This window comes from Nyctereutes procyonoides, unplaced genomic scaffold, assembly GCF_905146905.1.
Source record: "Nyctereutes procyonoides isolate TBG_1078 unplaced genomic scaffold, NYPRO_anot_genome, whole genome shotgun sequence".
NCBI lineage: Eukaryota > Metazoa > Chordata > Mammalia > Carnivora > Canidae > Nyctereutes > Nyctereutes procyonoides.
The window spans coordinates 11,710,985-11,783,073 of NW_026575159.1; the positions used below are offsets into that span (position 1 = coordinate 11,710,985).

The 72,089-nt window shown below is 38.3% G+C and overlaps 1 protein-coding gene across 1 annotated transcript; it reads left to right on the top strand.

Moving 5' to 3' along the window:
- Window positions 1-19,929: 19,929 nt before the first annotated feature.
- On the top strand, window positions 19,930-54,103 carry SLC30A8 (solute carrier family 30 member 8). The gene is made up of 8 exons (XM_055313858.1): window positions 19,930-20,000; window positions 29,360-29,559; window positions 39,447-39,593; window positions 41,999-42,152; window positions 45,734-45,884; window positions 47,481-47,586; window positions 52,459-52,593; window positions 53,958-54,103. Exons 1-8 carry the CDS (start codon window positions 19,930-19,932, stop codon window positions 54,101-54,103), a joined length of 1,110 nt encoding a protein of 369 aa, XP_055169833.1.
- Window positions 54,104-72,089: the final 17,986 nt, after the last annotated feature.

Below are 72,089 nucleotides of genomic sequence, written 5' to 3' on the forward strand. Positions count from 1 at the left end.
GGCCACTCCCACTCTAGTCAAAGAGGAAGCTAAGGGGAGTGTGAGACGAATACATTCTCTTAAGAATTCTCCTACTATGTGACCAGGCATGGCATTCAGTCATCCTTCCTTCTTCTGTAATGCACCCCTCTCTGCTCCATACTCCTGTGCCACATCACCTAGTCACAAGTGTGCTCATTAAGCCCACGTTCCATTCTGCATGGCTAATATCATGTACAGGCCCTGTCTAAAATGCTCTCGGGAAGCCTAGCAATCTTGAGAGGTGATGCAAGCTACAGTACTGGGAAGGTGAGATACTATATTAATATAAAATGTAAAGTGTTCCTACAGCATTGTCTCTGGCATGGGGACTTTTACAGAAATAGAAACCAGGGTATTAGAGTGGTCATTTACATCTAAAGCCGCTTTATTGGGCATTTATACTCAAGCTGATTACTTATTAGTAACTAAGTTTAGAAGCAGTGGTAACACTGGCTTTTGTATGGCCTGTAGACTCATTCTCATTGGTTTATAGTTGGATCCTCTGTGGGACAATGAGATTAAAGGACCTATTTACATTTGCAGAGTTAAGCCCTTGCATCCTTTAGTAGTGGGTAACATGTCTTGAATTTGAGGAGAGATAGGCAGTCTTCCAAGTACTGTTCATACTTTATCTCTTTTATTTTTCAATTCACTATTTATTTAAAAAGTTATTATTTATTTATTATTTTTAAAAAGCTTTTATTTATTTATTCATGAGAGAGAGAGAATGGCAGAGACATAGGCAGAGGGACAAGCAGGCTCCATACAGGGAGCCCGACGTCGATCCCGCGACTCGAGGATCAGGCCCTGAGCCGAAGGCAGACGCCCAACCGCTAAGCCACCCAGATGTCCCCATACTTTATCTCTTTTAATCATCATAGCAATCCAATAACTTAGATACCATTCTCATCATTGACCTTTTATAGATAAGAAAACTACTTAAACTACAAGCCCAATTGCCTAGCTCCTAGATGGCAGAACTGGAATTAAAACACAGGTTTCTTGTGCCCAGGGTCACCTCAACCACTGACACACAGCCTCTCCTCAGCTGAACTCATTGTGGTTTCTAATAGCTGGGCTCACTGTCTCTAAGAACTCTTTACTTGAGGACCAAGGTCCACTTTGGGCCCCAGGTAAACCCATAGTGGAGACAGGCAATTTTAAACATTGTCTTACTCTCATTTAATAAGACTTAGTATTAGCTTCCATGCCACACTGGAGCTCTGGGTGTCCACCGAAGACTGCTGAGGTGCCTGACCCCTCACTGAAACCTGAGTCTCCTTTTCCACCACGAGGACCAGAGAGCCCTGCAGTGTCCTGGGCATCCTTGTTGATGACCATACTCTGCCTTTATTCCACAGAGGACCCCAGTCTCTATTCTCCTTCATTGCCTCTGACATTGAATTGGTCATTCCTCTCAACCATTAGAATATACACTCCTTAGGAAAGAGACCTGTTAGACTCAGTTACCACTGCAGCATCAGTACTGAGCACATTGATTGGCACAGAATTGGCAACATCACACCTTTGTTGAATGAATTAATATGAAGTTTCTCCATCTCAGTTTAAAGGGTGTATGTACCTCAGGCCAGGATCCATCTCCTCTACCTTCACTATTTGCTCCTTTACCACTGGGGAATTAACCATCCTCTCCTGGACCTGAGTTTTAATACATGACAAGAGATAGAATGTGCCAACATTTAAACCTTCCCATTTACTCAGATGACACAGAGACTAAAGGTCTACTCCCCTGACTATATGCCTTCATGTTTTAAATATGTGATCTATCTGATTTTATGCAATGCATAAACAGACATCAGACTGACACTAACGATGGCATTTACATAAACAGGCCATCAATATTAAACTAACACGATGGAAACTTTCAATGTAACATTAATTGGAAACCTGAACTAATTTTGTTATTAGCCATTAATACCCTGAGGACATCATCATACTTCCTGAATGCTGAAATGAAAGTTTGTGGTATTTTTTTGTGTGCAGATTAATATGAAAACTTCATAACATAAGGTAATAGTTGAGTTTTGAATTTATGCTTTATTTAAAGCAATCACCCTATTTCACTTGGTCATTTTTAATGGCATTTTAAGGTATCATTTACCTAACATAAAATTCACTTGTATTACATGTACACTTCAAGGATTTTTAGTAAATTTACAATTGTGGAATTTCATCACATTCTAATTTCAGAACACATGTCATTCTTTTTTTTTTAATTTTTTTAAATTTATTTATGATAGTCACAGAGAGAGAGAGAGAGAGAGAGGCAGAGACACAGGCAGAGGGAGAAGCAGGCTCCATGCACCGGGAGTCTGATGTGGGATTCGATCCCGGGTCTCCAGGATCGCGCCCTGGGCCAAAGGCAGGCGCCAAACCGCTGCGCCACCCAGGGATTCCCAGAACACATGTCATTCTTAATGTACTTCACACACAAGGAAGTTGCTTATTTTAATTTCTTAATTCATTTTCAGATGTGGCAGTACAAACCACAAAAAAGGACACTGAAGATACTATAAACTATTGATGAAAAAATTTAACAAAGAACCAGCACTAGTTATTAGCTAGAACAACCAATATACTGACCTGCTGTGGGGGCAAATTCCCTTCTATCATCTTTTTGTTTGCAATTGGGAAGCAAGTGCCTGCTTAGTTTCATTTGCTAGGACTTCGATAGATAATACTGAAGCAGAGGCAAAGCTGAGGAGGGTAATGGATGGGCAAATTCTCCAAAAATGGTGCCTTTTTCAAGCTCTGAGACTCACAGAGAATTTTGTCAAATGGTAGAACCTGTTTCATGTGCTCATTCCCAATAGTAAAACCTACTCTAAGGGAATGCAATCTTTTGCCATAGGGACCAAAAGGTTGTGCCAAACCTTTGTGATAAGAATACTATTAGAAGAAGCTACAGCTCTCAGATGTTTATAGCAACAAAGCAACATGTTTCTCCTCAGATTACAAATCTAATTACCAGAAGGTAATTTTATGTGACTTTCACCCTAACTAAACCCACTGGTAATTAGCAACATGATTACATGCAATTTCAAGAGGGCAGAAAAGTCTTCCTCTATGTCCAGGAAGAGGGGACAATTGAATATTAATGAATGGCAGGGAAGATTGTCATGTATATAGTACAATTTCATGAAATGAGGGAAAAGAAGGTCAAGAGACCAAAACCGTAGCATCAGAATTCCTATTAGCAAACGCAACTCTACTCATTTGGGAAAATATCTTGATAAATGTTTTAATGTGAGGATAGAGAACTATATAATCTGGCAACAGAAGATTATCCTCAAATCACTCTGGAGGTGGTAGAATTCCAGGAGGAAGAGAAAAGAACAGAAAAAGAATAAAGTGAAGAACTCAGCAGGATGGAGAGTCTGAGACAAGGTGAAGGAAAGACTCAGGGGAAAATCTTTAAGCCCATTAGTACAAGACTGAAGTGTCTTTTTGGAATGCAGATGCCTACAGTCCTGTTACATAATTTCACATGGCTACAATTTAATTTCCTCCTTCATCTCTGGCCTCCATTTTCAGTAAATCTTCTATGTTCACTAATGCATTGCGAGCACAGATTTTTTTTCTGTGAAAAAAATGGAGGAGAGTTTCTTTTCTGCTTTAATATGTTGCTAACTGAAGACAGTTTACATGGAAGCAGAACCTGCAATCAGACATCTTCCTATTCTTGCAGCCTTTCTGTTCTCCAAGAAAACTGACAAAATAAAGCGAAGACTTTGGATTTCCGTAGGCCATGGGATGTAGGGTTAAAGTCAGGTATCTCAGGAGACCCCCAGTTGGTTATATCAGCATACACCGAGGATTTTTAGCAGGATAAGAAATCTGGGTATTTAAGAAAGTTCTTCATCTCATTTATTGAGATTATTTGAATCTAGTCCTCAAACTGAAAATGTGATTTTGTCTTACGGGTTTTAGTTCTTTTTAATTTTTCCATTCTCGTATATTGTTTTCATTGTTCCTTCTTCATTTCACACATTTCCTGGTGTCTTCATTTCAGACACCAGCTCAGATTTATGCGAGTCCAGTGTGGTCAGGGGAAGAACCAGGAGTTTATGCCATCAATTTTCATTCCTATTTCTGGAGCCTTAAGAAACATGAATCTTTAGGAATTTCTTTTCAACTCAAGGAAAAAATTCACCAAATGTTGTTAGGAATGGAGATGTGCATGAGAAACCGGTGCCACCAATGGGTGACATTGTGAAGAGGCGGGGAACCTCTCTCAGCAATGGCTCTTGAGGCTTGGGAAACCAACATGGCTAGGATGCTTGGAAAGGCAAAGACTTGCCAGGTGTTGTGCCCTCTTCTGATGTCAGCTGCAATTATTAGGCTGATAAAATGGAAAAATAAATATTTGTGCAATGACTGGGAAAAGCCAATTAGTTTTGCACCAATGAGAAATAATGCAGAACTCCTCATGTCCATGTAAATTGGCTCTCTGCACACATATTTTTAAATGCATACATACTGTCCAAATGTACTTAGAAGCTTATATACACCAAAATAAAGTATATTCTGAAAGTTTGGTAAAAGAAAGAAGCAATACATTTTCTGCATTTTAAGAAGATAAAACAATTAAAATAGCATCTAGTTGTGTGATATTTTAATTAGTGAAAGTCAGAGTTGTCTTTTTTGCTTCCATGATGTGTCAGCTTGCATGATCTTCTCCTCTCTCTTGCTGTCTTTCTTTACCCCTTCAAGGAGGCATAGATAAAGCTAAGACATGCCAGTTAGCAATGCAATTTCAAGCTTAATACCCCTGCCAACTCTAAATCTTTTTGAAAGGCAAAAAGTCCAGTCTATGATAATTTTTCTTCTTATAAGTTGACCTGACAACTAGATCTAAAAGTTCTGTGTGACTTTTTTCATATTTGATCAAGTAGACTTGCCTATCTGATTACAGTCTGACTTTACATGTGAAGTATTGACATGGATATCCTTTATTTATTGAGTGGCTACTATTAGGTTTATATGTGAAGTGAACCTTACATAAATTACTGCAGTTAATCTTTATAACTATGAGAAAAATCTAATTATTCTTATTTTACAGACAAGAAAACAGAAGGTTCAGAATGGTTATGATAGCCCAGCAGGCAAGTAGAGTGGTACCCAAGGCTCCCTGACTTCAAATGGTTTACCTTGAATCACTATGTAATATTTCTCACTGGTATTTTCCATCCATCATCCATTCAGCCATTCATCCCTTCATTCATTGATTTAAAAAGTTAATATTATTAACCCGTGATATACCACATGCTCTATACCCGGAATTGAGGATAGAACACTGTAAAACAGCAGAACTCATTCCCATCAAGAGCTTATATTCTCTAGGAGTGGATAAGGTCAAAACAAAAACGTAGTGAGGGTAACACAGATAGTGATAAGGTCTCTGAAGGCAGTGAAGAGTGCGATGTGGATGGAAACTGGATGTGGCTGAGATCACACTGCTTTTCACAGGAAGATGTGAGAGGGGCTCTCTGAGATGGTGATATCTGAGCTGAGACCTTAAGATGAGAATGTAGCATTTATGTGTCCAGCCAGAGAGAGAGAGAGAGAGAGAGAGAGAGAGAGAGAGAGAGAGGGAGTGTTCCAGGGAGAGGAGGTAGTACTGGGGAGGTGTCTAAGGGAGCCATTTTCCAGGTGGGGGAAGCTCACTTTTTTGAGTGCCAATTTTAAAAACAAGGTAACTAGTTCAGTGGAAACTATCCACAATCAATTATACACATGCTGCTCTCTAGAAGAGAGGCCGCTGGACATGTCCTCTGGTTTTCGTTGATTACATTAAGGCCACTATTACATCCTCAGGTGTTCATTTTAGATAAACAACTCTAAAGTCTGTTTATCATAAGTACTATATTTATTTTTGAAACCTAGGAGGAAGAAATCTCATGTGGAAGTTCTTAGGGAAAATGATGGGCAGTCACACTTCTAATTAGTCTTTTCACATTACTTAATGTCTTAAATTACTTTTTTTTTGGTAGCCTTCCCATTTCTTCTCATCTATGGAATAATAAGTTGCTGAGTGTTTGTAAACACTATGCCAAAGCACAATAACTGAAATTCTCTGTAAAAGAGATATGCAATGTAGAGTGACAGGATAATTTTGCCCTTAGGGTATGGGAAGAGATATTATTTCTTGTGCACTGTCATTACTTTCCTAATTATACTATGCCAGAAAAGATTCACCTTCTTGTGACATTTCCCTAAAAGACAGGAAAATATTTGGAATCATATGACAAAGTAAATGTTTCATTTTAAGTTGTCTAACTGCTCAGAACAATGTTAAAACTTCAGTGCCTATAATTTCAGGCCCTGGAGAGTGAGATTTTCTTTTTAAAGCCATGAGAAACTATAAGATAATGTGTGATGTGTAATATTGTTTTTGATTGACAGAGCCAGATCTAATAACCCAAGGGTGCAAGATAGAAGTTTCTAATTTCTAGTCTTGGCATTTGAAGGTAACTGGGATGGTGATAGTCACTTTGATCCCCACTCTTTGCTCAAGTTTTGTGAATGAATGTTATATACTTTAAATATAAATATGTTGGCAGTACTTTGACATGTTTGCTAGTTTGTGATTACTATGATATGTCACCCAGCACCAAATGGATTGCTTTTCAAAGGCAGTCCTCCTTTAGATTATAAATTCTCAGACAGTAGGAATTATGTCTGTCTAAATCACTAGAGCTTGGCATAAGCTTACAGTTTAGCTATTAGAAGTGGGAATTTTATCAAGGCTTGGGAGGAAGAGGAGGATGGGTTGATATGCCAACTGTTGGGTTGAGCAATGGAGCTGAGTACTCTCGCAGGGCTTCTTGCTTTCTTCTTCACTTCTTCCTCAGTGAAAGCAACTTCTGTGATTTTTAGCCTGTTCAATTTGCTAGTAAACAAGTCGTGAGGTGGATGTGGAAGTGTAGTGCTGCTGACTCATGGGGGAGTTACAGAACGGCAGTTGGCAGCCACAACCATCAAATCTTCTTGGTCCAGTAGGTAGAGGACAGGTCTGGGAGTCTCCCAGCAAAAGGAAAAGGAAGGAAAATAGCTTCATTATTGATGCTATCTTAACATTCACCAAAAAGAAGCCTCATAAAAACTGGACAAATTTGCTTTAAAAAAGTGTGTGAGTGAATTTTAGGGGAGTGAAACTACTGTGCACGACACTACAATGGTAGATAGATGTCATTGTACACTTATCCAAACCATGGAATGTACAGCACCAAGTGTGAACTCTAATGTAAACCATGGACTTTGGATGATAATGATGTGCCCATGTGGGTTCATCAGTTGTAACAAATGTGCCACTTTGGTGCAGGATATTGGTAACAGAGTAGCTTATGCATCTGTGAGAACATGGGGCATGTGAGAAATCTCTGTACCTTCCCCTTCATTTTTCTGTAAACCTAAAACTGTTGTAGAAAATAGTCTATTAATAATTAAAATGACATGTAAATAATTAACTGTTGACAGGCTTATAAGTTATTCCTAAAATATATATTGAATAGGACTGAAAAAGAAAAAAGTGTGTGTGTGTGTGTATGTATGTGTGTGTATCTGTAATTGCACAAAGAATTTCACGAAGATATTCAGGATGTTCCTAAAACTGAGTTATTCCCTGGATCTTAGCCTGGGATCTTAGGTGGAGGACATATTAACCATTGTCTATCTTTCTGAATTTTTAATGTATTTTGCTGTGTATGTATTTTACTTTTTAAACTAAAAACAAATTTAACAAATAAATTTTTTATTTATATGGTATTTACCCTATGGTACATTTTATTTATTTTATCCATAAATGACTTCTCAAATTTTAAATTTTTTTTAATTTTTATTTCTTTATGATAGTCACAGAGAGAGAGAGAGAGAGAGAGAGAGAGAGAGAGAGGCAGAGACACAGGCAGAGGGAGAAGCAGGCTCCATGCACCGGGAGCCGGACGTGGAATTCGATCCCGGGTCCCCAGGATCGCGCCCTGGGCCAAAGGCAGGCGCTAAACCGCTGCACCACCCAGGGATCCCGACTTCTCAAATTTTAATGTATTTAACAATATTAAATACTTGGAAATTATTTTGTTACTTTTAAAGGATGAAGTGGATTGCTTTTACTCACAAGAGTCTTCTGAGTTGGCTCAGTACTGTTTCAAAATTTTCTGGTTAGGAAATTGGGGTAGAAAGAAGCAAACTTATTTATTGATTGACATTGAAAATCTGCAAAAGGAACAGACTTAGTTAGCTCTTACAGCCTCCAAATTACTAACTGGGTGCACTCAGCATGATAGCATAGTCAATTCAGCAGTAGTATCAGTTAAAATGGGTGATTGGCCTGGATTCAGGTGTCAAATATGATAGTTCTGAGGAGAAATACACTCAGAGAAGAATTTAATATGTAGAAGTATGCCATATTGTCTAAGCCATTGGGTAGAAATTAAATAACCACATCTACCTGGCAAAGACTTTGAATTAGTATCTAATGATCACAGGGGCTAGAGTGGAATGCTCAAAGGCCTATCATCTGGCCAGTCAACAGTGGAAAGGATATTTATGAACAGACAATGAATCCAATGTGTTCAAATCTTAGGATTAATCAGTAGACCTTGCTTCAGTTCGGGGGCTGGTTTATTAATAGGTTAAGGTAGAAATGGCTAGGTAGTATAAAGCAACAATTCTTCATTTGCTGACAGCAACATCCATAATAATGAAGATTCTAAGAAGTAATGAAGAATTAGTATTCATTGGGACATTGCATTAATCATAGAATCGATTTCTCTTGTTTCCTTCAGGAGAAAATGGCCAAGGGCATCTGACATTACTTATTTACCAGCTTTCTTGGAAACTAACTGGTGATTAGGAAACGCAGGTTATACCAAATCCCACTCTACCCAACTTCTATCAAAAGCCATTCATACTGTTTTGTCATATTGATTTCTGTTGCATAAATAATACTTAAAATATGAGGACATTGTCATTGTGCCTTGGATGTTATTTTTTCCGGCAGTTTAATCTGGGCATTTATAATGTTTAAAATGAAATTTTTATTCTGTGAATGATGAATTATCACAATTCTGGTGAAGACTGAGAGAAAAATCTTAGTTTTCAGTTTTGAAGGGTAAAGGGTACTATTACCCTGGGTATTTGAAGCCTAAAATAATCCATTACAAAATGTAATACTCTCAATAATGCATTACATATTTGTCCATGACAATTAAATACACATTTTTGTTCTCTTTTGGAGTTAGCTGTCTTGGAGGGAAATGCAAGCTCCCATCACCTGTTCCTTGACCAATATCTGGGTGATTGAGTAGGGAATTTAGGGTTGCAAAAGGTAATAGGATACCTCACTCTTGTGCATTGGATGTAAATTCAAGGAACGCATCCCCTGGTGGTGGTGGAGAGACTTGCTATAATTGGGTTGGTGGCATTTTAAAAGGTAGACTCACTGAATGCAAATTTGTTAATACCCAAAGAAGAGATGAATTAGTGAGCAGCGCCTTGTGGTTGTGCTTTCAAGCAGAAAACCCACCTGCCGCCCCTTGATGCATTTTGGGTTTGATATGAAAAGCAGTGGCTTAGTCTTTCAGGGAAAGCTTCCAGGCAGCTTCCGTCTTGTCTTCTGGACTATCTCCTCAGAGGCAATCTTGTCAGCCTCCAGTCAAATAAATCCAGACTTCAAGATTCAGAGGAGGAGATGAGCTATGTCTTTGCTCTCTTGGCATTCATCTGGGGACTTGCTGTGAAAATCCTTCTCCTAAGACCAAAGGCCCCTCCAGGCCTTTCACTAAAGGAAAGTAAACTGTATTCATACAAATTAAATGGTAGCATTCTGGGCAATGACAAGGGGCTTGCTCTCTCTCTCTCTCTCTCTCTCTCTCTCTCTTTTTAATTCAGGAATTCAGTGCTTTAGTTTTCAATGATGCTTCGTGCATATATAGACCAAGGAGCTGGAATATTAGAAAGTATGTTTCTGTCCACCGTTTTTTGAAAAAGACTCAAATAGGGAAGTAATTTTCCAGATAGACCAATACAAGCATTTGCCAGTCGCAATAAAAATGCTCAGATAATAGTACCAAACATCCAAGAAATGTCCAAAAGCAGTAACAACAGAAATAAAATTCTGGTGATTAGACAAAACAGACCAATGGAATTGTTGTCTTGAAGCCCACAGCAGAATAAAACCTAGCTTGACTGAAATTTTTGATGTAACCTGAAAGATAGACTGACTTTCTACAGTGGTGTCATGGACAAAATACTCATTAGCCACTCTGAGGAGCCATCATCCGTCAGCTCTTTCCTTGACAATTAGACACTGTAGGTCCAAACTCTGTGCCTTCGCTTCTCACAGAGTAGAGATATGACCAGGGAAAACAAAATGCAGACAGATAAAAGAGATAATTGCCAAGTCAAGAGACTTTTGAAAAGCCCTTTGTAAAACTTAAACTGCCAGACATGAGAGCAGTGGGCTGGATGGGCAGAAACAATCTCTAGGTGACCCTTGGTATATCTCCACTAGATGCAAGAGGCAATCAGCAAGGGAAAGAAAAACTAATTGGATGAAAGGGACCTGCAGAAATGACAGAGACCCGTGACCCTTCTGGACATGAAGGTCCCTGGCCAACCATGCACCAGGATCCTCCTTTCAATGTGGAGCTCTTGTGGACCGGAGTCTTCAAGATCCTGCAAGCTCACCAAACTCAGGGCAGCCCCCCTGGCAGCCTTGAGTGTCCTCCTCCAGGTACCCTCTACAGGCATGAAGGCTGTCTGTCCTGAACTCCCTAAGAGCAGAGCAGTTTGTTGCAGTGAGTTGTTGATCTGTAATCACTCTAGGCAATAGACTCTTTAGTTCATTAATTCCATCAGTGCTTGGCACAGAGCCTAGCCAAATGAATTAACAAATACACACACACACGTAAACTTTTTGAGACTTGTGTCTTTTATCTTCTGTTCTCTAGAGTTAAGTGGGAGGCCTGGTACCACGTGACATAGGAGTCACGTGATACCTTCTAAATAAAATCCAACTGTGAATCATGCTAAAGCTCTAATTTTATTTGTTTGTTTGGTTAAAATTTATTTATATCTCTTGAAAAAGGCAGTCAAATGATGTATTTTTCCCCTCTGCTAGCCCCAAAAGAACATAATAATCTGTCTCAAGGAATTTTGAAATTATAACATTTTTTTTCTTCAAGTATTTCAAATACATTTTTTTCTTTCTGGGTGTTTTTTTTCTGGTTCACTTTTTGTCATCCAATGATGGTAATCTCAAGCTTACTCAATGAAATTATTTACCATTTTTACCATTAACATCCTAAATTATCTTTAATTCATCTACAATATAACTAGACAGCTAATTCCCTGACCTTCTTAAATGGTATCCCTACATGGTACACATAGGCCGAAATGATTCTATCTTTGCTTTTTCTTTGCCATTTTTCAAAAGAAATTGCATTTTTTTTGTAGTTTCCAAAAAGCCAGGTGATAACAATTTGGAGGAATATTTAAGGGTGCTTTCTTTTTAAAAATTTTTAGAATTTATTTTAACTAAAATTTTTAAAAATTTATTTAAACTAAAAAATAGTTAATCCATTTTTCCCACCTCCACCAACCACCAGTCTGTCCTCTGTATCTATGTATCAATGAACTTAGATTTTTGTATACATCTAAATTTATATATATAAATACATATTTTAGATTCCACAGATGAGATAGATCATATTGTACTTATCTTTCTCTGTCTGACTTATTTCACTCAGCATAATGCCCTTGAGCACTGTCCATGTTGTTATTAAATGGCAATATTTCCTTCTTTTTTATGGCTAAATAATATTTCATTGTACATATATGTCACAATTTCTTATCCATTGATAGACACTTCTGTTGTTTTCATATCTTGGTAATTGTAAGCAATGCTGCAAAAAACACGAGGTGCATATATCTTTTGAATTAATATTCCTGTTTTCTTTGGATAAATACCCCAAGGTGGAATTGCTGGATCATATGATAGTTCTATTTTAAGTTTATTAAGGAACCTCCGTACTTTTTTCCATGGTGGCTGCACCAGTTTACATTTCCACCAACAGTACACAAGAGTTCCTTTTACTATACATTCTTGCCAACACTTAATATTTCTTATCTTTTTGATAATATCCATCTTAATAGGTGTGAGGTGATACCTCATTGTGGCTTTGATTTGCATTTTCCTGATGATTAATGATATAGAACATTTTATGCACCTGTTGGCCATCTCTGTCTTCTATGGAAAAATGTCTATTCAGATCTTCTGCCCATTTTTTTTTGCTATCAAGTTGCATGATTTCTTTATTCCCTTATCAGATACATAATTTTTAAATATCTTCTCCCAATCAGAAGGTTGCCTTTTCATTTTGTTGACAGTTTCCTTCGCTCTGCAATAGCTTTTAAGGTTGATGTAGACTTATTTGTTTATTTTTACTTTTGGTGTCAGATTAAAAAAATCATCACCAAGACCTGTATCAAGAAGCTTGCTGGCTATGTTCTAGGAGTTTTATGGTTTCAGGTCTTTTGTGCAAGCCTGTGATCTATTTGAATTAATTTTGTATATTATGTTAGATAGTGGTCCAGTTTAATTCTTTTGCATGTGGCTGTCCAGTTTTCTCTGCATCATTTATTGAAAAGACTATATTTTTCCACTATATATATTTGGCTCCTCTGTTATAAATTAATTGATCAGGTATGTGTGGGTTTAATTTTGGGTTGTCTATTCTGATCTACCCGTCTATGTGTCTATTTTTATGCCAATACTACACTTTTAATTACTATATATTTATAATTCAGTTTGAAATCTATATTAAATAGTATAATCTCTATTAGATGAGTGTGATGCCTCCAGCTTTGTTCCTCCTCCTCAAGACCGTTTTGGCTACCTGCAGTCTTTTATGGTTCCATACAAATTTTAGGATTTTTTGTTCCATTTCTGTGAAAAATGCCATTGAAATTTTGATAGAGATTGTGTTGAATATATTGCAGTGGGTAGTATGACATTTTAGCAATATTGATTCTTCCAATCCATGAGCATAAAATATTTTTTTCACTTATTTGTGTCCTTTTCAATTTCTTCCATTAAAGTCTTATAGTTTTCAATATACTGGTCTTCCACCTCCTTGATTAAATTTACTCCTAGGTGTTTTATTCTTATCGACCCAATTGTAAGTGGAATTATTATTTTTTATTTAAAAATATTTCATTTATTTATTTGAGACAGAGAGTGAGTGAGAGAGAGACACAAGCCAGGGGAGGGATAGGGAAAAGCAGACTCCACACTGAGCAGGGGGCCGAGGCAGGACTTGATCCCAGGACCCTGGGATCGTGACTGGAGCCGAAGGGAGACACTTAACTGACTGAGCTACCCAGGTGCTCCCGTGATTGTTTTTTTTTTTTTAATTTGTTTTTCTGATAATTCATTATTGGTATTATAGGAATACAACAGATTTTTGTGTAGTCATTCTTGTTCCATAACTTTATTGAATTTGTTCATTAGTTCTAACAGTTTTTTTTCTATACATAATAGCATGTCCTCTATAAATAGTGACAGTCTTACTTCTTCCTTTACAATTTAAATGCCTTTTCATTTCTTTTTCTTGCCCAGTCACTCTGGTAAGGACTTCCAATGCTATGTTGAATAAAAGCGGCAAAGTGAGCATTCTTGTCTTCTTCCTAATCTTAGAGGAATAGCTTTCAGCTTTTCACCACTAATTGGCTTATTATATATGGCCTTTATTATGTTGAGATACAGTCCCTCTATGACCACTTTCTTGAGAGTTTTTAATCATAAATAGATGTTGTATTTTGCCAAATGCTCTTTCTGAATCTATTGAAATAATCATGATTTTCCTTTCTTTTTCTTTTGCATACCTTTCTTATTATAATGTCTTTTTTTTTTTTAAAAAAGGATTTTATTTATTTATTCATGAAAGACACAGAGAGAGAGGCAGAGGCATAGGCAGCGGGAGAAGCAGGCTCCCTGGGGAGAGCCTGATCCAGGACTTGATCTCATGACTCCAGGACCATGACCTGAGCCAAAGGCAGGCGCCCCTCCTATTCTAATGCCTTAAATCATGGCTTGGGTCCTTAGAACCCTCTCTTGGTTGTCAAAGTAAATAAAATGATAAAGAGAGACATATATAGTTATAAGAATGTGAAGCTGGCAGATAACAACTTTGGAGTTTGCAAGACAAAATCAGCCATTTCTATCTTGGAGAGTGCATTTAAAGGTTAATGAGTTTAAGTTCGTAGAGTGCTTGTAAAAAGAATTGTGGGACATGGAGGCTAATCAATAAAATATGCACTTCATAAACATTTAAACCACCTAGTCCCAATATTCCCCCCTACCCAAACAGTGCTGGTTTATTTTTGCATTATTTATTTGCATCTATCGGACTTAATAAAGTATTTCTTTTATTGTTTTAGTATCAATATTTTATCAAGTTTTTCTTTTTCAACAAATACAAATTGCATTTGCACTGACACATTTCTATGGCTCAATCTTTTTAAAAATAAAAATGGCAAAAGAAAGAATTACATAGTCCCAATTTATCAAGAAGAAAATAAAACTCTGATGGCTCAGTCCATTCTCACATAAAGTATGAAATATCAGGAAATGGATTGCGTTTTATACATGTTTACTTTAGATTAAAATGAAATTTTCACAAAGTTCTCTAAAATACAATCCAATTAAATTTTCAATGTCTTTGTTTTCACATTTCTGGATGGAACTTTTAAAAAACTCACACTGTAGTAATAACCATAAAACCACCTTGCTAAGGAAATGCCACCAAGCTTAGAAATAATATGTTTATAGCCTTGGTGGGAATACAGAAGTCCAGAATCTTCAGCAGGTGATTATCCTGACTGAGTTCTCAGTTCCTTCCTGTTTTGTCCTCTTTATGGAGGACACATTCTGAATTGCATTTGACTGCTAAGTGGGTAGAATGAGGCAGGCACAAAGCTTTTGAGAAATCACAAATCACAGATTATGTGAGAACACTGGGCCTAGGGAGTTTGACGGATTTACCCAGTCATATAGCTGATGGCAGGCTTAAGTCCCCAGGTCTTCTTTGCAATAACTTCTACTTCCTTGACAGATTCTTCCATTCTTGGGTAATTCTTAGCCTTCTGTTAAGGCTGAGGTCAATTTCTCAGGGACAGCCAAGACATTTTACTTAGATGTGGCCAAATCCATAGCAACTCACTTATGTACAACACTGGTTATATGCCAGACGCTATGCTAAGAACTTTTATACACATTATCTCTTTTACCCTTCACAAGCACTCTGTAGAAAGAGACTCCATTAATGCACCACTCTACAAATGAGAAAATGAGAAGCACAGAGGCCAGGTAACTTGTTCAAGGTCACATATGTAAGGAAGTGGTTAAGCCAGAAACTAAGTCTATCAGATTCGAAAGCCCATGCATGCAGCAAGCCACTTTACTATACTGCCTCTCCACACAAACAAGAAAAACCCAAAGAGAATGAAAATCCACGTTATTATTTTAAATGTTTTTTTTTAATTTTTATTTATTTATGATAGTCAGAGAGAGAGAGAGAGAGAGAGAGAGAGAGAGAGGCAGAGACACAGGCAGAGGGAGAAGCAGGCTCCATGCAGGGAGCCCGACGTGGGATTCGATCCCGGGTCTCCAGGATCGCGCCCTGGGCCAAAGGCAGGCGCCAAACCGCTGCGCCACCCAGGGATCCCCACGTTATTATGTTAAAACGAGCACACTGTCATGTCTTTTTTTAAAAGATAGTTACATACAAACGATGGCAATGTGAAGTGTTTCTTTTTTTTTTTTAATTTTTATTTATTTATGATAGGCACACAGTGAGAGAGAGAGAGTCAGAGACATAGGCAGAGGGGGAAACAGGTTCCATGCACCAGGAGCCCGACGTGGGATTCGATCCCGGGTCCCCAGGATCGCGCCCTGGGCCAAAGGCAGGCGCTAAACCGCTGCGCCACCCAGGGATCCCAATGTGAAGTGTTTCTGAAATAAGAATTTAAATTTGGGGAATGCAAATCTTGGGAACTCAGTACTTTAGGATGAGTCTAAGGATGGTCATGGTGGTTTTCCATAAACAAACCCTTTCTGGGTACCTGGGTGATTCAGTGGTTGAGCGTCTGCCTTCTGCTTAGGTCATGATTCTGGGGTTCTGGGGTCGAGTCCCAGATCGGGCTCCTGGTGAGGAGCCTGCTTCTCCCTCTGCCTCCCTCTGTTTCTGCCTCTTTCTCTGTGTGTCTCATAAATAAATAAATAAATAAATTTTTTTTAAAAAAAAGAACCTTTTCTGCAAGTAAAATATCAAATGATGTGTAAGACACCTGTGTAAATTATTTTTTAAAGATTTTATTTATTTATTCATGAGAGACAGAGAGAGAGAGAGAGGCAGAGACATAGGCAGAGAGAGAAGCAGGCTCCATGCAGGGAGCCCTATGTGGGATTCGATCCCAGGTCTCCAGGATCATACCCTGGGTCAAAGGCAGGCGCTCAACTGCTGAGCCACCCACGGGTCCTGTAAATTATTTTGCACAAGTATTAGTTACTACTGTTTGTAAAATCCTATTAAGAAATTGTTGCCAACAACAGCTAGCACTGAGGAGCTGAACCAGTTCTTTGGTCATGTCAGTGATGTTCTTGTGGCTGACAGGATATTTATTCCCAGAGGTAACTGTTATAAATTGCATTTTACCTCTTCAGTTGCTACAAGCTTATGATGGTGAGTGGGCGGAGAGGACAACCTGTAATTCAGGATGGTTTGGAAGCTGGTTGCCTTGGAAACTGGAAAAAAGCAGCATAATGCCCACCAAAACCAACTGTCAATAAGAGAAAAGATTTTATTTTATTTTTTTATCTGTGTTGCTTTCCAAGTCACATATTTTGTGGCTTTTGCCAGTCTGATTAGGACCATTGGTCCTTGGTGGGCGGTGCATGCCAAAATAGGCCAAATGTTAGTCAGGGAGGACGGGAAATTCTTCATAAACACTGTGCTGACCGAATACTAGGGGGAAGGGAATGGTCGTGTAGTTAAAATGAGTTTATATAATGACAAAGTTATCAACATGTGAATATTTCATACAATGTGACATGCAGGCAATTCTTAATCGTAGTTTATCTAAACCTACATTTATAGCAGCAAAACTCACTTTTTTTTAAACTCACTTTTTTTTAACATAAAAATTTTATTCACTGTGATCCACTCTTCGCTGTTCTTATGCTACTGACACCAGAAGTTTTGACTTATAGTAGAGTAGTTATTTTCAAGGGTAGCACTTGGAAGTTCACAGAAATCAGATTTTTGTGTATTTCTTAATTGTGTAATTTCGTAATCCTTTTAAAATATACATATTTAATTTTTTATTACTAAACGTATCACACATGTACACATATATATTTTATAGGTTTGTATATGTGTGTGCCATGTTTTTTAGTGAATCATATGAATTTGCTAATTTTAGACTGTTAAAATTACAAAAATGACAATTTTATATATTTTAACATACAAGTAAATAGCAGAGATTCCAGAATACATTTTTTCCTTCTCCTTCTTTGCTGGGGTCCCCATTACCTCTTTTCTCATCTCCACTTCACCCTATTCTGTACCAGTCCTACCCTACACTTCCCATGTATCCTTACCTTATTCTTGCTTCACAGACAACTCACATTAACAACCTGGTATGTAGCTCTCTGCTCACAGAATCATGAACAGATGTAAATATGTCTGTGCATCTATATATGTGTTAGTGACAAACTCATGGTGCAAAATCACAAACTTGCAGATTATTTTTTCCTGTTGAGATCTATAACTAAATGTTCTCTTCCCTGCATTTGAATATCACTTATCTTCTCTTCTTTGCATTTATTATTCTTAATGGATTTCAGCCTAATTTTAAGTAGTTTCTTCACCCTTTTACATTCATTCACTTGAATTCTATTTCTCTGATATGTGCTAGGAACAATACACAAATTATTCAAGCTGCAAAGTGTGGCAGCGTGTTACACAGAAGGATTAGTAATTCTTTTCCGGTTTCCTATTTTGTATCCCTAGAATAACCTATTATTTTCAAAAGTTAAGAGTAAGGATATATGAGAAGGAAATATTTTGGATTATTCTAGTAATTCTAGACTCAGAATTTCTCCTGCAAGGGAAAACAGCCTCCCAGAGCCATTTCTTTGGTTTTCATCTCTCAGAACCAAGTTAATGATTGCTTAGGCAATGGAGTCATATGGAAAGACCTTAGAATTTATGTTATGGGTGAAACTGTTTGAAATCTTGAAGATGAGTCACAGCTTCACTGCAGATGTGATAGGACACATAAGGCTCTCAGTGTCCGCCAAAAGTGACTTCTCCTCTCACTGCTACTGAAATTGCCATTGAATCCCATTTTCTTCTTCAGAGAAAATTTATCTTATTAGGCCATGATGGCAGACTTCTGCTTAGTGTTGAGGGCAACTGGGTTATTCCAAGACTATACTACTGTGTCTGAGTTTCCTCACTAGGAAGTGAGTGTTGACAGAAGGAGAAGGAAATGAGGACTCAGTGGTTTGAGATTTATGGCCTCTTCCCCAGTCTGCAAGCACTCCTACTCCTCACATGCATCTGTACAGGTCTCGGATGCTCTTCAGTCTCCCCACAAGTGCCTATCAGAAAGGGCTGCTGCCTTCAGGCTATAGTCCCTTCTCTCTCTCTTTTTTTAAAAGATTGATGATGATTGATTGATTGATTGATTCATGGGAGACACACACACACAGAGAGAGAGGGAGAGAGAGGCAGAGACACAGGCAGAGGGAGAAGCAGGCCCCATGCAAGGAGCCCGGTGCGGGACCCCATCCCGGGTCTCCAGGATCACGCCCTGGGCCGAAGGCAGGCACCAAACCTCTGAGCCACCCAGGGATCCCCTCCTTCTCTTATTTGGAAAGGAACATGCTTTAAAATGCAGTAAGATGTGAATTCCTAGGAGTTTGGGGGTTGAAGGTCCCTTGGGATCAACTCAGAAGATGCCATTCCTGAGTTGTGACTTGTTTGCCTGACAGGGTTTCCTTGGATGAGACTTTTATCCTCAGCAGTGGATACCCTAGCCAGGGGGAGTACTGATCCTTCCAGGCCTTGTGGGTGTGATTGAGGGCTGTAATTTATTTAGCAGCTGAGTCTGCCCTTTCCCTGCCTGTCAAAAGGGCTTCAAAGCGGCCACACCAGGAACTGTTTCAGATTACAGACTTCAGCAACTAATGACCCATGTCCTCCCTTCAGTAGTGAAATCCCAAAATGGTCCTAGGAGAGGAGAAATAAATCCTGACAGCTGCTTAGAGGTCATCTTATAACTAAGTCTCCAGAGAAATGTTTTTAGGTTGAGAAAGAGTTCCACGCCACCCAAAAGGAAAAGAAAAGAAAGGAAAAACATGAGGCCAGTGCCCAGAAGGGTGTCTGCAGCTCATCCAGGTGTGCTCTGAAGACCAAACCTCTACATCAGCATTTAACAGGAAACTCTTGAGCTTCTCTACCTCTCAGGAAGCACAGTGGAATCAGATAACATGGGAAGCACACACACACACACACACACACGCACACACACACACACACGCTTCACCTGGTCCTTCCTGCAGGTCTCTGTAGGAAAGGAGTTTCTGTGGGTGAGAAAATGAGACCAGGTGATAGTCCAAGGAGGCTGTAATTTTAGAAGACCTACCAAGAACATTATGTAGGAGGCTTGGTATTCTAAATCCCGGAAGCCTTTTTACTTTTTTCTTTGGAAAGTATGTGAATGATTGTAATGCTGCTTTGCTTCCCAAACTGGGCAGTGAGGTAAGGAGCAGCAGCCTCTGCCACAACAAACAACAGCAAAGCTGTCATCCTGACCACCATGGAGTTTCTTGAAAGAACTTACCTTGTGAATGACAGAGCCACCAAGATGTATGCCTTCAACCTAGACAGGTAACAGACATCAGTTTCTGCCTCACAATTTTCTATCTTGACTATTTAATAAATCCTCAGACCCTATTGCTTCAAAACTGGAAACTTTCACTCTCCAGCTCAGGGGCAGTTTGTAAAATTTGATAAACTGTTGACTGATCTGTATGATTTGCATCCTGAAAAATGCAGATTTGGTTCCTTAAATGCACAAAATATACATTTTATTAATATATTTTTCACCTGTAGTTTATCTTCCAGGAAATAGGTACATGTGATCGAATGTGTTTACCTTTCTTTTCCTCAATTATTCTCATTCTTAAAGTTCTAAGCAAATTTTAGTAAATTATAGTTAGAAAAAAAATTAAGGCTTTTCAACTATGTGACAGAATTGTGGCTACATTGTTCTTTAAACTAACTGCTGTTTTCTTAATCATAAAATGCCATAATCAAATGTACACAAGTATAATGAATATAGCTGAGTTTAATGCACTACAGAATTCTAGTTCCATTTAATATCTCCACGGTACCACATACAGTATATTCATTTATCCTCCCTTATCGAACTACTATTAGATTGAATACACCTGGATATATAACAGGAAGAAAACATTTCTGCTCTCAGATCTCTGTCCTCTTGCAACCTTTAGTCTAATGTGGAACGCTCATAGGAAATAGGCAATTATAAAATAGCATAGAAGTGTCATCCTGGGGGTGTTTAATGAGAAAATCTCAAAGGAACCTAGGTCTTAGCTGGACTTTAAGGGTCACAGAAAGCACTTAAGAAATGGTAGAATAAGAATTGAAAAATGAAAAGGAGTTAGAGAAAGGTTAGGGAAACTCCGTATAGAAAATAGGATTAGGGGATATTTTTCAGACTGAGATAATTGCCTGGTAAAAACAGAGACATGTAAGAATAAGAGTGGGTGTATTTGGAGAGTTCGAGCTGAATGAAGAGCAAAGAGAAACATGCAGAGTACATACAGATGAATGAATAGAAATCTGAAATGAATTCATGATAGGAGGAGAGCTCAAGAGAATACATATAATTAATGATATGTGTAATGTCTGTGTTTGTTTCATGGAACCAAATTCATATTCTAAAGAGTAGCAAATTTGTGCTTGATAGCATTAAATGTCTAAACAGCTGTAAAGGGACTTCTTTATAGTTTTGCCTTAAAAATATTTGGTAGAATCTAGCACATCTATTATCTCATATTATAAGAGTTATTTTTCTTAGAAAATAATATTAGGTGTGATTTATTAAGACCATAAATAATAAATCCTCATGTTAGGTCAGGCAGAAATTTTAGACAATGAATTGTTAATACTCTGGACACTATTAAAAGAGCATCTCTACATTATTAAAATAACACTATCTCCCTTCTCATTAAAATAGAACACTGGCACTCTGTTACACAAAGTGTGACAGTTATAGTTACATTATACATTTATAAATTTATAGTTACAGGTTCTCTTTCACTTCCTAAACGGGTATGGATTTCAGGATATGGTGATGATAGAAGCTGTCAAACTCATTTTTATTTTCTTTTCATATAATAACAGTTGAACTTGGGAGAAATGATTTATGCTGATCCATCATTTTGCCAGTTAGGAACCTGAATGCCAAAGAGAACAAGTTCAGATGTCTAATTATGACAGAGTTGGGGTCTGAACACACACCTCCTGTTTGTCAATTTAGTGTCTGCTTCCTCCTCCTTCACCTCTCCTGCACCTACACTTTAACCTTGTGGCCTCCTGAATCTTTAATCTATTTCTTCCTGAGGTCACATGAACCTTGACTTCTTCACTTATTCACTTCCTTTTGTCAAGTTCCCCAACCTCGTTTCTCATATATTTTCTTCCATCTCTATTTCCCAGACAACTTATTCCTCAGATAGTCCTTCTCTTTTCTCCTTTCTTCTCTCTTTTCTACTTATAATCAGCTTTCCATTTAAATTGTTGCCAGCATTGAGAAACTTAATCTGAAAGAATATTTTCTCTCTAATTCCACAAAAGGAGTGATTCATTTATCTATGGCTGGGCTACAAACCAGTCCCAGAATGTAGTAGCTTAAATAATAATCATTGTGTTATTCACAATTCTGTGGGTTAGCGGGGTTTGCTCATGGAGCTGCGTTCTGCTGGTGTCTGTGCTCTGCCAAAAGTTCCCAGATGGCTTTATTCACCTGTCTGGGGGTTTTGTACCAGCTTTTGGTTAGTCTTCATTCTCTTTCCTATGGCCTCAAATATTTCCCCCCTATAAAGGAGTCTGCTGTGGATTGAATATTTGTGTCCCCCCCCCCACTCAAATTCACATCTTGAAGCCCAAACTCCCATGTGACTGTGCTGATAGGACCTTTCAAAAGGTGATTAAGGTTAAATGAAGTCTCCAGGATGGAGCCCTGATATGGTAGAAGTGATATCCTCATAAAAGAGGGAGAGACACCAGAGATCCCTCTCCACAATGTGAGGTTATAGCAAGGCAGCCATCTGTATGTAGGCCAGGAAGAGAGCATTTGCCAGAAACCGAATTTTTCAGCACCTTAATCATGGATTTTCAGCCTCCAGAACCACGAGAAAATAAATCGATAACAGAAGTTGCACATGTAGTGGACATCAGAGGAAATAGATTCCACTTAATTAGATAAGCCATTCCTAAACACATAAAAGAGCATACAAGTAAATGTCAGCAACATTGGGCCCATAGGGGATCAGTATCCAGAATTGCTAGAGTTTACTATTACAAAATCTGCAAAGAAACAACAAAAAACAACCCATGCATAGTAAAAAGAGCAGGGAATAGAAACTGCCTTTAAAAGAGCCCAGATGTTGGACTTTGTTCAAAGTAGTCATTATAAATGTGATTAAAGAACTAAATGATATCATGCTTAAAAAATTAAAAAGAGGTATAATGGCAGTGTGTCATCAAACAGATAATATCAATAAAAAGATAGAAATCATATAGAAAAGAACCAAATGGAAATTCTGAAGTTGAAAGTGGAATAAGTAGAATAAAAAATTTGTTAAAAGGACGCAGTAGTAGATGATGAACTGACAGAATAATCAGTGAACTTGAAGACAGATCAACAGGTACGCAACATAATGAACAAAGAGAGAAAAAAAAAGGAGTACAAAATAACAGAACCTCAGGTAAAATGTAGCACATCCTTAAATGCCCTAACACATTCATGATGGGAGTACCAGGAGAAGAGAAAAAGGAGGAGAGAAATATTTAAGGAAATAATGTCTAGAATTTTCCAAAATTTGGTGACAATATTAATCTATACATCCACAATGGTCAACAGATGCTACGAAGAATCAAGGAAAATGGATCTACACTCTTATATGTCATAGTGAAAATACTAAAAACAAAACACACAGAAAAAGTCTTAAAAGCAGCAAGAGAGGAAAAAAAGGTAAATTAGTGGCTGTCTGGGGTAGAGTTGTATGCAAGGAGATTGAGGATTTGCTGCTAATGGGTACAAGGCTCCTTTTTTGGGCTGACAGAAATGTTCTAAGTTAGATTGTGGTAATGGTTGCACAACTCTGCAAATATGCTAAAACCCATTAAATTGTATACATTAAATGGGTCACTTGTGTGGCATATGGATTATATATATATAGGTTGATAAAGCTGTTTTAAAAAGGAGAGAGTAATTGGACACCTGTTCTAGGATGAGAAATTACATCTGATTCTGCTAACATTTCTATTCTCCACTCCCTCTAGCTCTCTCCCCTCAAAACACTTCTTCACATCACTCATTTATTTCACAAACATTTAATCAAGCATAATCTCAACAGATGTGTACTGAATATCTACTGTGTTCAAGATGAAGTTCCAGGCACTGAATGCACAGGAGTCTTTCTAGTGCAGATGGAGGAAAGTGGTTAAGAGGGTGAAACGGGCCAGGAACTGCTAAGGGATGTATGAATGTTTTCTCCCTCTTTGATACTTATCCTGTCCTTAGGAATAGAGGCTCAATTCCCAGGGTTAATTCATACAAAACTGATGCCTTATTGTCACTCGAGTAGAATCTAGAATAATGGATATGGACAAAGGGGAAACAAAAGAAAAGCTTGCTTTTTGTATATTCAAGCTCTCACATAAAATTGCTTAACCTAAAGTTATTTCTCTTTAAAATTTTTTTTCTTAAAGTTGCCTATTTCTTTTTTTAAAGATTTTATTTATTTATTTATTTGCTTGTTGTTTATTTATTTATATTTATTTATTTATTTTGAGAGAGTGAGTGAGAGGGAGAGGGAGAGAGAATCTGGAGCAAATTCCGCACGGAGTACAAAGCTCCATTGGGACTTGAGTGGTCCCAAGACCACAAGATCATGACCTGAGTGGAAACCAAGAGGCTGACACCAAGAGTACCACACCTAACCAACTGAGCCACCTAGGCACCCCTAGCCTAAAGTTATTTCACACTACAACTTACTTTATAGTTTCTGAAGAACAGTGATAATCATGTAATGTGAAAATGGTAGACTAATGTAAAAATCCACACTTTTTGTGCATTTATCTTGTTCCAAACACAACTCTGAAGTATTTATATGAATTAGCTAAAATCTCAGAGTGACCCTGTGAGAGAGATGTTATCATTATCCCTTTTTGCTGATGAGGAAATTGAGGCACAGAGAAGTTATTTTCTTAGAGTCATATGATTAGTGAGTGGTAAAGCTGGGAGTTGGCTTAGCAATGGGATGTCAAAGCCCAAAGTCTCAGCTTCCTCCCAGTACTGTCATCCACTCAGCCTATCTCAGAAACTGGTATGCCCTTCGCCTAGCTGTTGTAACCAGAAATCCATGAGCCATCTTCCAGTCCCACCCTTCCCCCATTCAACCTTAAATAATGCTATTGGTTAGTAAGTCCCATTGATTGTACCTTCCAAACATCCCTCTTTATGACTGCTTCTTCCCATTTTCCTTCTCATGGCACTGGTCCAAATTGCCAGTATCTCTGCTCCAGCCACCTCCTAAATGGTCTCCATGTTTTGTCTCTTTATATTCAAGCCTTCTAAGCATCACCAGAAGTGATCATTTTAGAAATGTGAACCACATAATGTTTCCTGGTCAAAACTTTCCAACTGCATCCCTGCAGACTTTGAAGAAAAGAAGACCCTTTTTAATGGTTCACAGAGTTCTGCATGATTTAATTTCTGCCTACTTCTCTGACGTCATCCAATGTCACTCTTCATCTCAGTGGCCACCTATGTAGTTCCCTTTCTGTCCAGGCAAGCTTTTGAACAAGACAAGCTCTTTCTTGCCTCTGTGCCTTTGCACCAGCAATACCCTCCACTCGTGATGTTTCTCTTCCACTCCTGGTTATCCTTTAATTCATTGAGGAGATATCTCTACAGAGGTGCCTCCTATTACGGCTCTATTTAAAGTAGCCCCAGCTTCTCTTGCCCAGTCACTGACCACATAGCCTCTGTGCCTATCAGCTGGCTTACTTTTGTCTGCCTCTGCTTAAGATACAAGCTTCTAAGGTCAGGAACTTAGTCTCAAGGACCATGGTATCAATTAGCATCTTTGTTAGTGCAGGCACATTGCAGGCATGCAGTACATATTTGTCGAATGAATGAATACATGATGTATTGGATATGCATGGTGGGATGTAAACTTTCATCTTCTAATAGGAATAGTGATTTTAGGTTCTTGGGAGAAGTGATGTAGAAGCACAAAATAGAAGTGATTTCATTATGTAGTCAACATATGAAATAAGAGGGTGGAAAGTATTACTAGCTCTACTTTAGAGACCCAGAAACAAAGGGGTTTAACATCTACCATCAAACACACAGAAAATACAAAAGAAAAAGAAAGGCTTCTCCAAGATCAAAAAATAAACTTCATATTCTAATTAGTATTTTAAGAAATGAACTCAGTTCTAGGCTATTGCAAGAAAATTTCTGAATATTTCCTTCTTTCTCCTGTTACTCCTTTTTTTCTTTGATGCTGTAGTAACTTCCTCTGCTCTGGCCTACTATTCCTATTCTTCAGAGCTTCAAACCATCTATGAATTCATGGGAATCTATGATGATTTATTCACAATTCAGTTTTTGATGCATTATAGCATTTGCTTTTTAGAACCTTCTTAAAATTCTTCTTAGGATTCACATCATTTTTTAGATTAAGAACCTGTTCTGCATCTGTAGGTACTCAGACCACTTTGCTCTAGTGAGGCAATGAGAAATGTATTTTAATTTTGGATTTTTAAATTTTGGGGGGATTACAGACCTTTTTAGGAGCTCAGTGAGAACTGTGGGCTCTTGCATTCCCCCCACATAAAACACAAATACACATATGAACACATTGTATCCAATTTCAATGGAGTCTCTGAAACCCATGTTTAGATAGATAGCCTGCTTAGTATCTCAAGGAACAATCTCAGCTTAAACTATATCCATATTGGTTAATCTTTGAGTCTAGGACAACAAAGCAGTATTTAAAAGTAAAAACTGGCCAGGTTTCTTGCACTTATCTTCTCATGAGATTGCCCTGAGGCTGTGTCCCTAGTAGGACTCCTGCCTTTGTCTGCCTTCTGCACTGCCCCCAGAATAAGTTCTTTCTCCTGGTCACTTAACACCTGTTTTCTCTGGCCACAAGATTAATGAAAAATATAAAATAAAGCAAAGCTTCATATGACTTCAGCAAATCAGTGGTCATATGGACAGTGTCAGAACAATCGGTGACCCTGTCTTGCTCGTGTTGCTTCTTCAGCACAAAGGAAGAGGAAACCTCTATCATGCTTTCTTTTTAGTTCTCTGGTTCCATGGAGTTGATGGCCACTGGTGACCCACACTGCCCCATGATATATATTTTTTATTATCAGATTATGTATCACATTACAAAGGCAAAAATGTGTAGATATAAATGCTTTATGTGCTTATTGCCAAATGGTTCCTATTCTAACAAACAAGATTAGTGGGAACTGTTCAAAATCCTGAGTGCTATTAACTTCATCCATGTAAACATTCCAAAGTCAATTTGGCAATAAACACCAAAATCCTTAAAAATGTAGATACCTGTTGACCAGACAATTGCCCTTTTAGAGTTACATTCTAAGATGATAATATATAGAGTAAAGATTAACTATAAAGATCAACAGCCCCACTTATATAAGCAAATAAATGGAAAAGAATGAATTAAGGAAATCAGTTCATTATGTATGACATATTTATGTTAAATACAGTGCTCCCTTTGTGTTAAAAATAATAGTGTAGAGTATTTAATAAATTGAGAAAATGTCAATAATACATATAGCTAAGAATCAGGTTCTGAAGCTTGTCTTTGGTAGGATTCCATGGTGACACTGTCGTTTTATCCATAACCCATTCCAGACCTCCCCACTGAGTTGCAGCCATGATTTGGGTAGCATCTACCCCAATCTCAGCTCCAGGGGTCAGCATGGTAGGGTTTAGCCAATCTGATTATAACAAGGTCAAGCCAACTAGCCTATTCATGTTCCTCTGGCTATAAAAGTTGGTTCCCATTTGGCCAAATCAGCATGCAACTCAGGACTCTTGTTTAGGACTTGGGAGTGGACACTGTCTCTTCTGTATAAGAAAAGGCAAGTACACAACTCTGATTACCTTGGGCAACCATTCCACTACCATGAGGAAAGCCAGCCTGCAGTTAGTGTACTTAGAGAATGCAGAGCGATGCATCTGGAGCCTTCCTAAATCAGGTTAAAGCCTAATATATCTAGATTTTTCAGTTGTAGTACCAATAATTCACATTTAATAATTAATCTAGCATGAGCGGGATCCCTGGGTGGCGCAGCGGTTTGGCGCCTGCCTTTAGCCCAGGGCGCGATCCTGGAGACCCGGGATCGAATCCCACGTCGGCTCCCGGTGCATGGAGCCTGCTTCTCCCTCTGCCTGTGTTGTGTCTCTGCCTCTCTCTCTCTCTCTCTCTCTCTCTCTCTCTCTGTGACTATCATAAATAAATAAAAGTGTTTTAAAAAAAGAAAAATATGTTTCTTAAATGCCTTTTAAAAAAAAATCTAGCATGAGCTTTGTTTTCAGTACTTGTAACCAAAAACATTCAAATTAGTTATGGACTCTGATTATATTTTTAAAAGGTGTGTTTATATATTACAAAGTAAACAACAAAATATCAGCAATAGTTGTCTTTTGGAGATAAGGTTACCAGTGATTTTTCCCTTTGCTTTGTGCCAGAGTTCTATTCTAGAAAATCTAGAATTACAGAAATTCATCTGTAATGAATATATATGTTAGTTTATTCAGGAAAACTAGAATGTAATGATAATTAGGATCATAATCATCATCATCATCTAAGCAAAAACCTTCAGACCTTTAATTCCAGATGGAAATAGACAAATGAACTAGCTCTTCAAGTGGAGGTGAACTTATTTCTCTTTTTATACCTTTCAAAATCGTGGATGCTAAGTTCATTCTAAGAATCTTATTAATGTATTCTAATAACTTTATTTAAGAAATTTAAGTCTTATCAGCTCAAAATTCGTGGACATTGATACTGCCATCAGTAGAGATTGGTTTTAGGTGTACTGAAGTTCAGGTAGGGGGCAGAGTGGAGCCCAGTGGGAAAAAAACACTAGGCTTGGAATCCCAGTTCTGCTGTTTCCTGGTTATTTGGTCTCAGGCAATTACGTAACCTCTGTGAACCTTGATTACTTCAGCTAAGAAACTATGGGATTGGACTGAATGTTATCTACTATCTTTCCATCTATGAAATTCTAGAAGTCTATTCATGCCTCTAAATAAAATTTTATTTTGAGAAGAGCTGATATGTATTGCCTGCTTTAGGAAGTATAGGCAAGATCAACTCCCAATACAGTTTTGATAGATGATAGAGATTGTTTGCAAAGTTATGTTAAGGTTTCTGAGGGTCCACGTGGACTCAGCAAGAGAAAGTGCTATGATCTATTAACAGTGTTGCTGTGGAGAAGAAAGGAAGAGTTTTGGCATTTAATAGTAAGTATCTGAATCAACAGTCAGGCTCATACGCACATATCTAAGATCGCCCTGCCCTCCTTTTTAAAAATGTGTTACATGGGGTCCAAAATCTTTTCAAAATGCAGTAATTTGGAAGAAAATGCATCAAAGTGTATCTGCTTCCTTTCTCCTGTTCCTTTGATACCTTGTAATCACTGCTGGTAATAGACTGAATAAGACCTTGACGGAATGAAAGCAAAACCTTTAGTAGTTGAGAATTCAGAAGGAAATTTCTTGCTTGTTCCTTCACTTGATATTTCTTATGGAAGGATCTGTGAACAGCAACTTCCTAGCTAGTTAGCAGATGTCCTAATATCAGTTCTGAGAACGGGTAGGGCTGTCATTGAGGTATTTGTTTGCAACCTTGTTCACTTCTTGCTTCTGTCAAACTCATCTGTAGTGTGGAACTCCAGCAGAAATCCTTGAATAAAGATCAATGTCCTGGAGAGAAGCCAGAGGAGCTGGAGTCAGGAGCCATCTATCACTGCCACAGCAACTCCAAGGCCACAGAGAACAGAGCAAATGAGCAAGTCTACGCCAAGTGGAAACTCTATGCTGCTTCGGGAGTATGCTTTGTTTTCATGATTGCAGAAGTCGTGGGTGAGTATTATTTAAAAAGACTGCTCTGATTAAACAAGCAAACAAACAAAACCCCACATCACCGAAGGATGGTTATCTAAGTTCTCCTTTTAAATAAAGAATTCATATTTTCTGTAAGTACTGAGTAACAATATCCTCATTGTCAATAAAATGGAAAAATATTAGAAAACAAAATTCCTCACCATCCCACATTTGAGTAATAACCTCTGATAATATTGTGGAGTGTTTTTTCCAATATACTTATCTGTCATAACTCAGTTTTTTAACATAACTGAGAGCATACTGAATGTTTTTGGCCATGCCATCAAATACTCTTCAAAAACATTTTTATGTCTGAACAATATTCTATAATATGCTCTACCGTGATTTACATTACTATCTATTGTTAGAAATTTAGGGAGGGTTTTTTTTTTCCTGCTATGTATGGACAGGCTGTAATAAAAACTCATGAATAAAGGTCTGCCTGCCTTTCTAGTTGATCTCTTGAAAGAGATTCCTAACAGTGGAAAAATTGATTGAAGGACATAAATATATTTGTTACTTCTTGATGCATATTGCCAAACGGGTATCCAGAAAGCTTAAAACAATTCATATGTCTGCATGATGTATGTGAAAATGATTCTCCAAATCTCTACTAGAACTTATTTTAATCTTTTAGAATCTTTATGAATATATAGGTGAATATCCTTTATTTTAATATTCATTTCTTTGTTATTGTTAGAATATTTTTGCATGCTTATTAGTAATCTATGTTTCCTTTTGTTGATGCATTTCCTGCTTGCCTCTTAATATTTCTTGCTCATTTGTTTTATAGATAATTTGTAATGCTTTATATTGATCTCTGGGAGCTCTTTATATAGTTAGGATACTGAACTTTTTATATTTGTTATAAGTACTTTTAAGTTTATTGTTTGTCTTTAATTTTTGGTTAGATGTAGATAAGTTTTAAATTTTATATATGTAACTGTACCAAACATCCCATTTTGAGCTAATTTCTTTTATTGCTCTTTCACTCTTTTAGTGCTTTTGTCCCTGTATAAATAAATACCATTTTGTTGTTCAATTTTTTGCATTTAATTTTAAATCAATGTGAGATTAGATATACTCTAAGGACTAAAAATTCTTTTTATAAATAACAGAGTTTTCAGAATTATTTATGGAATAATTACTCCTATTGATTTTTGATGTTTCTTTCATCATTTATCAATATTTTATAAAGAATAAAGGGTTGGTTCTTAGATGTTTTATTGATCTGTATTGCTATTCTCTGTTACTAGTAGCATTTAATTAATGTAGTTTTTTGTTATAAAATCTGTTGTTCTCTCATCATTCCTCATTTAAAAGAAAAAAGGAAAAGCTCATTAATTTATGTTTATTATTCTAATTAAACATGAGAACCATTGTGTTCAGTTCCCTCCAAAATCGAATTATGGCTTTACTGGTAAGTAAGATAATTTGGAAACACAAATATTTTTAAAGTACTCAGTTTATCCTCCAAGAATATGATATGTTTCTCCATTTTAACCAAATACTCTACATTTCTCATATGTTTTGTGATTTTAGTTAGTTGGGTTATTGTTTGTTCAGAGTCAGCCTATTTTTTTGCCAGGGTTATTTAGATGTGTTTTGTTTATTCTTTGCAGAGGTGAAGGGGGTCTTCCTTTTTGCATGTCCTTTTTTGAGGTGATTACTTTTGGTATTCTGGAAAGTTTTCCATTTTGCATATTCATTTTATACTCAACAGTATACTAGAATTATTTTCATTCTAAATGTATTCAACGCATTTTGTTTCTCTCTCATCCATCCTCCTCCCTCCTAGGAGGTAACACTTTCTTGTGCAAAAAACGTTATTTCTCTTCTTTTTCAATAAATTAGCTCTCCTGTATGTTTCATATTTTTATCATGTTAAATAATATGCTAAATCAAATCTTATGTTAAACTATTAACTGTTAAGGGAAATGTTTCCTGAGAGGTTAAGTATTTCATTATGTGAACGAAGTGGGTTTTTTTCCCTAGTTTTTAAATGATTAACAGATAATTAAAGACACTTTTTACTTTTATCAAGTAAATTTTCTTTTAAACATACTGTTAAGCATTTTTTGACTCATTGTTGATATGTATCATATTCAGAGATTTCCTAATATAATATGGTCTTTGCATTCCTGGCATTATGATGATAATAACTAAAATCTATTTAATGCATATTATGTGCCAGGAACTGTGATGAGTGTTTGCCATTGTGTTACCTTACTTAATCCTGTCAAAATCCCTGTGAGGAAGGTCCTATTATTAATTGCACTATATAGATGAAGAATAGAAACACTGTTGACTACTCTACTTGAGTAGCACGCTTTGTAAATAGGCAGGCAGTCTGAATTCAGGAGCTCCTGGCTATAGTGCCTCTAAGTGAACTGTGGTGGACCATTCTTTCAATGCATTGCTCAGTCTGGATCACTTACATTTTCATTAGGATTTTTTATCTTTATTGATAACTGAAATTGAGAGTTTTATGTTTGGAGCTATTTTTCTCAGTTTTTGAAATAGAGTTATGCATATTAAAGTGAAAAGTTTAATTTTAATGATATTTTTAAAAATAAAACAATAGAAATGATTTATATAACATTGTAATTATCTCTTCCTTTTAAAGAATTCCCTGGCAAATTGTCTAGCTTTAGAGACAGTCTTGGAAATAATTTTTAAGATAGATTTATTAGCTTCTTCCTTATTTTTTGATGTACTCAAAGTTTCTACTTCTCCAGTAAATTTTGGTCATAATGTTTTTCCAAAGTCTACCATCCCACTGAAATTTTCCAATTTACATTGGAACATGACAGCTTCATATTAATATTCTTTTGTTTATTCTAGCTACTTTCTCATTTTAATATTGTTGATATATTTTCTTTTCCTTGATTAACTGGGTGGATATCTAGTTTATTGAGACTATTATTATTATTATTATCTAAATTTTTCTGTTTTTAATTTAGAATTTTGGTTTTAAAAATATTTGTTACTAAAAAAAATTTGTTAATTTGTTACTTTCTCCATGTTTCTTCAGGGTTGTAGTCTTATTGCATGTCTTAATATCTTGAGTTATATCCTTCTCTAAATATTTTTATGCTTTCTTTTTTAATAAAATTATGTTTAGCTATGAATTTTATAAGTTTTGATATGTCATGTATCTTTTCTTATTTTTCCACCGCCAAAATAAAAAAGGAACACTAGAAACTAGCTGGCATACAGTATTATAAGGTACTATTACTCCATGACAATTCTTACTTGTTACAATCTTATCAATATTTTGGTTTCATTTTCTTCTACCCAAAAGGAGGACTAAATTAATAGTATCTGAGACTAAAGAAAAATAGAACCTGCCAAGTTTTTGTTTTTATTTAGTTTTGTTTTGTTTTGGTTTGGGTTTTGCTCTAGCATAGCCAATAAACAAAATTAATTGATTTCTGAATCCTATGGAGTCTTATGGCCTCTATATTTATACTCAGACTTTTATCTTTTGAAAACTGGAAAAGAACCTAGACTCATCCAGTCTAAGAAAAATCCGGGGTTGGCAAATAATTTTCCAGTCAAAGATTATAAAAATAATCGATATCACACAATTTCTAGAGCCAGGGTAAGTTTTTTGAAGGAACCAACTTAATAGCTTGATGAAATTGCAAAGAATTTACTTTGAGTAATTCCAATTTGAAAACTCACTGCAAAAATCCACTGATATTTATGCCAGAGGTATATTCCATTTTATTAGTTAAATTCATAAGATTGTGGACAGTATTCTATTGCTTATGTAAGAGACGGACAAAATGGAAAATCTAAAAAACAGAACCTATTCAAAATGTGGCTTAACAAGGCGATGTTCTGGAAATTTATAGCTTTCCAGATAAAGTACTGGCAAACACTACATGCAAACACAGCTCAGCAAGATGTAGAAACTGGCTTGTTTTTCTCCACTACTTTCTTACTCTGCTTTCCCCAGAATCCATGTAGATGCTGAGGACAGGCGGCATCTTTTCCCTAGCTGATGTCTAATCAACAGTCTGAAATGAGATGGTCTCCCATTCATAAAACTCATTTTTCCCCTTGTACCTTTCCTATGCCCTGTCGTGTTATTTTAAAATTACTTATATTTTTGGGGGAGGGGTGTTGAAAAGTTATTCACTTGGAGTGAGCAAATCAATCTCCCTCTTCTCTTTCATTCTTAATAATTAATTAGTCTATAAATTCTAATCTGGCTTGAGTTTAGAGCCAGAAGAAAGTGATGTTGTCATTAAGGAATTAAGTGGATACTGACAGACTCATTTGGAGTTTGAGCTGCATTGATTTTGAACTGATTTTCCTAAAACATTGCTCTCATCATGTTAAATATGTCTTCAGAATTCTTCACTGGCTCTGCTTTGCCTATTTCAGGGCTTTACAATGTTTCCTCCATCATAGCAAGCACAGAAAATGTTACTGAGTATGGGGATAGACCCAAAAGTGTGCTGCAGCAGGGAGAAGCTGGTTCAGGGGCTGCCTCTGTGCTAGGTCCCCAGGTGAAAAGAGATCAATATATTTGAAAACTCTGCACTCTGGACAAAATGAAAAGTTCTTACTTTGACTTTCAAGTCATCCCACCATCTGGCTGTCAAACCAACTATCAATCTTTTTCTCTTACTACTTTACTACATGACTTTTCTGTTTCAGCTGTTTCCCCCATCCTGTACAAAATAACACTATATCTTAAAGTCTCTGTAGCTTTTGCTTATGTCTTTTTATTTGAATAGAAAAGGCCTCTCCTCATCCCTCACATTCATCAAAACCCTGATCATCATTCAAGACCCCAGCCAAACCTTCACCAAAAGCCATTCTTGACCAGGTCAGAGAAAGCTATTGTTATTCTCAGGTCACTTTTGGGAATCTGGGAGGTCCTCATACAGGGTATGGGATTTGAGACAGGCCTTAAAGTTTGTGTAGGCACTGAGAAGTGGCTAAGAGGGAGATGGAAAAGGCCTTCCAGAGGGAGCACTCTTATGAGCAGCACCTGATTACTTCTGTGGTCCAGGAGGTAGTAAATATCAGCGTTGCCTGGAAAGATTTTAAGCAGGTAGGTCTTCAATAGTACAGGAAATCTGTATTCTTAGAAAGCAATTTAAGTGATTCTTGATGTCTAGCTGCATTTGGGTGTCACTGTTTGTCGTGGTCAAGGATTGCCTGTACAGGAAGCTTCCTCCTACTCACTGTACTGAAAGCAGTTCTGGTCCTCCTGGACCACAAACCACATGCTCAGAAGCAAGACTGGTTATGAGGTGCCAAGCAAGATTACTCAGAGTCTCTGGGTCTTTTTATAGGGAGACTAGAGGGGAGAACAGCTCTTTATCCTCTACAAATACTCTGCTGAAATGATAGAAACCTGGAGCTTCCAGTGTCCAACTTTTCTTGCCAAGGGTGAAGTAAGTCTGTCTCCAGTAAGACAATAAATATCAACAGTTAGAGACAGGGCAGAGCCCACCCCATCCCAAACGTTTTTTGAACCTTAGGATTCGAATGCATTGGATCCAATCCTACCCTGATTTTTTCTAGCTATTTGAGCCAATAAATGTTCATTTTGTGGTTGTTGTCGAAGCCAGTTTGCTTAAGACATTTATGACTTACAACTGAACCTATCTAAGATCTATCTGAATAAGTGATGTAAGATAAAACAGGATGAGTGCTGAATAAAACCAGAATGATAGTTGGGGCTCAAGAAAGATCATGAGGCCTGGCTAGGGAACCTGGATTAATTCTGTAGGCCTTATAGGATAATTGACATTTAGAACAGGGGAGAACCAGGTCATAGGGCTGTGTTTAGAGAGAGAATTGGCCACAGAGCAGACTGGTGGGAGGAATCAGAGAAGGTTATAAGCATTAGTGTGTCTACTGTTAATGGGCCTTGAATCTGTTGAATTGGGACTCTTTTTGACTGCTTGTGAAAACTCCTAATTATGGAAAGGTCCATGCCCGCTGCTGGTGCCAGGGTGGGCACCCATGCTGTACACCCAGCCTAGAAGCCAGCCATGTCTTGCGGGGGCGTGTGTGTAAGTATAGTGTAGTCAGGTGCTCAGTGAAGAATATAAAAATAAAACAGAATCAAACATATATAGAAAAATATCTATTTTAAGTTTAAAAAACAGGAAAACAAACAAACAATCCCCATCAGATAGTTGTCCAACCCCCAGCTGGGTCTGATCCTTCTCATCACCCACCCGACCTGGCTGCCCCCTCACCTCGGGCTCGGGGGATCTGTAGGGGACTGGGGGGCCATTTCCTTTTCTCTGCCCTTTTTTTTGGTTGTTGTTCTATTTTGTATAGACAAGTCAGAAAAACAACAGTGACAAAAAAGTCAAGAAACTTTGTAAAAAAAAAAAAGTGCCTGCACATATAAATGCATATCCCTATTTAAAAAGACAGTTATATGGACACCAGGAACTCACAAAAATCAGCTTAACTATGGCCATTACTGGAAGCAATTGAGAATGGTCAGAGAGAGAGAGAGAGACATCCTACAGGAGGACTATTTAGAGTGTGAAGCACAGATGGAGGATGCAGGAGGTTGCTAGATAGGAAAACAGAGCTGGGAGCTGCCTGGGGGAGATAGTGAATATCTCAGAGTAAGAAACTTCTCTTAGAGAGAGCTATGGCTGGGTGGTTTGATAACCACAAGCTTTACTGTTAAGGAGGCTTACTTTGTACTAGAGTCGGTGTCTCAGAGGCTTAGGCCACTTACATTTTTTGAGGTTTCTGATATTAAAAATTTAAGAGGTGTCAAAACACGCCTATGCAAACTGTGGTGTGCGTTAAATACTTGTTAAGTAACAATTTAGTGCATTGTGTTTTTGATAGTATAATTTTGTTTTATATAGTATAATAATTCTATTACTATATATTATTAATAATATACTATGATATAGTATAATAATGCTCTTCATAAGATGGAGGATTTTTAAAATTTGAATTATATAATGGTGATGTCCAGGAATGAGATACAAGCTAATGTTGTCTGAGAGACATTTGCTTCTTTCCTTTTGATAAGTATGTGTCTGTTCTCCACAGAACACGCCATGTGTATTTACCACCCACTCTCTGAAACTGAGGTTAGTATGAGACCCAGGCCCAATGGCTCCCCACTGTCCACTCACCCCACAGGCCCTAGTGCATTTCCAGAACTTAGTCCCTAGTTCCTCTCCTGTCTTGTCATCAGTGCACTGCCTTCTCCATCTTGCCAGTAATCCATACATGTGTGAGTGCTCCTGCCTTCCTTCATGCCTTCATTGTATTTCCTTGGCTATTCCTGTTGCGTCTTAACCTCCAGCTTCTCCTCCCTCTAGGTCAGCCTCCACATTGCCGGCAAAGATCTCTCTCTCTCTCAAATACAGATATGAGTACATCACAACCTTGCCTCAAATCACAGTAGATTCTCTTATCCCATAGGGTAACATTCAAATTCTCCAGCCTGACATAGTTTCCCACAGGTGGGTCCCCAACCCGCATTTCCACTCTCATTTCTAGCTATTCCCCCAACACTCCACATCTCTTGATTTTCCACAAAGGTGCCATCTTCTTTCATTTTTTTCTGTTTTGGTTCTTGCTCTTACCTCTTCCTGAAAAACTCTTCCCTTCTAGCTCTGTCTTACCCCCCTCTCCTGTGAAAAATTCCTCAATGCTCCCAAGGAGAATGGTTTTCTGATCCTCCTAGCCCACGGCACAGTCTTGAGTATGGTGAATGCTCGACAATGAGATCACTGAAGACAGGGACTCTGCTGAACTTTGTGTATCTTTGTGTACCCCATCCCTGTACCGTGCACAGGAAGGACTCAGTAGATACTGGCTGGATGACAACGATCATTATCAATAATACCCCATGTTTAAAAAAAAAATTTTTAAATTTACTTATTCATGAGAGACACAGAGAGAGAGAGAGAGAGAGAGAGGCAGAGACACAGGCAGAGGGAGAAGCAGGCCCCATGCCTGACATGGGACTCAATCCCAGGTCTCCAGGATCACAGCCCTGAGCTGAAGGCGGTGCTAAACCGCTAAGCCACCCGGGCTGCCCTAACCCATGCTTTCAGAAGCAAATGCAAGTTGAGTCAGAAACTACCTCTTGCACACAGTTTTCTCTATAGGGTTCAGCATGATTGCTCACAGTTTTCTGGACTGTTCTTAGAAGTAGCAATGATGATGCAAAGTGGTTCTCACTTCCTGGGCGTCCAAATCAATATGCTTCTTCCAAAGCAAGTTCTCTTTCTCGCTCAGTCATCTCCTGATTCAGCTGAGCCTGTTGAAGAGCCCCTATAGGACTCCTCTCCCTTGACTTAAGCTACAATTTGAGCTGAGCACATGGAATCGTCACTCTTGTTCCTTGCCGACATGGTGGTCAGCTGCTAATCTGCATGTAGCCTTTCTCCCGGTAAGAAATACTGCATTATTAACACAGCTTTATTATCAAACCCCAGAGTTTGGCAGAGAGAGCAACATTAGAGGATAATTGGAAGAAAAGCTGATTTGTTAGCAAAATATTGCCTTTTGGCTAATGAATCATTGTGATTTTTTGCACTGACAGCTCAGTAACAAGCTTGAAGACTACTTTGCTTCAGACCATTAAACTTTGACAAACCAGTTATTAACTACAGCTAGAGCCAGTGGTCTGTGGGGATTATTGCAATTATGAGCCATATATGTAATTTTTAAAAATCATTAGTTGAGACAAGGTGAGTCTGATGATGGAGGGGCTGGTGACTGATAAGTCTCTGTCGCTTGTCATATACAGGCGATAAACAGCTGCCAGGAAGACACCTGGTCGGCGCAGCTCTTTTTCAGGAAGATGTAGCAATAAACACTGTTCTCAAACAAGGAGCCCTGTTTGGGAAAGAAGAAACAATGGTTTCTTTTGATTTCTATTTTGGAGGCTGGAGGTCTTTTCTTGCAGAGCTAGAAGGAGGTAAAGAAGGCAAACCAAATAGAAAGAAAGGCAAGTCAGGATGTCCATGGCTTGGGTTCCCTTCCTACAGTTTATTGGGCAGTGGTTACACTTCAGGACCTCAGTGGAACGTGTCTGCCCTTTTCTTTACTGCTCCCCACTGTTCATAATAGGGATCTTGAACTCAGGTGGGTAATATAAATTAGGAGAGAAGAAGGAAGTGGTAAAAACCTTGGTAAAATCACAAGTCAAGTCCAAACACAGCTGTGGGTCTGACCACAACCCCTGGGTTATAGACAGTAGTCCAGGTCCTCCGACTTCAGTACAAGATTCTTCAAATCCAGCCCATACCTCTCCAGCCTCATCTTTTTTTTTTTTAAGATTTTATTTATTTATTAGTGAGAGACACAGAGAAAGAGGCAGAGACACAGGCAGAGGGAGAAGCAGGCTCCCTGTGGGGAACCCGATGTGGGACTCAATCCCAGGACCCCGGGATCATGACCTGAGCCAAAGGCTGAGAGGGACACCTGGGTGACTCAGTGGTTGGACGTCTGCCTTCAGCTCAGGTCATGATCCTGGAGTCCTGGGATTAAGTTCCTCTCCAGCCTCATCTTTTCATATTTTTTTTGAACTCTGATGTCCCAGTCTAACTGTGATGTTCTCTAAATGTGCCTACACTTTCCAGTGTCTGTACTTTCCCTCTCCCAGGAATGGCCATTCCCTTGAAATCCTTTTCCACATGTTCAAATCCTATGCACTCTATGGGTGTCTGTTTCTTATCAAATTGAGAAGAGGTGGATTAAATTAATGTTGATATCTTTTGTCTTACAAAGCTTTGTGAATCTGTGGCAATTTTCACCATGGTTAGTATGCATGTAAATCTAGTTGCCCTAATCCTGGGGTCCCTAGGGGGCCCTAATCCCACGTAATGTTCTGCATTCCCTAGGTGGCCACATTGCTGGGAGTCTTGCTGTCATCACAGATGCTGCCCATCTCTTAATTGACCTGACCAGTTTCCTGCTCAGTCTCTTCTCCTTGTGGTTGTCATCAAAGCCTCCCTCGAAGCAGCTGACATTTGGATGGCACCGGGCAGGTACAGTTCACCCACTGAGCATTAATGGCAAAGCGGTGCTATACAGTCAAGCCAAGGATAAAAACAGAAGAGACAAGCAAAGCCTCATTCAAAAATCCCTCAGAGGCGCATCGGCGCACAGGATTAAGAGGATGCGTGCCTGGGAACGCGTGTTCTCGATGTTGATTTGTCAAAAAGCCAGATTAATTGTGCTCCCTCTACTCCAATGGGACAGCAGGAACTTGTATCACTTTAGCAAGAGCCCCAGTCCAAGGGTCTCAGGGTGTGGTACCCTTCATTCAGTTACTCTGCATCTGGGAGGGAAGATGGGATAAAACTTCTACCATTTTGCAAAGTAAGGCACAGAGAGCCCAAGAGAGCTACAGAGATTGAAGAACTACTCATAGATTAAGTCGAGAATAAAATGTGAAGAAAATTTAGGGCAGAGCAAGGGTGGCCAACATCTTACATGACCAGCCTTCACTGAAAGTTGCCTCTAGATACAGACCATGACTTATGGCAATATGCACTGTGGTTTTTCAAGCTTAGGATGGCTGAAAGTTCTGATTTCACAGGAAGGGGAGAGGGAGAGATGAGGCAATAAACATCAATAAAAAGAATTTGTGACAATGTGATCTGAAGTTGCTTTCCAGACCCTGATCAGTGCTGTACTTGGAAAACATGTCTTTGAGCACTTGTCATTTGTCTGTATATATTTTTTATATGTACTTTCTCCTTTCTGATGCTATTGGTCAAAGCTATTTTGTAAACATAGGATGTTTTGTAAACACAGACAGAACTCAGAACTTTTAGGATTATTTATTTATTTATAAAAGATTTTATTTATTTATTAGTGAGAGACACACAGAGAGAAGCAGAGACACAGGCAGAGGGAGAAGCAGGCTCCATGCAGGGAGCCCAGTGTGGGACTCATCCCGGGACTCCAGGATCATGCCTTGGGCTGAAGGCAGGCACTAAACCGCTGAGCCACCCAGGCGTCCCTAGAATTTAGAATACTGCTTGTATTTTCTCATCCTGGTGATGGAAGTCCATGAACACTGATGCTCTAGAACACCAGTGCTGTTCAATGGAACTCTCTGCTTCAAGAGAAATGTTCTATAATATAGAGTATAATGTGGCCTTAGAGCACTTTATTTTCTTTTTATTTATTCTTTTTAAGTAGGCTCCACACCCAGCATGGAGCCCAGCATGGGGTTTGAACTCACAACCCTGAGATCAGGACCTGAGCTGAGCTGAAGAGTTGGATGCTCAACCAACTGAGCCACTCAGGTGCCCCCAACAAGCACTTAAAATGTGGCTACTGCTACTGAAGAACCAGACTTTTAATTTTACTTAATTTAAATGAAAACAGCCGCATGCGATGACGGTTACCCTATTAGGCAGCACTGTTACAGATGTATAGATGAAAATGAACTAGCTTGTCAACATGTAATTTCATGGATGACTTTAAGAAGAAGCTAAGTATAAAAAGTGAATTTATTAACAAGTATTAAGTGGCTAATATGACAGGTGGCATGTGGATGTGGTAAAAATCATGAAGGCTGTGTATAAATGACTGAAGCCTGGGAGACAACATGTTCTATGGCTCTGCTCTAAAAGAGGGAGGGCCAAAAGTATGGAATGTGCCTGGCCACTGACTTCCAGAATATTTCTAGGCCCTCCTAGGCTTTTAGTACCTACCTACAAAGTTACATTAAAGTTCAGGGTGAAGTGTTAAGGAACTCCTAAGTAAGCAAACATGCTTTACTCAGCCTGCAGACTGAACACCATCTTATCTTTAAATATTAATGTAAATGTCTCCACTCTGATCTTTCTTTTCCATATAGTTCCTCTTAAAATGCAGTTAAGTGTTGATATACCTCTGAGCTTGCCTCTGTGTTTACAATACATTGGGTTGGCAAATGAAACTCATTTTCATCCAGTACCTTCTGAAGCCTTCCCTTGTTACTATTTTATTCCACACAAGGTACCGGTACTGGCAAGTTGTAAATGTTTTATGGTGAAATTGAGAGTTTCTAAACACATTTTATTCTTTGTGTCTCATTATTTCATCTCGTAATAAGTTTCAATCATTTTAGCACCTGTTTAAATTAAAATCCCCAAGGAAAACAGCAATGGCAGATAGCAATTAATATACTTTAAAAATTTGCTTGAATTACTTAGTAATATGGAGCATAATGAACTCAGACGCTGGTGTTTTATGAATGCAACATTAAAGTGTCTCATCTTGGTGTTAAAATCCATCCACACTTTTGCTTTGTGAATCACTGAGTGAATGAGTTTAAAGCCTCTTTTACAGGGAGGGGGGGTGACTGGCAAGGAATGTTAATGCCTTTTGATTCTTGAGAGGTTAAGGTAATTCACAAATTCTTTGTGTCTGGGTATCTGTGTGCTTAAATCCCCAGAGATCCTTGGTGCCCTGCTGTCCATCTTGTGCGTCTGGGTGGTGACTGGGGTGTTGGTGTACCTGGCATGTGAACGCCTGCTGTACCCCGATTACCAGATCCAGGGGACGGTGATGATCCTGGTTTCAGGCTGTGCTGTGGCAGCCAACATTATGTAAGTCACCCCACACACTGCCCATAAAAGTTGTCTTTAACCCTGTCTGTTTTTGTTTAATTCTTCCACTTTTGAAGATGATAAATTGAATAAATTGTCAGTGAGGTAGTGCAGAGCCGGGATCTGAATCTAGATCTACTAGGCCCAGAATCGAGCTCCTGGCCAGTCTGCTCTTATGCATAGTGATGGTTCCATATGAGATATGACTTATTCCTATTTAGTTTTTGTTACATGAACAACACATTCTGGGTTCCCAGAAGACTGGGTTGGAAGGGATCTTAAATTTCATTTACTTCAGTTTTCTTTCTACTTTTGAATTCTCCTTTGCAACATCCCAATAAAATAGTCATTAGTGTCATATATTTTAACAGAACTAATAACCGGGAATTTATTTCTCTTCAAAGCAGTCTCTCTTATCTTTGTATCATTGTGACTGTATGAAAATTGCTTCTTAAGCTGTATTAGCTAAACTCTCTCTTTAGTTTCCACTTGTTGATCCATTCTCTTACACAGGCAATTTATTCTTATGAGACATGTGATGCCTTACTGGACATGTGATCATTACTATATTGCTCTTCTCTTACCCTAATGAGCTATTTGATTGTTCATGATAAGGGGGTTTTGAGGCCAGGTCTTTGATATTTTTTGGTTGATTTGTTCCTTACCATTTGATAGCTTGATTCTGGGCAACACTATTTAAAACTGTATCATCTATCTATTTATCAATCATCTGTGGTAGACAGAATAATGAATGGCCCCTCAAAGATTTCCACATTCTAACCCTTGAAATTTGTGAGTATATTAATTTACATGGCAAAAGGAACTTTGCAAATGTGATTAAGTTAAGAATGGATTTTGAGATGGGGAGACTCTCTTGGGTTATCTAGATAGGCCCAATGTAACAGAAAGATCCTTGTAAGAGAGACACTTGGGTCAGAGTGAAGGGAAGATGCTGCATTGCTGGCTTTGAAGATAGAGAAAGGATCCTGGAGCCAAGGAACTTAAATGACTTCTTCATGCTGGAAAAGGTAAGGCAATGAATTCTCTCCTAGAGTCTCTAGAAGGAATGTAGTCCTGCATACCCATTTTAGACTTCTGACCTCCAGAACTACAAGAGAATAAATTTATGTCATTCTAAGCCTCAAAAGCTTTGTGGCAATTTGTTATAGCAGCAAAAGAGACTCATACACTGTGTATCACCTACCTATCCTATAATGCAACATAATACATGCTATGAGGTAGGTTTATCCACAAAAGTGAAGAAGACAGTGATAGAAGAATCACATTTCAAACAGTGGTTTTTAAGAGAGGGCATAATGGAATCCCTGGTATTAGAGGAAAATCTGAACATGGACACTTTGAAAAAGCTCCTCAGGTCACTCTAATCCCTTTGCCTTCTGCCTGTCTCAGTGCCTTACCTCCTAGTGTGCAAATCATTGGTCAGAATCTCTGAGCTAAACAGTTAGAAGAGTGGTATTTGACTGCTATTACTAAGTAGGTCCCTACTTCCAATCAGGTAACTTGAAAATGTGTTTCATATTGGCAGTGGGAGAAAAAGCGTGTGGAGATCAATGCAAATCTATCACCACAAGGAGACAAATAAGGCAGAGCACATGTGCTGCTGAGTAGGAGTCCAGAACATCATCTTTGCATAAGGAGAACAATATGTCCACAAAACAGCAGGGAAAATGAAAATATTAAAAATTTCCTGAGAGTCATATGTCACATAGGTAGTATAGATGTTACATGAATAGGAAAGATACACCCAGCTAACTACCCCATAAATCTAGAACCTTGATGATCAAGTTTGACTTTCTAAATTGATACCATCCAAGTTTTTTTTTTTATTGCAACTGCTTTTGAACTTTGACCTTAACATTGAAGGTGCTTCTCATACTTAGAAAGACAAGGGAATTGAAAAGTGGTGACTTCCCTGTGCAAGGAGATAGTTATTTGTGGATAAATATACCGAGTGACTATAATGTTTTCTCCCAGAACTGGGATTATAGGTTTCAAGTGTTGCTAGATGCTGTGTTGTCTGAATATAGAAATATCAGAACTATAGTCTGGAATAAATCTATTCCTTGGAGACCCAAAATCAGGAAAGAAAGTTCTAATAGAAGTTGCAAAGGGGTTCTAGGATGAGGATTAGTGATAGAGCCTTAAGGCTATCGCATGCTGATTTCCCTGCCGGAAACATTCTCTCCTCTCCAGCCTACAATTTAACTCTAACATAACCTTTAGCTCCAATTCAATTGCTTTGTCTAACTAAATCAGACTTCTCTGTTGTGTTATCCATAGCACAAGTTCTTAGTAGACTTATTAAAATTAGAATTTTCATTTATTTGGGTCTTTTAAAAATCTCTGCTATCTCCATTATACTTAAAGCTACTTGGGGGAGGGATCATGTTTCATTCACCTTTATACCCCAAGCATTTAGCAGTGCCTGGCACACAAGAGTCCCTGAGTACTTTTTTTCTAATAAAATGAGTAAAAAAATGAGTGACAATATGATAAGCACATATGAATAGACCTAGAAAGAGAGTATGTTTAACTGCCAGGCATATCAGGCTGTCTGAAGATTCTTAAGTGGTAACTATTAATTAAGGATGAATTTCTGCCCAAACAGTGACCATCTAAAAACCGTACATTATGTAATGATCAAATCTTGCTGGAGAGCAATCATCCCACTTTGTGGTGATGACGTTCAATTTAACAGGCACTTTAGACTGGGATATGTGGTACTAAAGAATAATTTTTTTAAAAATCCTTGTTCCAAAATAAAATCAGATACATAATTTATAGTGGCTAATACTTATCTCTTTGACTTGGATAGGAGATGTTAAATTTTGCAATGTGTTATATATAGAGAGAGAATGAGGCCACAGCTTATACTCTTAGGACTGTATAAAATTTATATATGTTTGCATTTCTATATACATTTACATGTTAAATTGCATATATATTTACATATATATTTAAAATACATTAATACATTTTATTTTCTTATTAATAGCTACATATATACAAGCACATGAGTATCATCATTGGCCATTAAGAAATTATTCAGATTTTAAGTTCTCATAGAAATGAACAAAATTAAGTAAAATAAAATATTTTTTTAAAAATCTGAATCTAATGAAATTTTATTTTTGTTTTACCCCTTTTGCTGTCGTTTGTATTTGAAACCGGTACATTTAATTTACTCCCACCAAAGCACAGCTTTAAGCCTAACTTAATGCCTGACATTCAGGCATTAAAATAAATGATATTTTCCCTCTTCATTATCAAATAGTTTCATTTAGGAAGTGATACTTTCCAGTTTTCAGGTGACCATAGTAGCACTGGGTAGATAGAAGAGGAAACTGAAGTGAACTTTTGTTGTCTCTCCTTGTGTAAAAATTTAAAATTCTATGATACATTTGTTTTCAAAATTAGTCCAGAATAGTACATTTTACAGCATTAATATTTCAACTATCTGCAATCCTAGATAATACATGGTCTTGTGAATTCCCCATTATGCTGCATAGGTTTTCAAGGGCTAATCTTACGTGTGCCAAGAATACCCTTCTCTTTTTCAGGCTAAGTGTGATTCTGCACCAAAGACACACTGGCCACAATCATAAGGAAGTGCAAGCTAATGCCAGTGTCAGAGCAGCTTTTGTGCATGCTCTTGGAGATCTGTTTCAGAGCATCAGTGTGCTAACCAGTGCACTTATTATCTACTTTAAGGTGAGAATGTTTGAGTTTACTCACTGTCATAGTAAATTTATAGATTTTGTAGTACAGGAGCTGACATGCCAATATTAACTTAAATGAGGTGGACAGCCTATATTTGCCTATACCAACTGCTTTGCAAGGTTTAAACACACAAATATCCAAAGCCTGAAACTTAGACTTTCCAAATTCCTAAGTGCTATGTCTTGAACTATAGGGGCACCAGTCTTTCCAAAAAGTAGTTACTTTTGTTATGGAGTTAAGATGAACAGCAATGGAACAATGGATACCTTAGGATTCTTGGGTTATAAGTAAGGGAAAAGATGTCTAGCTTACTTATGAAAAGATATATTTATTGATTGAAATTTATTTGATGTACTCTTGGACAGAAATCAAGGTAGAAATAAAGACAACATTGGGTGTCTTAGATTTCAGAAACTATCCACTTTCTGTCCCAAGTACCAATGTAAAAATGAATGTGCCTCAGCCATTTTCCCCCATTTCTTGTCATTCTGCTGAAATGTGTATTTCTGGGAAAAAGTCCAACAGACTAAGGTAGGATTTTGTACCTGCTGCTTGGCTTGGGAGGGAGAGAATCTGATTGACTGTCCCACCAATATTACCCGCAATGGGGGAAAGATAATTCTCCTCCCAATGTCAGGGTGTTAATGGGAAGTTGGGATGGATCCTGGGTGAACCTCTGACCATAAACAAACATTTACCACAGATCTGTTAGGACAAGAACTGATGGAAGTGCACTGAGGTGGAGGTAGGGGTAATGGAGAAGAGCATTTAGCTTTGTTATTTGCATCTTGATCATCCAGTTAGCAGGGATTCTTTATCATTTTTATTAAAAAATAAAAACATATAAGCAAAAATCACAGACATATCTGAATTCAGTTGAGCATATATTCATTGAAAGCTTCAAGTTTAAGGCAAAATTGTTCAAACTTGCTAGTATTCTTGTTAGTAGAATTTGAGAGTTTCTCAGAGGTAATTGGGCATGGACTTTTCAGTGGCACAGAATTTCAAGGGCAGAGGAACAGGTATCTCACCCTGAGGCTAAGGGGTCCAGTGGTGAGACAGTGCCAAGAATGAGGCCTCAGCTTATACTCTTAGGACTTAATCAAAAATGCCTGCCTCAAATATGTGTCATCCTGAGGAGGGAAAGAAAGGAACTAACCCCAGTCTGCCAAGACCAAGCTCCAGCTGGACCTTGGTCATATGCCACCTCTGGGCAAGTGATACCCTTTCCTCTTATCAAAGCTAAAAGCCATTGAATACTGTATAAACTTGTGCATACTTTTAATCACATACTCTGCACTTCTATTAATTTGGGAAAAGTCAAATCAGGCCTTTGGAGAGAAAACCCAAGGATATTTTCCCTTTACATCTTAGATTTACTTTTTAAAATTTCTTCCGTCACTGATGGTTTGAAGCTTAAAAGAAGGAATGAGTCCTCAGGAAGTCTTACCTCTGAGTTGGACGCCAAATGTCAGGCAGGCGAAGGGTGATAATGTGAAAAAGAAGCAGAGATGATTATTTATTCTATTAATCAAACTTTTCATGGAAGTCCTGAATTCAGTTAACTAAAGTCCCTGTATTTTTTAGCCAGACTATAAAATGGCTGACCCCATCTGCACATTTGTCTTTTCCATCCTGGTTTTGGCCAGCACCATCACTGTCTTAAAGGACTTCTCCATCTTACTCATGGAAGGTAGGAGTGATTTTATTATTATTTCCAGGATCAATGTTTTTTCTTCCCTATAATCACAGCAGGGGAGGTATCGAGGCACGTTCACTGTTAATTTGCATTCTAAGGAAAATATAAATTTATAAGGAGTTTTTGTGAAAACAGATATTAGTATTTTTATTCATATGGGAACAAATAAAAAGAGCTGGTTTCTCTTTTTTCCTCCAGCAACTATTAAATGATATGGCACGGTATAAAAATGATACGTACAAATACTAAGGACAGACACTGAAGGAGATATTGCGAAAATAGAAATTTCTCCCTAAATATATGGAAAAGGCTTAAGAATAATTGGATAATCTATCTCTCAGGCAGCATTATAACTACTATGAAGGGCTTGCCTAAAACCCCTTGTAGACCTGGCTAACAGTCCTTAAACTTCAGTGCAACAGAATCACTTGATGTCTGTTAAGGCTGCTGGGTCCACCCTCATAGTTTCAGAACCAGTAGGTCTGGAGTAGAGCCTAAGAATTAGAATTTTTAACAAGATGCTGACACTGCTGATCCAGGGACCACACTTTGAGAACCACTGGAATAGTCTTTTCATACCACTTAAAGGATTACTACATGAGGGCACTGAGAGTAGCACCTAGAAAATTCAGTCGGAATTAGAGGTTTACATCACATCAAGCATTTGAATGATCAAAAATATCCAGATCTTGGCTTGAACTTTTCTTTTTTGCCCAGAACATTTTGACATAAGGCTAACACAATCTCAGAGTGCAGATGCCTTCACAAAAGCCCACACTTCTTAGTGTTCATTACTGATCACATGTTTAAGGATTTTATCCCATTGGGCACTATAAGTGTTAGAGGATGATAATGTTGACAACAGTGAAACAGAAAAGGGAGTCAAACGTCACTGTGGAACAAGTGGACTTCCTCTCTTTGAAAGTGACAATATTTGGTTTGTTAAGTCACAGATGCATCTATTTCCTTTCTGAGGACTGAGTGCTGAACTGCAGCTGTTCCTAATATGGAACTTTGCTGACTTACAGATGGAGAAAAACAAGTTGGTATACATTGGAGATGAGTATATTCCACTATCTCTGTCTCTTAGTATAGCTCTTCTCAGGTGACTATTTCTTTTTATTTAAGGAAAACGTAGCTAATTATTGAAACTGGCAGGTAACTCCTACGTGGAAAATGCTTAATTTTTAAATTAGGTTTTCAAATTAGGTTAGCATAAAATAATACTTGTACTTAATGAAGTTTTCTAAAAATATGGAATGGTATAAAATTATTAAAAGTTTCCTCATTTTTCCACCTTTGAATTCTCAGTCCCATTCTTCAGAGATAACACCTACTAATAAGTTGATATGTATCTGTCCAAAAATATTTAGGCATTTACATATATATGTGTATATATATATAGTGTGTGTTTTTTATATAAACAGAATTATGCATTGATACATTATTTTGTTCACCTTGATTTCTTCACTTGGAGGTCTTTTCATATTAGCACATACAGAGATACATCTTATTCTTTTTTTTCCTTATTCCTTTTCATGGTATGAAGTATTTCCCTGGATGCATGTACTTACGTATTGATGGACATTATAGATAATGGTGTAATTACCATTCTGTCCATATATTTTTTTTTAATGCTTGAATATCTGTGTCTTAGAAGTGGTATTGCTGTTTCAAAAGTTATGTGAATTTAAAAATTTGATAGATATTGCCATTTCTACCAAACATACCATATCAATTTCTTTCCTGCCAACAGCATCTGAGAATGCCCATTTCCTCACATCCTCACCATCACTGAGTATTATCAGAATGTTGATTCTTTTCTAATCTGACAGGTGAAATATTATATTGTATTGATTCCATATGTAATTCCTTCATTATGAGAGATATTGAGTGATTTTTCATATATTTATTAACCTGGGCAATTATTTTTTAAAGACTAATTTTGGTATTTTCCTGGATGTATTAATACTTTCACAGACTCTCCTTCAGAAAAAAAGACCAAAAAAACAAAAAAACAAAACTCTAGTATATGATGGAGCACTGAAGCCAGTGAGAACATATCCTCTTGCTTGTCAACATTATTTTATACAGTAAAATAGGTAACAGTGAACTTGTATTCTCCATAAAAGTAAAGATATAAGTGAGGCAAGAGGGAAGGGGGTAGTGGGATTGTGATTTCATCTCAAGGGTCCTAGACAATGACAATAGGTCTTAAGAGGATCACATGAAACTCCTCAGAGATGATACATAAGGCATAATCGGCAACTTTGGGTTGCAAGACTTAGACTTCTACCATTTGCATCATGTTTCACGCTCAAACCATGGACTTGAGAATCTGACATCCCCTGTCTCTGTGTAGCCTTAGCAATGGTTCTTAACCTCTCTGACTCCCAATTTCCTCTCCCCCAATTAAATAGGAATTGTGACATTGACATTTAGCTCTTAAAGTTCTTACAAAGGTTAAGTAAGATAAGCACTATGAATGCAGTACTTAGCACAAACCTTGACATATGGCCATTTCTCGGTAAAGATGGGTTATTATCATTACAATAAAACAATGTCGACCATGACTCCATACACATTCTATTTATGACTAATCTAAGAACTCTTGTTTCCAGTGGTCTGAGCTCTATGCAACTCACAGAATAAAAGAACATGTTGACCAGCTCTTTGTTACCTCCACGAAACCATATGAAGTGAGATAAAAAGTAAACTCAAACTGGGATGCCTGGGTGGCTCAGTGGTTGAGTGTCTGCCTTCAGCTCAGGATGTGATCCTGGAGTCCCAGGATAGGGTCCCATATTGGGCTCCCCATGGGGAGCCTGCTTCTCCCTCTGCCTGTCATTCTATGTCTCTGCCTCTCTGTGTCTCCCATGAATAAAATAAATAAAATCTTAAAAAAAATAAACTCAAACTATAGAGAATTTTAATATTAGCTTTAAGATGGAAATCTCCATGAGTAAGCCTTTTAAATCCTGAAAAAGGAGGATTAAGGATTTCTTATTCCTTTAAGTAAGTTGTTCTTGACTCGCTGCTCATTACAATCGTTTGGGAAGCTTTTAAAAATACTTATGCACAGGCCTCATACCCAGAGATTCTGATTTAATTGACTCAGTTTGGGGCCGGTTTTGATGTTTTTTTTTTTTTGTTTTGTTTTTTTGTTTTTTTGACATGCAAGCAAACTTGAGAACTACTGCAAGGTAGGGCTGCCCAGTGGTTTGTTAATGTCAGTGCAATGGTTCTCAATCTTGGCTGTGTGTTAGAATCACCAAATGAGCTATAAACATACTGATGCTTCATCTTATCCCCAGAGGGTCTAATTTAATTGGTCCTGGGTGTAACCTGGTAATCAGGATTTCTAAAATCTCTTCTGAGGATACTAATATGCATTCAAGGTGGAGAGCCACTTTGAAAGCATGTCAATTTCAGAGCCTTATCCATAGAAATTTTCTTCAGAAGGACTGGAATGGAGCTAAGGCATTTTTAACAAACACACCAGGTGTTTGTGTTGTGTATATATGATTGAAGTAGGAGCTAAAAGGTGGTCATCCTTAGAAATCTGTTCTACAGCATCCTCTTTGGGTCATCGTTAGTTGGCATGGATTTAATTATTGCCTCAAGTGGCTTTATCATTGTTATGCTGGTTGAGTTGATTAAAAAAACTTATATTAAACTAATGTGTTTTACAATTCTAACCAACCATTAGCTTGCCTTCTTCTCTCTGCCAGAGCAAAGACCCTTACACTTTCATAGCCTCTCATCTTCCAAATGGCAATCCTTGCAATATTTGAAAAAAGTGATCGATCCTTCTGCCCTCAGCTTTCACTTTTTATTTCCTTTTTTCCCCTAAGGTTTTATTTATTTATTTATGAGAGACACACAGAGAGAGGCAGAGACATAGGCAGAAGGAGAAGCAGGCTCGCTGTGGGGGACTATTGCAAGACTCGATCTCAGGACCCCAGGATCTGACCTGAGCCAAAGGCAGACACTCAACCACTGAGCCACCCAAGAGCCCTGAGCTTTCACTTCTTCAAGCTAGAGAAATCCCAGTTCCCTCAGCCTGAAAGAATAGCTGATTGGCTGAAAGCATCCCTACCTTCCTGTATGCCCCCACACCATTCCTTTGGAATCAAGAAAGATGTCAAACTTTGACATTATATGACCCAGTCATTAAACCCTGAGTAATGTACCTAGATCAATAAAAATTCTATAAACCGAATAAGATGGCATTACAATGTTAGAATCACCTATTAACACGGTTCAGTAAGTGACCTATTGCAGAACTCCTATTTACATAGCATTGTAGTGTACAAAGAGCAGAAATTTTCCCATTTGCTCCTCAAAGAACTCAGTATACATACTGCTTTTACTGTCCCTATTTTACCATAGATCTTCTGAGGATCAGAGAAGTTCCAAGATTTGGGTAAATTCATGGTAGTTGTGGTCAGAATGCTAACCCAGAATTATTTCATAACAAGTCCCATGTTTCCATGTTTCTTCATTTTGGTTTCTAGAGTGTATGCAAAGATAGTAGATATCTAGTTATTAAGATAACTTAAGATAGTTATTAAGATAACTTAATAGTAGATAGTAGAAAAAACTTAATTGGTTTAATAACACACCCCGAAAACAGAGAATGATTGCTATTGTTGGTTATTGCATGGTAAATTTTGCAAACATTCTTTGATGTGAAACCCTTTGACACAGTCAAGTGAATCTGATTTGTAAACATCTGAAGTAAGAAACCAGAAAAGAGGAGGGCAAGTTGAAATTCTGGAGAAGATTTTGCAGCCCCATTTAGCCATGTGGATGAGCTATATTTAGTTAAATAACAAACAGCCTCCCTCTCCTTCCTCTTGTTAGGTGTACCTAAGAACCTGAATTACAGTGATGTGAAAGAGCTCATCTTAGCTGTGGATGGTGTGGTGTCTGTGCACAGCTTGCACATCTGGTCTCTAGCAATGAACCAAGTGATTCTCTCAGCTCATGTTGCTGCAGGTCAGTGAGTTTTGTAAACACCCTGCCAAAATTCAGCCCTTGTCCTGTAAACTCAATAATTTCCCTCCTTTTTGTAGAGCTTCTCTTTAGTGTCTATTGCCTGTCAAAACAACTGTAAAGTGTTTCCTATTACCAAAGGCCTTTGAAAACACCCCTTGTCAATGTTATCGTAGCAACAATGATACTGAAAACATCCCTTTGAGGCAGACTGCAGAGGGTAGAGGGTAGAACAAATGGTTTAAATGCCACCCAAACTTCAAAGCCTTAAACTCTGAAAATTGGATCTCACCTGTCTGATTTGGTGCCCAATCAGTTAAATAATGGGATGAATTCAGCAATAAATGCTCATTGAATAGCTCCTGGTCTAAGGTGCTCTATCACTGAAGATAAAAAATGAAGGGACATAGGTCTCATCCTTAAGATTCTAACAAGCTAAAAGATGCTCTAGCAGGGATTAATTAATGGTAGTTCTCCCACTGGATGGTTAGAAATTCTGTACCATGTGAGATAATTCTTAGGGTGTTGGATTCTAAAAACTTTCCTAAATAGAAGGTGATTCACACATTATGTGTCCTTGGGCTGGGGAAACAGGCTGTGGGGGGAGGGGGGGAGGATCTCTCACTGCCTCAGGAGACAGCTCAGGCAAAATGATACGTCAGGCAGCTAAAAAATAACTCAAGAAGTTATTTAGAGGCAGGCAGGCTACAGCAACAACAGCGACAGGCATTTGAGGGTTAGGCTTAGACATCCTCATCTTTGCTGAGAATCTCAGATCTGGCTACAGGTGATTTATAGCATCCACTACACCAATATTTTACTGCAGATGGAAGAATCTAGTAAACAGGTTGCTATTGGGGGGAGAGGGCCTTACAGCCTCCTGATACTTTTTGGGACAAGAGAAAAATGGCAGTAAGGTTGCTGCTCTAGGAGGAGTCTGTGGGGAGCTCTAAATGCTTCCGGATTCCTTTCACTAGCCTTGATATAAATGCTGATTAGATACAAGAGCTGCAACCCAAAGACCTCTGGGGACTGGCGGAAAGGGCTATATGAGAAAGAAAGAGCTTTGTCTTAGCTTTCTTCAGGCCTTATCTCCCCTTCCATGCTCAGCTTCTAAGCACGCCAGACCCCAAGAGAACTGTGGGCAGGAAGAGTTCCCATAGTGATGAGTACTTTGCTGCACCAGAATTTCCCCTGTCTTGTCTGTGTGAATGTAACTGATTGTCAGAGCCAACGTGGCTTCTTCTGAGTGCTTTTCTTGTGCCCCTCCCCACCAGGTCAAAGACAAAGTACTTGAAGCTGGAAATTTAGCAGTCACCCATGTGTGTGCAATCAGTGCCAATCTCACTGTGGTTCTTTCTCAACAGCAGCCAGCCGTGACAGCCAGGTTGTTCGGAGAGAGATTGTTAAAGCCCTCAGCAATAGCTTTACTGTGCACTCGCTCACCATTCAGATGGAATCTCCAGCTGACCAGGACCCCAACTGCTTTTTCTGTGAAGACCCCCGGGACTAGTTCAGTCACAATGTCAACTTCCCAGGTTTGATGGGCCACTATATGCTGCTCTGCAGTTTCTAGAACCTAAGAAATAAAGTACCAAAGGAAGAAGTTTGAGAAATTCATGACACAGTACAGTGCACATTATATCCTTCTTTTTTTAGTCCGTCCACCATAAATGAAAATGCATTTAGATTCATCAGCCAATTGGATTATCAACTCATCAGTAGCTGTGTTCAATTACAGGAATGTGTGTAGTCTTATTCCTGACTGGGACTGAAATAAAAGCTGTTTGTAACCATAGGCAATAAAAAGTTCCTCTCCATTCAATAATGTATCCTGAGTGGGTAAAATTGAACTCAGGAAACTCTTATTGGGAATTGGTGCCAAGGAAAGTCACAAAATTCTCTGAAAACATGAGAAGCAAAATAAGAAGAGCCAAGCAAGGTTAAAAGAGATCTGGAAACTTAACACCCCACCATAATTTGACTCTCTTAGCAAGTTATAATATTATTTGGAGCAGAATCTTGTCTCTCCCTAACCATATCACTATTTACTAAATGGGGTAGAAATGTCCTTTTTCCTTATCAATTACAAATTATGTTTTAATATGCCTAAAACTATTGAGTGACATTTTACTTTCTGTATAAAAGCTCTGGACAAATGAAAAAATATGAAATTGTTGCTTTTTGAGTGTTTTCATATGGTATGACCTAATAATAAAACAGAAGCACAGAGCATCAGAATTCTTATCTCAGGTCACATGGAAAATAATTTTTTCAAAGAGTCAAAGAATTGAGAACTTCCAGATCTTGAATAATATTTATGGAGTCCCAGCTATTGTCCAGGTATTGCACTAGGCTATTTAGATATGTCACCTCATTTCATTTGAATGACAACTTTGGGAAAGTTGGAATTAATACCATCATTGTATAGATAAGGACACAGGCTCACAGAGGTTAAGTAATGTAACCAATGTCATTTATTCATTCATTCAAAAATAGTTTGTCGATGCAGGCTATGAGCTGAGTATTGGTGAACTATGTCAATACGGCCTTTGTGTTCATGGAGCTATTTCCCTTTTGTTGGGGAGACAAGCATTCCACCAATAAATACCAAGAATGTACTACAAATAGTGGTAAGTGAGAAAGAGGAGAGGCTGGTTTAGATTGGGAGAGGTCGATGGACAGCCTCTCTGAAGAAATAGCATTCAAGTTGAGACCTGAATAGAAAACTAGGTGATAGCCAGATGAATTTAGGAGGAAGTACATTCTAGAAGAACCAAGAGCATGAATGGGCACCATGAAAAAAGAACTTGGTACATGGGAGGAAATGAGGAAGGCCCTTGTGGTTGAGGGTACTGAGGGGTGAGTTAAAAAAACATGGAGGACATGAGGGAAGAGAGATGAGCGAGTCCATTTGGCAAAGTAAGATTCTCTCATTCAGAGTCATTGATTGTATAATTCCATGCTTCTAGCACTGATTGTAACTCATCACCTGTAGAAAGTAAAGTAAAATAAAGAAGTATAGGCCTACACCCTGGAAATCCTGATTTAATGGGTATGGTTTGGAACCTAAACTTCTGTTTTTTTTTTTTTTGTTTTTGTTTTTGTTTTGTTTTTAACACATCCAGAGATATTCTAAAGAATAGCTGGAGTCTAAAAGAACTTCAACCACAGAAGATCATTGAGTGGGGGATTCAGACACATATCCAGACACCTACAGTAATATATTGAATTGCAAACATGTGGATGGGGTCTAAAGGGGCATTGCCATGTGGGCATAGCCACTGAGGCTTCATGTTATTGAGGAGATAGTCATGCTGGACTTTGACTTATATCTGAGATTTGTCTAGACAGATGAAGAAAAGGGCATTCTAGATAAAGGGAAGACTATATAGAAGGTATACTCATGTTTACCTCTTAATTTTTTTCTAATTTTTTTTATTTATTTATGATAGAGAGAGAGAGAGAGAGAGAGAGAGAGAGAGAGAGAGAGAAAGAGAGGCAGAGACACAGGCAGAGGGAGAAGCAGGCTCCATGCACCAGGAGCCCGACGTGGGATTCGATCCCCGGTCTCCAGGATCGTGCCCTGGGCCAAAGCAGGCGCTAAACCGCTGCGCCACCCAGGGATCCCTACCTCTTAATTTTCAAAAAATATTTACTTATTGAGAGAAAAAGATCATGAGGAGGAGGGGCAGAGGGAGAGGGAGAGAGAAACTCAAGCAGACTCCATGCTGAGCATGGAGCCCGATGTGGGGCTCAATCTCATGATCTGAGCCAAAACCAAGTGTTGAATGCTTAACCGACTGTGCCACCCAAGCACCCCTACCTGTTGATTTTTAATTTGAAAGCAGAATATATGTGGCAAAGGAAATGTTCAACTCTGATTTTTAAAACTATATAATTTTAACATTGCCATTATTAATTTTGTAGAAAAGTTATGTCTTTGATGATTTTTATGTCATTGTCAGCATCCAGCAGGGTGCTGGAAACCTACCAGGCATTAAATAATTGTTGAGGCAATGACTCTGGGGCTATGTGTGGGTCCTGTCATTATTTTTCATTTATATTTGTATTTTTCTGAAATTTTGAGGGCCAAGAAAACATCGACTTTGACGGAGGAGGTCACATCTGTGCCATCTCTGCAAATCAATCAGCACTGCCGAAATCACTACTTAGCATTCTGCTGACAAATAGACTTGTCCCCCACCTCAGTAAGCACGTTTAGGCAACCAGAATTAGAGCCACTCAGGTTACTAATGTGTCCTGCCTCAGCTGGCTCTTAAAATGGCAGGGATAGTTCATGTCAAATCATTTCTCCTGTCTCAAAGGCTGTTGAATGGTTTTGCTTTTCCATATTTTGTGTAGGATAGAGCCCTTAAGACCTGGAAAGCACACAAGTTCTAGGGTAACTGCTTTCTTTTTAAAATCACACTTATCTTTTATTTTAATGCCAGGAACATACTAAATGCCAGGTAAACATAATCCCCCAGGTAGGGGGATCTGTACATCAACCAAAGGAATTGCCCCATGGCCCCCTAACCATTTCTGCTGCTTCCCTGAATTTCTACCTCTTTTGTCGGCTAGATTGACAACTCTGGACTGTAGATGTTTGGGGGATAAAGTGCAATACAATCTGCAATGGGGATTTTTAGGATTTGAAGGTAAAAGAGCAGATGACACCAAGGGAACTTTATGCACCATGTATCAATTTTGAAATTTGGCTTCCCCCTTTGCCTCTTCCCTGGAGTCCAGGATCGTGAACTCCAGGTTGTTGACATTCCTGGAGTAGCATAGCAGAATTCTTTACTTTGTGGCCTTGTAGTCTTTCCGGCTATCAAAACATCCTTCACATCATTCAAAGAAACACACTTTATTCTCCACAGTCTTGAAATCAGGCCAACTTCATTGCCACCCTCCATCCTTCATATGCTTCTCTGTCATCCAGCACCCAGTCAAGATTTATCTAGGACTCTATGGTGATGTTAGGGCCCATAAAAGAAATTGATGTGTTCCATATGTTTGGTTACAGATGGGAAATGGGAATGTTCAAGGACATGAGGAAGAGAATGTTTGCACTTTGAACATCACATTTGTAGTTAGATTGCTTGAGTTTGAATCTTAGTTCTTGCGTTTATTAGCTCTGTGACCTCGAGCGAGGTACTTAAATGCTCTGTCCCTCTGTCTCCGGATCAGTAAAAGCTCCCCATTCAGATGTATGAGAATTTAATATATTAGGACACTTAAAGATGTTGGATTTGTACAGAGTATGTGGTTAGCACTCAGTAAATCTTAACTTTTACTGATATGTGAAGTGAGTGCATACGTATGTGTGCACCAACACAGACATTTATATCATCCCTACTTTTAAAAGGTTTTGAGTCTTCGACACAACTTCCACAAGACAGTGGCAGAATTTTTGGTGAGAATTGAACAACTCTTTCTCTCATGGAGCCCTGGAGGCCTGCTGAGATAAAGACATCTACTGAGAGCACTGCCTAGTGCATGAGGCACGGATTCATTAAAATAGTTAAGTCCCATTCTGACACACTCTGTCAATTTCTACTTTTATCTTTAAAGTAAATGCCAAGTTAGTCACTTCGTGTACACTTATTAACAAAGTACAGCCGTCCATTTCAAGAAGGCAGAGCCATGGTTCTCCCAATCATCTTCCCTGGCTCCTGTGAAGGATCCCTTCCTTGGTTTTTCTCTTTCTCTCCTAGCCACAGCTTACTCTAACCTGGTGTGTTTCCTTCTTCTGGTTTGTAAATTGTCATTGTCACAGAGGCACCATTTCCTTACCTGTTAAATTTTGCAGAGGCAACAAAAGGCCTTTAGCACTCAGATGTCCAAAAAAAACACCTGGCATATACATTTTATAGATTCTTGGAGAATGTGGCTTTCCAGCTCCAGGTCCACCTGGTGAACTATGGGCCAGAGAATTTTGCACAGAGACAAGCCTCATTTTCCACAATTAGCTTTAAAGTACCTTCAGGAAATGATTTTCTCAGCTCATCTCCCTGCCTTCCCTGATTTGGATCACAGGGCAATCTGTTTAAATGACTAATTACAGAAATCATTAAAGGCAAATGTCTTTGAATACCCATATCCCAAGTTTTACAAGTCCTGCTTGATGTGACAGTGATGAAACCACTTAATAGTCCAGCACAGGCGGATATTTAAAAAAAAAAAAAAAGGTGACCATATGTGGCTCAGATTCCTAACTTTCAGATTTCACACTTAACGTTTGTCATTCTGTTACTGGGCACCTGTTAAAATTCTATTTTAAAATGTTAATGTATGTTGTTTAGAAAAAAATCAGGGAAAAGGGAAAGTTTGGGTTAAGTCATCATCTTTTTATCACTAAAATCATGGCAGAAAATGTTTCTCATAACACCAATCAGGAGTGTAATAAGAATATACTCTTCCACTCTCAATCTTTTATCAGAAGAAAGAACCCATTGAGGAAGCAGATTAGTCTAAAGGAAATGGAAGATGATTTAAGAATCAGGGATACTTTTGAAATCATCTTGGTCATCGGTATGAAACCCCAGTGAGGAAAAGGATGGTGGTCAAAGGCAGTGGTAGCCCTCGACAGTTGTAAAAAAACAAACACATTTGTGCTTCATCACCCGTAAAGGTCAGGAAGTGAAGAGAGATGTCAAGCTGAATTGCACCCCTTTCAGGTGTGTCAATCAAGCCCTAGGAGACAACCTTTCAGTATAATTGCCCTGTATTTCCTTCCTTCAAAGGGATACCCATTTGCTAAAAACATAATTATCCTATTTGAAGCCATTGAAGCCATGTGGTTGCTGTACACAGTCCAATGGTCCCTTCAAGTGTGATTTCCCTAGATTGTAGAGTTTAGGAGGTTTTGGGGGTATTACAGAAGAAGAAAGGGCACCGGCTGTACTGAAGATATTATAAACCACGGTGAGTTAACCTGTACAAAAGAATCAGGATCAGATGTGACTTTGGGGTCTTGTTTGAAGTTGAACTGCACTCTTCACATGGAAATCTGTAGGCACTTAATAAGCTAATACCCTGTTTCTTTTCCATCCCCTCTCATTTTTTTCACAGATGAAGAGTGGTTTTTATCCATGGCATATACATGAAAATGATGAACGAGAATTTCTGTTACTATCCCATTCTCCACTCCACATTTGTCTTTGACATGGCAGAGGTCTATGGTCAAAAGATAGGAATACCCTGTGTTGACAATTCTTTAGAGCAATACTTTCTATGAATAATTAATAGCCTAGAAAGATGAAGTGTCCTTTTTCTAGTTTCCACTTTCTCACAGAGTTCAGCACCTTGTGTAAATTTAGAATGGGAAAGGACAGTTCAGATTTCCTTGGCTCAGTAAGCTCTGGATTCATAAACACGAAGCAGATTCTCTTTCCATTCAATCTCTAATCCTTTATAAACACAAAGCCATAAAGAAGATATTTTAGAAACTTAGATTAGATCATTTTTAATGTTGATTAAAGAGAAAATTCTGAGGGAGGTACTATGATCAAGGGCAGTTGATGAGAACATATAATTGTTTTCCTCCTCCTCCTTTACCTCTTTCTCCATCTTTTCTTTCCCTTCTATCCTCTTTCTTTTCTCCCTTCTTCTTACCATAATTATTATTTTGATAGCTTGTAAATATTCTGGAGTTTATTACTTACATCCAATGATGGAGAATGTTTTACCTTGGCATAAACATTTGCACAATAGTAGACACATTTCCAGATATAGATTTTGAGGAATACCACTAATCTCCTACTCTGAGACTTTTTGTTAATTTTTTTTACTCATGGAATTCATTTTTCAACTCATTTTACTGATATTTATTGATAAACTACATGTCAGACACAAGGTTGAGAAGTACAATATTGCTTTAGTTATGTTTATATTAGTCTAGAAGACTCCAATTTCTATCATGGATTAAGAAATAACTGTATAACTAAACCCTGGAGGTTCTGAAAAAAAATTAATACTCAAATACTAGACATCAACTCTAAGAAGTAAAAACATCTGCATTGCTTCTCCCTTGAAAAATATACTTCATAAAGGTATTGCTCAGGTGCAGTCAAATCATGGAATTAATCACATTTCCTGATGAAATCTTATTGATTGTTCCAGAATATGAAGTGTTTCACTTCACTTCTTTCTCCAAATATACTGAGATATCAGTGTCTCTCATTGTACAGTAGCAAATACTGGGCAATGGCTTGAGGATTAGATGAGCTTGGAATGTTAGTGCTGAAACAGATTAGATTAAATATTTAGGAAAAGAATTAACCAAGAAGAGAAAAAAATTATACGTGGAAAACGATATGATATTGATGAATGAATCTGAAGAAGAAACACATAAATGGAAAGATGCCATCTGTTCACAGATTGCAAATATTAATATTGTTAAAATGTTTATACTACCTAAACTATCTACAGATTCGATACAATTCCTATCAAAATTCCAGTGGCATTTTTCACAGGAATAGAAAAAACAATTCTCAAATTCATATGGAACCACAAAAGACTCTGAAAAACCAAAGCAATCTTGAGCAAGAAGGACAATAGTAGAGGCATCATATTTCCTGATTTCAAAATTTTCACAAAGCTACAGTGATTGAAACAGTATGGCATTGGTATAAGTACAGACATATGGACCAATGGAACAGAGGTCTCTAAAATAATTCCATGCATTTATAGCCAACTGATGTTTGACAAGGGGTGCCAAGAACACACAATTGGGAAAGGATAGTCTCTTCAATAAATGGTGTTGGGAAAACTGCAGCTCCACATGCAGAAGAATGAAGCTGGACCCCTATCTCATATTATGTACAAAAATCAACTACAATGAGTAAAGATTTAAAGATAAGACCTGAAACACTAAAACTACTGGAACAAAACATAGGAGAAGAGGTTCTTGACATAAGCCTAGGCAATAATTTTTTTTAGATATTACCCCAAAAGTACAGACAGTAATAGCAAAATAGATAAATGGGATTACATCAAACTAAAAACTCCTGCACATCAAACAATCAGCAGAATGAAGAGACAACTTAGGGAATAAAAGAAAATATTTGCAAATCATCCATCTGATAAGAGGTTAGTATGTAAAATATATAAGGTACTCAAACAACTCAATAGCAAAAATCAAATAACATGATTTAAAAATAAGTAAAGGGGGATCCCTGGGTGGCGCAGCGGTTTGGTGCTTGCCTTTGGCCCAGGGCGTGATTCTGGAGACCCGGGATCGAATCCCACGTCAGGCTCCCGGTGCATGGAACCTGCTTCTCCCTCTGCCTGTGTCTCTGCCTCTCTCTCTCTCTCACTGTGTGACTATCATAAATAAAAAAAAATAAAATAAAGTGCCTTTATTTAAAAAAATAAATAAAAATAAGTAAAGGGCCTAAATGAGCTATTCTTTAAAAGAAGATGTGTAATTATAGGAAACAAACTTAGGGTTGATGGAGGGGAGATGGATGAGGGGATGGGGTAACTGGGTGATAGGCATTAAGGAGGGTACATCATATAATGAGCAGCGGGTGTTACATGCAACTGATGAATCCCTGAATTCTATCTCTGAAACTAATAATAAATTATATGTTAATTAATTGAATTTAAATAAAATAAAATTTTAAAAAAGAAAGCAAAAGAAGATATGAAAAAACCAACAGGTATTCAGGAAGGTGTTCAACTTCACTAACCATCAGGGAAATGAAATCAATACCATAATGATCCTCACCAATACTTGTTTGAACGACTAATATCAAATAGACAAGAGATAATAAGGGTCGATGAGGATGTGGAGGAAAGAGAGCCCTTGCACACTGTTGGTAGGAATGCAACCCAGTGCAGCCATTATGAAAAACAGTATGGAAGATCCTCAAAAGGTTAAAAGTAAAAAAAAAAAAAAAAAAAAAAAAAAAAAAAGTTAAAAGTAGAAAAACTTTATGATCCAGGAACCCTGATCCCCCTTCTGGATATAGATCCAAAGGAAATGAAATCCGTATTTTGAATGAAGGATATCTGCACTCCCATGTTCATTGCAGCGCTATCAGTAGCCAAATATGGAAACAACTTAAGTTGTCTGTTGACAGATAAATGGATAAAGAAAATATGGTATACGCACACACAGAGACAAAGATACAGAAGTATTACTCAACCTTAATAAAAGGAAATCCTGCTTTCTGCAATAACAACGATGAACCTTGAGGGCATTATCCTAAGTAAAATAAGCTGGACAGAAGGACAACTACTACTACTATGCTCCTTATATGTGGTATCTAAAAAGGCTAAACTCATAAAAGCAGAGAGTAGAATGGTGGTTGCCAGGGGCTGAGGAGTGGGGAAATGGGGAAATGTTGGTCAAAGGGTGCAAAGTTCCCATTTCTGCAAGATAAATAAGTTCTGGAGATCTATAACATATGACATGGTGATTAAGGTTAATAATACTATATTATATACTTGAAATTTACTAAGAGAGCAGACCTGAAGTATTCTCATCACATATACACACACATACATATACACACATACATACACACATACACACACATGGTAACTACTGAAGTGACAGAGATGTTAATTAGCTTGGTTGTGGTTATCTTTTCACATAGTCAAAAAATCAGGTTGTACATCTCATAGACAATTATTATTTGTCAATTATACCTCAATAAATCTGGAAAAAAAGAAAAAGTGGGAAAGGTGAGAGGATGGGGTGGGGTAGGATTGGGAATCTGGAATTAGACGTGTTAAGTTATTAAACAAAAAAAGTGAGGATGTCAAACGGGCAGTGTTTATATGAGTTCTACAATTCAGGAGAGAAATCTGAGCTGAAGTTACAAAAGTAGTGGTTTTGTAGGCTCCACATGGTTATAAAGGTGTCCATGGTAATGAAGACCATCTTATAATGGCACCATGTGGAACATTTAGTAAAGGGGTAGAGAGACAAGGAGAGACATGCTGGCTTTTAACCACTTCTTAAACTGGTTAATTGCAATGCTTTAACCTGCATATCTAATTTCTGCTCAGAGTCCACTGGCCAGAATTAACCCCAACATGACTGAAAGGAATCTGGAAAATATAGGTAAGCACATGGACTCTTGGTATTTAATGATCATTAACTTAGAGAGAGAAGATAATTACTAGAGTGGTATATATGGATAAGCAGGAGGGGAAGGATTCTATTGTGCAAGTGTTGGGGCTGGCTCTAGGGGGGCATGGGTAATTTATCTACAAACCCAAGATTCTACAAGAACAGAACTCTGTGGGTTGGTGGGCAGATGGGTGGTGGAGGCAGCCTGGCATGCTCTTCTGGTTGCTTCATTTTTCTAAGTGAAGGAGGAAGCAAGGTCATCAACAGAGTGTGACAATGGAGGAGTTGGCAACGGGAATTTAAAGCAAGAGGAGAAAGAGTGAAATGGTCATCTAGGAGAGTGAATAGTGGAAAGGCCATGACAAGAGGATGACCAGGTGGCTGTGCTAAGCCATCGTCTCTCAGCAACCAGCTCTCTATACTTGGCTTCATGATGTTGGGATAGGGACTGCGTTCATGGACTTAGCACAGAACAGTATTCAGTTAATTTCCCTATCCAGAGTAACATACTCTTGTCCAGCAGACTTTAATAGCTATTAATAAGAAGATTAAGCATTCAATTCTTTCATATGTTATGTTTTAAACACTAGATATGTACATTTAAATTCTAGCATTGAGGGATGCCTGTGTGGCTCAGCGGTTGAGCATCTGTCTTTGGTTCAGGGCGTGATCCTGGGGTTCCAGGATCAAGTCCCGCATAGGGCTCCCTGTGAGGAGCCTGCTTCTCCCTCTGTCTATGTCTCTGCCTCTCTCTCTGTCTCTCATGAATAAATAAATAAAATCTTAAAAATAAATAAATAAATTCTAGCATTGAATTCATTTGCCGCTGGTTCTAATCCAGGACATTTTTCTAGCTGCAAGGTTTTGGCTACATCATGAAGTAGAGTTATGTTTCTCATAATAAAATGGGGATACTGACTATTGCCATCTTTATCACAAGGTTGTTGTGATTGTTAGATAACTAAAATGACCTCCTCATTGTAGCCTGCACATAGCATGGACTACAAACATAAAAAGTGTCCTCCTTCTGTGAACTAGATACTTGCTTTTAAAACATGAACTTGTGGGATGCCTGCATTTAAAACATGAACTTGTGGGCTCAGTGGTTGAGTGCCTGCCTTTAGCCCAGGGCATGATCCTGGAGACCCAGGATTGAGTCTCATATCCAGCTTCCTGCATGGTGCCTGCTTCTCCCTCTGCCTGTGTCTCTGCCTCTCTGTCTCTCTGTGTCTCTCATGAATAAATAAATAAAATCTTAAAAAAAAAAACCATGAACTTGTTAATAAGCACATTGATGTGGTGTCATGAAAGGTATGGGTTCTTTATTTTAAAAGAAAGATGAATGGACTCACATGAAGTATCCAATGATCAAAATATACCAGGAAAAGATCTCTGGCCCATATTAGGGACCTTTAAAATTTAGATTCATTCTGTTGAATATACAAATATTTTAAGGAATTTAGGGAAATAAATAGGAAATGGAAAAAAGAAGGAAAAAGGAGCTTCCAAATAAAGAGAAAGTTATAATGCAAATTTCTAGGGTCTGACAAAATTTAGAAGGTATTTACAGAAAACTGCATTAAGATAATGCATATGAAATGCCCAGTATAAATAAGTATAAATTCCTCTCCTTTCACATACTAAAACAGAATAGGCAGAGAGAGTGGAGATATGGGGTAAAGGATGGTGTATGGTATAAGAGAGAAGGTAACATGTTGGGGATAATAAGGAAAACTGATTTACAAATTACACAAATTGTGGGTGAAGGGCATTGAAATAACATGATGCAAGCATAAGACAAAATGGCATTTCCCTCCTTGCTTAGTGATGTCAAAAAGAAATTGGGTATTTGAAATACTAATGCCAATGTAGGACAAAATTTAAGTCACCCTAAAACTGTCTTTGCTTTTTCATCCACTTGTTTATTTAATGAGTGTTTAGTAGCTGCCAAGGATGGGCTAAGCTCTGTGGTAGGCATGGGCATCTATGAGTGACCAAGACACTCACTCTCTAATGGGGAATATGGACAATAGACCAATAAATAAAGACTTAAATGAGAAATGTTCAGATATTGATAAATGTGAAAATAAAGTAAGAAAACTTCATTTAAAATGGATTTAGAAAGCCCTGAAGTGGGAGATCTCACGCATGTGGCCCTCACTGCAGCCTACAAAACCAATAGGAAAGAGAAAGATAAGAAATATTTTAACAAGGGAGGGCCCTTTTCACATAGGAATTCAACTCCTGCCTTTACAAAAAGGCAGGAAGATCCCTCCCTGCTTCAGCAATAGTGCAGGACCTACCACTGGCAGCCAATGGGAAACCACACAATCTCAAACTCTTGTTCTTCAATAAGCTTTTGTTCAGAATAACCCTCCCCAATTTTATCCTAAAACCTAATAAAAGCTGACCTTCCCATTATCTCTTTGGACTTGCCTCTAGTTTACTGTAGTTTGCTTTTCCTGAACCACAATTCCTCTGTTATGCCCAAATAAACTCCATTTTTTTAACTTAAATTAATAACTAAGTTATATGACTTAGGGGCTGAGCCTGAACATCAGGAAGGAGGCAGACATACAAAGGGGCAGAGGTAAAGGAAGTCCAGTGTGAGCAAAGGGTGAGGTGGGAAGAACTTGACATGCTTGAGGAAGAGAAAGGAAGTCATGGTGCCTGAGCATTGTGAGCAAGGTTAGGGGAAGAGGGAAGAGCTAGCTGGTAAGGGTAAAGCCTTGTGGGCCATGATAAGGAATTGGAATTTTAGTAAATGCAGAGCTCTCCATGGGGTGGAAGGGGAAAGTACCGCAGATGCTTGGCATGTTGCCATTTGGCAGATTTGTATGTCATGGCAAAACACATTTTCAGACAAATTGATCAAAGATTGACCAAGTAACCCAAAATCCCTTGTAAAAAATTCTTTGCTTTCAAAGACATGAACAGAAATCTCACAGAGGAAGACATAGACATGGCCAAAAAACACATGAGAAAATGCTCCGCATCCACTGGCCATCAGGGAAATACAAATCAAAACCACCATGAGATACCACCTCACACCAGTGAGAATGGTGAAAACTAACAAGACAGGAAACAACAAATGTTGGAGAGGATGTGGAGAAGGGGGAACCCTCTTGCACTCTTGGTGGGAATGTGAACTGGTGCAGCCACTCTGGAAAACTGTGTAGAGGTTCCTCAAAGAGTTAAAAATAGACCTACCCTACGACCCAGCAATTGCACTGTTGGGGATTTACCCCAAAGATACAGATGCAATGAAACGCCGGGACACCTGCACCCCGATGTTTATAGCAGCCATGTCCACAATAGCCAAACTGTGGAAGGAGCCTCGGTGTCCATCGAAAGACGAATGGATAAAGAAGCTGTGGTCTATGTATACAATGGGATATTACTCAGCCATTAGAAATGACAAATACCCACCATTTGCTTCGATGTGGATGGACCTGGAGGGTATTATGCTGAATGAAATAAGTCAATAGGAAAAGGACAAACATTATATGGTCTCACTCATTTGGGGAATATAAAAATTAGTGAAAGGGGATAAAGGGAAAGGGAGACAGAATGAGTGAAAATATCAGTGAGGGTGACAAAACATGAGAGACATCTAACTTTGGGAAATGAACAAGGGGTAGTGGAAGGGGAGGTGGGCGGGGGGGTTGGGGTGACTGGGCGATGGGCACTGAGGGGGGCACTTGGCAGGATGAGCACTGGGTGTTATGCTACATGTTGACAAATTGAACTCCAATAAAAAAAATTATTTGCTTTCAACACACACACACACACACACACGTGCAGGCATGTGTGCAAAGTGAAGCACTGCCCTCAGGGAAATACAATCCATGATCAGTGTCAGGAGAATCATCAGGAGGAGGTGGGAGATGAGATAACTATTAGTCTCGTCTCCATGCTCCTGAGATGCATCTCTTCTTTGGAGCCCTTCTCCTACCTGCCATCGCTACCATTTAAATAAGATAATAATAAATAAACCCATACTTGGATGTCTTTCCTTTTTGGCTGTGATGGTATGGCTTCCTCCTCTAGGTCTACAGAAGCTGTCCCCCTTCCTTCATGCAGCTGCCAGGGAGAAGTCATGGTACCCAGACAATTCCCAACATTAATTTCAAGGCCCATATCCTAATCCATATCTGGCACAACCATGGCCTCTATCCAGAGGAGGAATTATAAAGTTTATTAAGCAAGTACATAGATACAATGCTTACTTATAAATCTTGTGCCTTTTCAGAAATTAAGTTCTGAGACTATACATTACACACAGGATTAAAAAACAAACTTTTCAATATGGGGTCATCTGGTTTGATTTCATTTTTCAGTTTCATCCACTATCACTTCTCCCAGGCATCCTATACTCGTAGCACACTGAGCTCTGCATCTGTTCACAAGTGGCCATACTAGTTCATGGCTCTGCACTCTGGCTCACTTTCCCTATCTGAAATATGCTTCCTTCTCTTCTCCTACTCCTTAAAAACTCTTATATTTTTATATAAGAATATAAAATATTTTTATTTTATATAAGAATATGTTTATATTCTTATATTCTACAAACTTCAAGTTATAAGATAAATACATTCCAGGGATGTAATGTGTGACTATAGTTAACAATACTTTACTGTATATTTGAAAGCTGCTAAGACAGTAGATCTTAAAAGTTCTCATCATAGCAACAACAAAAAAATCTTGTATCTATGTCAGGTAATGGATGTTAATTAAACTTATTGTGATGATCATTTCAGTATATATACATACATATATCAAATAATTATGTTATACACCTTAAATTTATATAATATTATATGTCAATTATATCTCAACAAAACTCCAAGAAAATAAAGACTCCTATTCATTCTCTAAGGCCTTGCCAAAGACCACCTCTTTCCAAAGCTTCTCTGACTTCCACCCTCAGAAAAATTAGTTCTTCCACCTGCTTTGCTTATTCAACACTTTGTAGGCATTTATTACATTCCACTTTCCCAATTAGTTTTCAAGTATCTCAAAAGCAGTGATCTTTGTCTTATTTAGCTTTGTATCCTTCCCTAGAACCTAACCTTATGCCTAGCATCTAAATAATCACAGGATTGTTTATTGAACAAATAATTATGGAATACATTAATTTTTTTATTTTTTAAGATTTTATTTATTTATTCATGAGAGATACACAGAGAGAGCCAGAGACATAGGCAGAGGAAGAAGCAGGCTCCCTGTAGGGAGCCTATTGTGGGACTTGATCCTAGAACCCCGGGATCACACCCTGAGCCAAAGGCAGATGTTCAACCACCGAGCCACCCAAGTGCCCCTATATTAATGGTTTTTTTTTTAAGATTTATTTATTTGTGGGATCCCTGGGTGGCGCAGCGGTTTAGCGCCTGCCTTTGGCCCAGGGCGCGATCCTGGAGACCCGGGATCGAGTCCCACATCGGGCTCCCGGTGCATGGAGCCTGCTTCTCCCTCTGCCTGTGTCTCTGCCTCTCTCTCTCTCTCTGTGTGACTATCATAAATAAATAAAAATAAAAAAAAAAGTTTAAAAAAAAAAAAAAAGATTTATTTATTTGTGAGAGGGAAGCCAGGGGGCGGGGGGGTGCGGGGAGAGGAGAGGCAGAAGGAGAGTTTCTTCAAGCAGACGCCCCGCTGAGTGCAGAGACTGAGATGAGGCTCCACTTGATCCTCTAGACCCAGGAGATCATGACCTGAGCTGAAACCAAGAGCCAGACATTCAACTGACCAAGCCAAGCATGCACCCTGGAATACACTAACTTTTAAAATATAGTAGAGGTTCATGGATGCCTGCCTGAGCCTTTAAGAAAGCAGAGTGCAGGGAGCAAATGGAAATAGAGGGTAGCAAGTGTAACAAGACGGGTATCAACAGAACCAATTATGTCATTGTAAATCATTCACAGCCGACTCTGGAGCTGTCTCACTATAAGTAAAATGGGGAGAAGAATCTTCTTGATCTTTTTTACTCCCTGCACTTGTTAGGGAGATCAAATGGGAAATCTTGGGCAAAAGCACTTTGTAGACTGTAAACTATCACATAATCAGCGGCTATTATTATCATTATTTTATTATTACTACTCACTGTAGAAATTGTATCATATAGATTCGCCTCTTTTCATAGGACTTTATAGCTGCCCCTTTTCTGCTCCCCAACCTTCAACATATCTAAAACACACACAGTTGTATACACAATGACTATTTGCTTCTTTGAATTGTAGAGAATTGCTTATTGAAGTTTTCCTGCAAGACCACTTGACCATGAGGTTGCAAATACAAAACCATTTAGGCTGAGAAATAATTCTTTAGGCCGTAACTATTGTACTCTGTTCAGCAAACATTGACTGAGCAGCTTTTATACACCTGACACTATATTTGAAGAACTCAAAGTAATTCAATGGCAAATGAAGCGGAGGGTCTGATCTGAAGTTTCCCCACTGTAAGTCAAATTTATAAAACAGGATTTTAATAGGAAGTCTTACTTAACTTGTTGTGGGAATGTGAACACAGACTTCTTGGAATGCCATTTACCTGGCTGAAGGAGGTAATAAAGAAAGCAATTACAGGATGCATTTTGTGACTTAGAATAGAATCCTGTTACTAATTAACATGTTGGAGGAGTCAGCTCCTGTACTGATGTTATGTCGGAATTCAGGACACCCTTGAAACCCTTGGGCTTCAAACAATTTTTGGAAGGATTGGAGGTCAAGGACTGGGTGATTCTAGAAGGTATGGTTGGCCTGAAAAAGTCAGCCCACTTTCCTAACAAGAAAGGGAACCTGGCATCTATTCTAGGAGAAGTATTACTGGAGTGGTAAAGTCATATACTCCCAAATGAGTTTAGGCCTCTTAAAGTGAGGGTTTGGCAGTGGTGTTTATTCAAATTAGTGTTTTGATTTATTATAAGGGAAAAGTCTCTGTTTTCCAGTGGATCAATCCAGCTGACAGGAGTGAGATGGGGGCAGAAGAAAAAGCAGCAGCCTGATTGATGCAGGCTCCTATACATCACATGCCTCTTTATGAGGAATTAGCATCTTAGAGAGGAGGGCTTGGAGAATTTTAATGTTAAATTGATTAGAAGCCAAATAATTTGGTTTAGTCAGAGGCCCTACAGGTTTCCTGGGAGACCTTACTGCACTGGGCCAGATGGTCTTTTTTGGCTGTATTGTTCCCAGCCACACACCCAGCCAGCTCTCTGCTCCCAGCTCTACTCAGAGCTGGGGAGGCTGCCCCCACACATGCTGTACCTTGCCAGCACTTGGTGAATATTTAATAATCAAAATCACATTAGTAGCTCAAGCTTGGCATCTCCCTTCCAAAGTCTTGGACAGGGGTCAGGTACTGTCTTGAACTGGCTGCTAGAAGGAAGGAACCTTTTCTTCATTATAAATGATAATCATGATAGCCGTATATTGTTGATATAATATCCATAAGAATGATGACAGAAGCTAGCCAGGTGTCAGGTACTGGGATGAGAAATTAAATGCATTTTCCTCTTTAACTCTCAACAAGCTTCATGATACATATGATATCCTCCATGTGACAGATGGGAGACAGCTCACAGGGGTGAAGTGACTGGACCAGAGCTAGTAAGTGATAGAGCATAGATTCAAACCCAGGATTGTGTCATTCCCAAACACATGCTCTAAAACTTTATTTTATATTCCTTATATCTCATTATGGCTAATGCATAACATGAAAATATAACTTGAGGGGCAAGAGGGAGTCTCCTTAAACAAAGAGACAAAACTGCTTGCTAGTCATAGAAAGTGAGGTGGTAAGGCAGGGGTTAGATTAAGCAGACTCAAAGTATTCCTGTTCTTTTTTTTTTTTTTTTTTTTTGAGAGCGAGAGAGTGAGAGAGCATGCATGTATGCGAGTGAGCAAGGGGGAGGGCCAGAGAGAGAGGGAGAGAGAGAGAGAGAGAGAGTCTCAAGCAGGCTCCATGATCATCATGGGGCTGGATGCAGGACTCTATCTCACAACCCTGGGATTATGACCTGAGCTGAAATCAAGAGTCTGATGCTTAACTTACTCAACCACCCAGGTACTCCAATATTTCTGTTTTTGTGCATTCTAGTTCCTGAGGCCACAACCCTAAGGAGAAATGAGTTTACCTCATTTGAGGAAGCCAATTGTATAAATAATGGTGATGTTGATGGCCACAGAGCTTCAGAGAAAATCCTCCCAGCTGTTGGATAATACTCAAAGTATTAGCAAGGTTCATGAGCTATAGAACTATAAACACAATTGGTACATGCTACATCCTGAAAACATTGTCCAAAGAAATTCATTCATTCATTAAATAGGCCTCAATTTATTCTACTTAAAGAATGGGTAACTAGAATTTTACATGTACATAAATATGTATATATTTTTTAGTAGATTGGTGGAAA

Bases quoted from the DNA above. Each gene is read 5' to 3' on its own strand.
- SLC30A8 (XM_055313858.1), top strand. From the start codon at position 19,930: ATGGAGTTTCTTGAAAGAACTTACCTTGTGAATGACAGAGCCACCAAG. The intron at 39,594-41,998 runs GTACAGTTCACC...TTAAATCCCCAG, and splicing joins ATTTGGATGGCACCGGGCAG to AGATCCTTGGTGCCCTGCTG. The intron at 42,153-45,733 runs GTAAGTCACCCC...TCTCTTTTTCAG, and splicing joins GCTGTGGCAGCCAACATTAT to GCTAAGTGTGATTCTGCACC.